The sequence below is a fragment of the Hyperoodon ampullatus genome (genome assembly GCF_949752795.1).
Source record: "Hyperoodon ampullatus genome assembly, chromosome: 17".
NCBI classification, from domain to species: Eukaryota; Metazoa; Chordata; class Mammalia; order Artiodactyla; family Ziphiidae; genus Hyperoodon; species Hyperoodon ampullatus.
The window spans coordinates 18830452-18902540 of record NC_136930.1 but is presented as its reverse complement, the minus strand read 5'-3'; the positions used below and the strand labels follow the sequence as shown (position 1 = coordinate 18902540).

Sequence of the window (72089 nt, the reverse complement as noted above, 5' to 3'; positions counted from 1 at the left end):
CATGGATTATTTAGGGAATGCTTACCCAATACTAAAGGATGGAAGGGATAAAATGATATACAGAGGAAAGGGGAAATATGGTATAAATTTTTCTTGCTGATTTTGTATTTTTGGTTCAGGACTTCATGGTCTGCCTGGACTTATTATAAGTAATTATCTGAAACGGTGACATATTCTTTCAAAGTCTCCTCTGAGTCTACAGTAATGAGGGCTGGTCTAAGACACATAGGCACCCTAAGAAGGCTCATAATTTGATATTCCTTCAAACAAATATTGTCACACTACTATTCTACTTCTTTTTTTTTTTTTTTTTTTTTTTTTGGTCAAGAAGATGCTGGGATCTACAAGAGGGAGAAGAGAAAACAAAGAATTGCAGATGGCAATACTGTGCTGTTTTGAGGAATTCATCTCCAAAGTCCAAGTTCCAAACATACATGCATTTTCCACTTTGCAGAAGACTAGAAAGAATTTCCTCAGTTAAGAGTTTAACATAACAAGCAAGATCGGGGAAACAAAGCTATCCCTAAGTATCCCATCTTCCAGTTTTTTACAGAAATTTCCCTGAAGACATTTCTAGGAAGCACAACCTTCTTCATCCTCTTAAATTTTTGGAGGTGTTTAACTGTCTAGACTAGGACATTGAGCAGTTTCCATGCTGCTCTTCCCCTTAAACCAGTTCTTACATTTTCAGCATTTATTGTAGTTGTCTGAATTTTGAGACAATTATTACCTCTATGTCTCATAAGCATTATAGATTTTATATATTTTTTAAAATTTCTTTACTTTCTCTAAAAACAAACGGGCAAGTCTCATTAGAGACGGAGGAGATATATAAGTATGCCAATTCTAAACAGAAGGGAAAATTAAGCTTATAGTCATCAGAGGGATTCCATTCTTCCTCTCTCTCTTTCTCTCTCTTCCTCCCTCCCTTCCTCATTTCTCTTTCAGCAATCTTCCTTTTTTTCCTTAGACACAATCTCATGTCAAAAATTCTTTTTCTGGCTTAATTTCCACATGCTAATTCTTTCAGCTAAAGTTTGTTACAGCCTTATCTATTTCCTTGAAACTTACCTTTTGATGCCATGTCTTCAAAATAATAGCCATGGACCTGATGAATGATGACACACTGAGATGCAGGTGAGTTCCTTGGTAATTTGTATTATTGAATTAATTAATATAAATTTAGACTAGGTCAGCAGTGAGGGTTTTTATTTCCCCTAATGGGTAGGCCATTTCAAATCCCTTAAGTAACATCAGGTAGGAAACTTACTAATAGTCTTTAGGTAATTATTTATTTAGGTTATTTATTTATTTATTTAGGTAATTTAAACACCTGCTGAAACATCTCTATTTAAACCCAGGTTGATTAGGATTCAGATTCACCTATGAATGCCATTTACTGACTTCATGCTCTGGGACAGCCATGAAGTCACTTTCAGTCTCAATCTCCTCACTGTAAAGTGGAGATATTAACAGTACCTATTAATATTAATTCAGACATGGGTTTGAGAGTCAAATGGAAAAAAATGCACATAAAGTACTTAGTAGAGTGTTGGAAATAGAAGGCATGTAATAAATATTATCTGCTGTTATTGGTGCTATTTATACCAAGTAATCATTAAAATAATTAGGATCCTATTGGTTTAATTTAATATAGTCCGTGTTCAAATATTACAGAATATATATTTATATTACATAATATATATATATATTACAAATATTACAAAATAATTAGCAGAGTTTAATATTATATTATATTTAGAGTATCTTCCCACCCTGGGGTCTAGTGACTCTGATTCATACAGCTATGAATTATACTTTTGAATGTGTCCAGTCAAATATAATTCTAAATACAATATTATTAATGTACTTTTCATTTTTCCCTTTCATTATTTTGTAGATGTTTAATAGCGACCTGGTAGAACTGAAAAGCAATGAGATTCTAGTGGCAATTTCCTTAGTTTTGAGTATCCAATATAATACTTGAGTATCCAATATAATTGAGTATCCAATATAATAAATGTAGGGGTGACTGTTTTATTGATTGAGAAAGTGAAACTAAGTGAAGATAAACTAAGTGAAGATAAACTAAGTGAAACTAAAATCACCATTGAAACAAATGGAGGTTGATGATTCCCCCATCACTTTAGATGACATAACTGTTAAAGACCATTTCTTTAGGGATGTGTTTGCTGTCGAGTCCTGTTGACATCAGTGAAGATGCCTTCATTATCTAGTTACCCTGACTGGATGTTCATTCAGTGAAACTTAGAAAATGCCAGTAAACAGCAACAGTTTGATGATTTTAATGTTTTTGCTCTTTCAAATCTCAGATTTTTTTTCTAAATGGCCAAAGGCAGTAATGCCAGACAGTCTGTCCAATTGTTTGGTTTAAAAATCAAACTGAACTCCTAAGTCCAGTTATCATCTTTGTGACAGATTTTGAAACAGACCACCAGAACTGTACTACAAACTGTCAAAAAAAATGGCTTCAATTCTGTAGCTTCCCCAAGGCCTGGTTACCATTTGGTATTCTTAACTTATTGAATTTTCGCTCAAGCAGTCGGGGTTTCTGAGAATTGTCAAGCTGTTCTATCAGAAAGAAAAACTCATTTGTAGAATGGCCATGTAAACATGGCTCAACCAGAATCATGTCAATTTACTAATTTTCACCTCTTACATGAATATATGTAACATTTGAATATGACTGTGACTTGGCTCAAAATAATCAATTTATAGAAAGTTCTTGATGCAATGAGTACAGAAAAAGAAAGGATTAGGCTTAATTTTATATAAAATTTAAACATTTTCTTTCAAATGAATATGTATACTGAAAAATGGTTTTATAGATTATACAAATAGGATGTAGTAGTTTTTCTAAACAGAAGAACATTTTAGAATACTTTTTTTTCTAAAAAAATGAGTGACAGTAGTAATTTTGTTTTACACGTTCTTGACATATTTTATTTCCATGGCATTATTTATAGTTTCTTATATTCCTTTCAAAATAGAAACATTATAGAACTACCAATTATTAATGGCCTTAGAAATTCAAGAAATTTATAGATTATGAATAATCTAGATATGAATAAAAAAGCAAGCCACACTTCCACGTATGTAGCTAAACATTTGCTTAAAAATGAGCCAGGTTTGTTTTTAGCAAGAAACCAGGTAGATTTTTAGAAGTGTATTTTAGAGACTGCATGACATAATCTTCCTATTTTACAGATATAAGGAAACTGCATGACCGAAGGTAATTAACCTACTCCTGCTCTTACTTGTGTCTATAGCATCAGAGCCACACCTATCCTGATTCCCAGTTCTGTATGGTTTGCCATGAGCTCATGCTACCACCATATAATCATTTATTAATTCTTTAGGCCAGGAGAGAATGGGATGACATAGTCAAAGGGCTGAAGGAAAAAAATTGTTAACTAAGAACATATTACCTGGCAAGGCTGTCTTTCAGAAATAAAGGAGGGATATAGACTTTCCCAGACAAACAAAGCTGAAGGAGTTCATCACCACTAGACCTACCTTAATAGAAATACTGAAATTAATTCACCAAGGTGAAATGAAATGAAACTAGTTAGTAACATAAAGACATATGAAAGCATAAAACACATTGATAAAGGTTAAGTATATAGTCAAATTCAGAATACTCTATTATTGTAATATGGTGGTGTGTTACTTGTTTAACTCTAGTATAAATGTTAAAGGATAAAAGTATTAAAGAGTAACTATAGCTATAATAATGCGTTAATCTAAGCAATTTAAAAAAGATGTAAATTGCAATGCCAAAAACAAAAAAATTGGGCAAAGGAGTAAAGGGGTAAAATTTTTGTATATGATCTAAATTACCAGCTTAAAATAGACTATTATAACTATAAGATGATTTATGTAAGCATCATGGAAACCACAAAGAAAAAGTCTTCTGTAGCAAAGAGAAAGGAATCAAAGCATAGTACAAAGAAAATCATCAATTTACAAGGGAAGACAGCAAGAGAGGAAGAAAAGAACTATACAGCTAGAAAATAATTAAGATGGCATTAGTAAGTCATTATCAATAATTTGTTACTCTAAATGTAAATAGATTAAACTCTCCAATCAAAAGACATAGAGTAGTGAAATGTATTTAAAAAAAAAAAGGTCCAACTATATGCTCTCTAAAAGAGAATTATGAGATTTAGCAACACACATAGGCTCAAAGTGAAGGGATGGTAAAAGATATTTAATGCAAATCAAAACAAAAAGAGCAGGAATAGCTACATTATGAGAAAAAAATAGACTTTAGGTCAAAAATTGTAAAAAGAGACAAAGAAAGTAATTATATAATGATAAAAGTGTTAATTCATTAGGAGGCCATAACAATTATAAATATATATGCGCTCAACATAGAAGCACCTAAATACTAACAGATCTGACAGGAGAAATAGAGAGTAATACAATAGTAGCAGGGGATGTCAAAACCCTACTTTTAACAATGGATATATCATAGAGACCAAAAAGCAATTAGGAAACATTGGACTTGAACTCTACTTTAGGACAAATGGACATAAGAGAAAAATACAGGACATTGTATCCAACAGCAGCAGAATACACATTATACTAAAGTGCACACAGAGCATCCTTAATGGAAGATCATATGTTAGGTCACAAAACAAGTCTTAGCAAATTTAGGGAGACTGATATCATACAAACTATCTATGTGGAAACCACATATCAATAACAGAAGGAAAACTGTAAAATTCACAAATAGGTAAAAAATAAACAACAGCTTCCTGAACAACCAATGGGTCAAAGAAAAAAATCAAGGGAGAAATTTTAAAATATCTTGAGGCAAATGAAAATGAAAACACAACAAACTAAAACCTACAAGATGCAGCAAAAGCAGTTCTAAGGAAAGTTTATAGAAATAAACACCCACATTACAAAAAAAAAAAAAAGAAATACCTCAAATAAACAACCTAACTTTATATATCAAGGAACAAGGGGGAAAAAAAGGATAAACTAAGACCAATGTTAGCAGAAGGAAGAACATAACAAAGATCAGAATAGAAATAAATGAAATAGAGGCCAGAAAAACAAAGAAAAGTTTGGTGGAACTAAAAGCTGGCTTTCTGAAAACATTTTTTAAAAATTGAAAAATTTTTACTAGATTTGTCTTAGTTACAACAAATTACTCGCAAACAGAATTCAACTGCATAGTAAAATGATCATACACCATGACCAAGTCGAAATTTAGGTAGGATTTATCCCTGGGATGTAAGTTCAGCTCAACATATACAAATCAATGATTAAGGCACACCACATTAATAGAACAAAAGATAAAAATCATATGATTATTTCAATGGATTCAGAAATGCATTTGACAGAATTCAACATCCTTTCATGGTAAAACTCTCAACAAATTGGGTGTAGAAGAAATGTATCTCAATGTAAAAAAGACATACATAACAAGGCCATAGCTAACATCATACTAACATCAGGAACTAAATAAGAATGCCCACTTTCACCACTTTTATTCAACATAGTACTGGAAGTCTATTCAGGCTTCTTAAATTAGGCAAGAAAAAGAAGAAAAAAGGTATCCAAGTTGGAAAGGAAGAAGTAAAACTGTCTCTGTTTGCATATGACATAATCTTATATACACATAGAAAACCTGAAAGACTCCACAAAAAAACTGTTGAAACTAAGAAATTAATTCTGTAAAGTTGCAGGATATAAACTAAATTACAAATCTTTAGTAACCAAAATTGTATGGTACTGGCATAAAAACAGACACATAGACCAATAGAACAGAGTAGAGAGCCCAGATATACATCCAAATGGATATGGTCAACAGATTTTTGACCAAAGTGCTAAGAAAAATAGGGAAAGAAAGTCCCTTCAATAAATAGTATTGGGAAAACTGGATATCCACATGCAAAAGAATGAAATTGAACTCTTATATCAATCACAAAAATAAATTTGAAATGCATTAAAGACTTAAATGTGAGACTTGAAATCATAAAACTCCTAGAAGAAAACATAAGAAAGAAGCTCCTCAATATTGCTCTTGGAAATGTTTTTTTTGGATATGACACAAGAGCACAGGAAGCAAACAAACAAACAAAAAAACTAGTAGGACTACATCAAACTAAAAAGCTTCTGCAAAACAAAGGAAACAAGCAACAAAATGAAAATACAACCTAGAGAATGGGAGAAAATATTTGCAAACCATATATCTGATAAGGGGTTAATATCTGAAATATATGTGGAAATTATACAACATAAGAGCAAAAAACCAAATAATCCCTTTTTATAATGGACAAAGGACCTGAATAGACATTTTCCCAAAGAAGGCATACAAAGGACCAACAGGTACATCAAAAGATGCTCAACATCATTAATCATCAGGGAAATGCAAAGCAAAACTACAATGAGACATCACCTAGCATCCATTAGGATGGATTTTATCGAAAAGACAACAGATAACAGGTGCTGGCAAGAATTTTGAAAAAAGGGAAACTTTGCATATTGTTGGTGGTAATGTAAAAGGAAGCAGCCATTATGGAAAACAGTATTATGATTTCTCAAAAAATTAAAGTAGAACTACCATACAAGCCAGCAATCCTCTTCTAAGTATATATCCAAAGGAAACAAAATCAGTATCTTGAAGATGTATTTGCACTTCCAAGTCCATTGCAGCATTATTCACAATAACCAGATATGGAAACAACTTAAGTTTTCATTCATGCATAAATGGATTAAGAACATGTGACATATAAATGTCCATATATTATATATGTATACATAAATTTATATATATATCTTTTTATACATACATTCCTTTATACATATGTGTGTGTATATATATATATATATATATATATATATATATATAATAAAGGAATATTATTTAACCATGAAAAAGAAGGAAATCTTCCATTTGCAACAACATCAATAAATTTGGGAAACACTATGCTAAGTGAAATTAACCAGACAAAGATATGACTTCACTTTTACGCGGAACTTTAAAAAATAATTAGAACTCATAGCAACAGAGAGTACATTGGTGGTTATCAGGGCCTGAAGGAGGGGTGGGGGAGATGGGGAGATGCTGGTCAAAGGGTCAAGTCTTCAACTATAAGACGAAGAAGCTCTGGGGTTCTAATGTACAGTACGGTAACTATAGTTAATAACAGTGTGTTGTATACTTGAAATTTGCTAAGATAGTAGAACTTAAGCCTTCTCACCACACACACAAGAAAGATAAATACACAAGGTTGATAAATGTGTTAATTAACCAGACTGTGGTAAATATATATATATATACACAAATATATACATAAAATTATCACATTGTACACTTTAAATATATACAATTTTATTTGTCAATTATACCTCAATAAAGCTAAAAAAAAAGAAAACTATATCTGAGTAACAATTCCATCTAAAGCAATGAGAGAGCAGAGATAACTAGCACTTTACAGCTATATTTTATGACGTCATGTGCTAAAATATGACTGGGCACAGGGCTTCAGAGTAAAGAAAACATTATCTTTATATATATATTTTTTTTAAATAGCAAAGATTGGGATAAATTTAGTCATTAAATGAAATCTTTTAGCTAGTTGATGTTTTATGAATAGCTTACATAACTGGCAGAGACAATTAAAAACATTACTGAAATATCCCTCGGTTAGCCAGTTGATCACATGCTTCATCTAAAAAAATTCATCATATACACCCTGACAACAAAATAACACACACAAAAATTATTCTAACATCCAAATTAGCTTCACTTTTCTTCTTACTGGTTTTGTGTTTCCTTCCACAAGTTTTAGTTACACTCTCAATAAGTCATTTAATATTCTTAGCACATTTATTCCTCTATAGAAATGCAGCTACTCTTTGCTTTTATTTCTAAAAATGTTTTTTTCCAGCAAAGTTTGGAAACATCTCTGAGGTATATTTAGGGAGACAGGTACCTATTTTAGCAAGCTATTATGAAAAATAGCATATACGCTTCCAAGATTTCTTGAAAAATATATCTCCCTGAAGTACATGTTACATTAGGATGTAAGAGGTTTCTATGACTAATTTAAAATGTTCTTTATTTGTTTCTCAAAGAGTAGTCTAAAAATAAAGTTCTAAATATTTAAAACATTTCTTTGATTAGTGCTTTGCACCATGTAGCTCTTCAGGGGATGTTTAATAAGATCTAATGATCACAAACTGACATAAATCCCTATAATGGAAAATTCAAATTAGATACAGTAACACTCACCTATTAAGACTGAGACAGAGTTAACACCTGAGATGTTTTTTCTCTCTTATTTCTTATGTTTGACTTGTCACACTTATTTTCATTGATATGCTCATTAATTTACTTAATTGTTTTTGAAGGACAGTAACACTGTGGCAAAATCATTGAAACCAGCTGATAGACCATTCTACAGAGTAGATTCATAGCTCATCAGGTACCCGAATAAATATTGGATAAAGTAGGATTGAAAATAATTTTCTAATTTATAATTTTCTATTGTCTGTTTCTTCTTATTAGGCATTTTAACATTACTTTTTTGCTTCCTTCCCCTTTGTCAAGCTCTCTCTCTTTCTTTCTCTCTCTCTCATATAATAATCATAATTACCATTTATACCTTGACAAAACTGAATTTATCTCCAAATATCAACCTGTTATTATGTCCTATCCCTTTGAGTCCTCATGCTTTTTTCTCTGCTAGGATCAATTGTCATACTTAAGGTATGTTCTCTGCATTTTGATCAAATAAAATATTAACTCTACCTTTTATCCCATTGTTATCATTCCCTCTAGTTACTTAATTATTACTTTATAGCTTAAATCAAGTGTTTTTGTCTAATATTTTCAAATTTCTTTTTATCACCTAGTTTATAGACAAATTTTGGGGTTATGGTCCTATATACATTACTATGGGTCCATCAATCATGGGATTTTCAAAAATTTTTATGGTCTTTTATTAATATCTTACATAACAGACAGGGACAAATAAAAAAATTTTGGACTGAAATGTCCCTTGATTGCCATCTGATCATACACTGATTCTAACAATTTTCATCATATACCTCTACCAAAATAATCCCACAAATTATTATTCTAACATGGAAATTAGCTTCTTATTGGTATTTTTTTTGTTTTAAAAAGTTAAAAATCACAAGTGAATATTCAATGAAGCAAATCTTACTATCAATGATATTGAGTACATAAGAAATTCCTGAGGATATAAATAATGTAGAAGACAATAAACAAAAGGAAGCCTAAATATTTTCACCTTAATTTTGCTGAAAACTTATTAATGATTTATACAACACCATATAAAGATTTTTTTTTTGGTTTAGGGAAGAACTATTAATGGTAGCCACATTTTAAAAAAATATGACAGTCTCATAGAGAATGATATTTTTTCCATTAGAACTCAAGCCATTAAATCCATTACCCATTTTTGTTTCCTTGTCAATGCAATGTCTCTTTGCTTTGCCCTTATTAACATCACATTGAAAAATTGAATCGGTTCCCTAAGTTAGTCTCTAACCTCTTTTATTATTTGAAAGAGAGTTTAGTGCTTGGAAACTTGTTCAGGGAAATAGAATTTCCTTCCAAAAATTTTCTGCAGCACAAACATCAGTATTGCAAACATGTTCACCAGTGAGCCCCTGGCCTGTTGTTGAAGAATTGCTGAACAAAATGACTGAGATCAATATAGGATCTCTCAGAGGCTCAGCTAATTCATGTTACAGGTGATGCTGATCCCTTCAGATTAAGAGAAAAGCCACTGCATTCTAAGGCCCACTGTATGTGGGAAGTATGGGAGTGGGGGGATTGTTTGTCTGATCTATGTGCTTTGGGACCTAAAAAGAAAAACCTTAATATATTTAATTGCCAGCTTTAGATACCTTAAAAGATGCTCCTGTTTTAATCCAGGTAGATTCAAAAATTAAATTCCATATTAAATTATTTTATTTATAGTTTGATAAAACTACAGATTATTATTAAATATAATTTTCCTATCTTGGGTCAGCTAGAATAATTTGAGTGCAAATGAGGTCATCTAAAAAAGTCAAGGTTTTTTTTTTTTTTTCTCAGATGTATGGGAAAATAGGATAGACTAATTAGCAAATTTCAGCCACCTCAGCCATCGTGAACTCTGATCTCTGTCTCCTGGTCTCCTCACCTCAGCGAGACCACTCTGCCTGCTCTATGGATTCTTCTCGCCACATCATGGTCTCCAAAGCTGGACTCTTCCCCCATACAAAGAGCCAAGTTGACTGTAGGATTCATATCATTGCTTCTTTTCAAAGGGATCACAGTCCTGCACGTTCAACTCTCCAGTGAAATGACTAAAAACAGTGGTTTCATTTATTCTGTCCAGTTTTCTATTTTTGTTCTTTACAGTGAGAGAGTAAGTCCTTTCTTGTTGACTCCTCATAACAAGAAGCAGAAATCTCTTTTTATTTTGTGAGTTTATTACCAGATTGAACAACAATAACTAGCTATAGTTATTTTTATAACTTTTTCCCTTTAACCTTTGCTTTAATTGTGTAACAACTTATTCTGATATAGTGATGCAATCTTCTGATTCTATTTATCACCCTACTCAAGTTCTGTGTACTTTCACTTTTTTGCTTCAGGTAGAAGACCTCCTTTTAACAATTTCTGTAAGGCAGGTGTAGTGGTGATGAACTCCCTCAGCTTTTGTTTGTTGGGGGAAGCCTTTACTTATTCTTCATATCTGAAGGATAACTTTGCTGGATTCTTGGCTGACAGTTTTCATCTTTCAAACTTTTGAGTGTGTCACTCCACTCTCTCCTGGCCTGTAGAGTTTCTGCTGCGAAATCTGCTGATAGCCTGATGGGAGGTCCTTTGTAGGTTGTCATCTTTTTTTTTCCCTGACTGCCTTTAAAATTCTTTCTTTGTCATTGATTTTTTGACAGTTTTGATATAATGTGTCTTGAAGAAGGTCTTTTTGCCTTGAGGTAATTAGGTGTTCTCTTAGCTTAAAGGACTTGTATATCCAGTTTATTCCCCAAATTTGGGAAGTTCTCAGCTATTATTTCTTTAAATAAACTCTCTGTTTCTTCTCCTTCTCTTCTCCTTCTGTGATACCCATTATACTTGTGTTGCCTTTCCTAAGGGTGTCAGATAGTTCTCATAGAATTTCTTCATTTTTTAAAGATCTTATTTCTCTCTTCTCTTCTACCTGTATTATTTCTAGATTCCTATCTTCGAGTTCACATATTCTGTCTTCCATATTGTCTGTTCTATTTCTAATGCTTTCTAACATATTCTTCATCTCATTTATTGAGTTCTTCAGCTCCAGAATTTCTGTTTGTTCATTTTTAGAGTTTCAATCTTTTTAATAAAGTATCCCTTCCGTTCATAAAATCTGGAGAGACAGGTTCATCCAGAGAGATATAGCAACTGAGATTGACTTACATGGAACAGAAGCTGCTGGAGCAATAAACTGGTAGAATTATCAAAAACATAATTGTGATGAATTGCTGGATGCTGATTATGGACCTGCTGAATTGTTAAAATCAGGTTAAAAAAAAAAAACTTTACCTACAGAAGAAAGGTGTTCACTACTTCAGTTGTGCCAGCAATGAAAACAACACATCAAGCACCATAAAAAACCATGACAACATGGTATCACAAAATAAAATGAGAATTCTCTGGAAACCAAGCTTAAAGACACAGAATATTATGATCTAACTGATAGAGAATTCAAAATAGCTGTCACAATAAAAAACAATGTACTACAAGAAAACTTAGAAACGCAGTTCATTGAGCTCAGGAATAAAATTAACGAACAGCTCAACAGGTTAGTAATTACTTTCTTTTGTTTTTCAGTAGGTGGTGCTATAGCACAAGTTTTGGTTTCTCTTACCTACGCTGCCTCTGGCTATCTTGGAGAATCAGCACTTTGTGTCTTCCACAGCCTCTGCCAGAGGTACTGTCCAATGATCTTCTGGTCGCTGTTTGTGGGTCGCTGGTGCCTTGCTGCTGATGGTGTCACTGTTGCTGCTGGCATAGTCACCGGGGACTGGGATGGTGGGTACATCTGCCATTTCCAGTGTCGCCTGAGTTTCGGGCTCTGCTTCCACAGAGGGCAGGGGAGCCAGGGTCGTGGGTGCTTCTGCTGTATCTGAGGCTGTTGGATTTGCAGGTGCTGTCACTACAAGTGGAGATGCAACAGTTGCAGGTTCCTCCATGGCTGGAGGGGCGGGGTCACAGGTCCCACTGTAGCTGCTGCCCGACTCCTTGTGGCTGCGGTCACTGCTGCAGCTGGGAGGCTAAATTTGTGTGTATCACCCCTCCTGCTTCAACCACGTGCTCTGGGGCTCCAAGCTCAGTCATTGCAGCCAGGGGGCTAGGATCACAGGCACCACCTCCACTGTTTCCAGGGTTATGCCTCCTCTGTGTGATGCAGTCCACCCACCTTTAGATGTACATATGTGTGGGACTCTGTGGCATCCTGGAATGTTGGGCAGAGAAACCTTTATTGAGTTATGCATGTTTAGCTGGTTATGCATGTTTAGCTGGTTGTAGACTGAAGGAGAGAGACAAATGGAACATCTCATGCAGCCACGTTGCTGACTTAATGATTCAATTTTATTGCTTCTTCTCATATCATTTATACTTCTTTTAAAAAATATTTTACTGGTTAGTCTACAGTTTACAAAGTATATTTCAAAATAATGTGTAAATTAAATCTTCACATACTATACTGCTGTACATGTAGTGCAGGTAACATTGAATATTCCCAATTCCTCCCTCCCATTCCTGTGACATTGCTCTCATTCACTTCACTTATTCATGTACTATAATCATCCATTATATTGTTACTATTGTTGCTTTAAACAGTTATCTTTTAGATCAATTTAAAATAAGGGAAATAAAACACTTTACCTTTATTTCTTCTCTAATGCTCTTCTTTTCTTTATGTAGATCCAAATTTCTGATACAAGTTACCAATTTTCTTCCGCCAGAAGAACTTCTTGTAACATTTTTTACAGGAAAGGTCTATTAGCAATAAATTTCCTCAATTTTTGTTTGTCTGAGAATGTCTACTTTTCCATCACTTTTGGAACATAATTTCACTGGCTATAGAATTCTAGGTTGGTGGAGCTTGCATGATTTTTAGCGAGAATTCTTCTATACTTCTCATCGTTTTTCTTATAGAGGTAATTTTTTTTTTCCTTCAAGATTCGACAGAGTTATAAAGGAATATTTCTTGGGGTTCTATAAGAACCTCAGAGTGTTCTAGAGGGAAAACCCAGAAAAGTATGGGGCCCTCTCTAAAACCATGGTCTCCAGGAGTTTCTCACTTTTGTGCTAATCCATAATCAGCCTCCAGCAGCTCATCAAAATTCTACTTTTGATAGTCCTAACAGTTTATGGCTGTAGCAGCTTCTGTTCCATATAAATCAATCTCACATGCTACATGTCTCTTTATGAACCTGACTCCAATTTTATAGTGTCATTTTTCTGTACCTCCTTCCTCTCCAAGAAAAGCTGTTGATATTGTTTGTTCAGCTTTTTTCTTGTTGTAAGGATGGGAGTGATGACTTCCAAACTCTTTTTAATGTAATTAATTAATTTATTTATTTTTAAAATTTTTTGGCTACATTGGGTCTTCGTTGCAGCAAGCGGATCTTGATTGCAGCATCACAGGATCTTTCGTTGTAGTGTGCGGGCTTCTCTCTAGTTGTGGTGTGCGGATTTTAATCTCTCTCTAATTGTGTTGCACGGGCCCCAGAGTCCGTGGGTTCTATAGTTTGTGGCATGTAGACTCTCTAGTTGAGGCATGCGGGCTCAGTAGTTGCGGTGCGCAGGCTTCATTGCCCTGCGTCATGTGGGATCTTAGTTCCCCTGCCAGAGATTGACCCCACATCCCCATGCATTGGACAATGGATTCTTTACCACTGGACCACCAGGGAAGTCTCTAAACTCTGTTTATATGTGAGATGAAACGTAACGTCCTCTTTCTTTTGTTTTCAATCTTGCTGTAAGATAGTTTTAAACATAAAATGGATTTCTGTTTCAGACAATCTAGATTCAAGTCCTGTTTCTCCACTTAATAAGTGAGTGACTTGAGACAAATTATTCTACCAAGCATCAGTTTCTCCTTTGAAATTGGGCTAAAAATTTGCACCTAGGACTTCTCTGGTGGTGCAGTGGTTAAAAATCTGTCAATGCAGGAGGCACAGGTTTGAGCCCTGGTCTGGGAAGATCCCACATGCCATGGACCAACTAAGGCCATGCGCCACAACTACTGAAGCCCACACACCTAGAACATGTGCTCCACAAGAGAAGCCATCACAATGAGAAGCCCGCACACCACAGCGAAGAGTAGCCTCTGCTCTCCGCAACTAGAGAAAGCCCATGCAACACCGAAGATCCAATGCAGCCAAAAATAAATAAATAAATAACAAATCAATATATTAAAAAAATTATGTACCTAGAGTGTCTATTTTTGACAATAGTGCACTAGATATTTTCAAACCAAATCTTCCACTAACAACACTAGAAAAAAGAGAGGGAAAGAAAAAAGTTTTAAAAATTTATTTTAAGGCATTGAAATAGTGAGGAACTGTATGACTACAAGCTAAGAGAGAAGGGAAGCCAAAGAGGGACCACCTTTTCCCTCCAGGTAATTACTAATTCCGAAGGTGGTGGCTGAGAAGCTGAGAAGCTAAGCAGAATTTTTGTTAGATTCACAGACAGTGGAGACTGAAAATTGAGTTCAGGGCCCTACAAGCCAGAGGGGTCCAGGAAAATACTCTAGGAGTTCCACTGAGAACTTGAAGTTTATTCACTCCAGCCACAAGGATAACTAGACTACTTTTCAATTGGCCTTCATCTATTATTGGATTAATGTTATTTTGGAATTCATTTGTGTGGTTTCAAGTTAGCAGGCTTGTTAATTTTTGTCAATTTTGCTTGAAGGATGTAAAATTAAAAACTTGTTGAAGTACTTGTTAGAAGGCTAAAATGGGGCATTATCATAGGGTTGAGGAATCTCACAAAGTTGTAACAGCCTACTTCAGTGCGCAAAAATAAAATAGATTTTGTCACACAGTGATTTTGAAACTGCGATTCATATGCAACTGCTTTTGCATATTTGGCTTTCAGTCATTCTTCTTCCTAATATAATTCAAGGTAACAGAATTATGAAGAACACTGGTACAAAGCTTAAAGATTAACTATGTTGCAGGATTTTATTAGTGGGATCTAAATGCCTAACACATGTTATGGAAGAAAATGCTCAGAAAGTTGAATTTGAAAAATACAAGTCTATTTGGAGATCACTTCTGCTCCTTAAACCTTTCCCTTTACTCCACCCTATCAAGGCCCTAACCTCAATTCCCTTTTTTATTTTGCTTTTCATGTATGCTTATTACCTCATTATTGGGAACATCATCTATACAGTTATTATGTAAATGATCATAATAAATGTATAATATATAATTATATTTATAAAATTGTATAAATAAAATAATATATAAATTATTTATATAATCATATATATGGCTTATAGATATCTCAGATATTTAGTATCATATATAAAACCTTAACTTAATGGAACACTATGCAACCCAAAGTTTTCAGGACTGGACACTCCCAAGCCCAAAGTCCAAATCTGACAAATGAGTCACAAGTGAATACCAAGTAATATTGTCAGAAGGCTATTTGTAAACCAATTAGTCCTCCTATTTTTATTCTAAAATAGTAAATTCACTGCTTAAAATGATTATGTCTATACATTAAACTAAGACAAGCATCTGATTAATAAAGGAAAATACTTTTGATTTATTTGTGTAGCTATTTTCAATAAAGGCAATTACAAGGTTGAATTGCTGCAGTGATTATCTAGGTTTTCTAATTGTTTTACCTAATTAGACATACAGTTCCGACTCTATAGAGTCCATTTCACCCATCACAGATCACTTCCCTTCCTGTTCTTAGTTTCTGTTATATTTTACTCTCCAAATTAGAAAATCTCCTACTGGGAATTAGATACTAACAGAGATTCCTTCAGCATACAGTATTATAAGAACAAACATTAACAGACGGGTGCGAGTGGCGGCTGAAAGTGCGGAGCCCAGAGACGGGCATGGGACGCTGGGGCTGCTGCTGCCGCCGGGAGGCCTGTGTGCGAGCGCAGGTCACTGTCCACACCGCCCTTCCGGGAGCCTGTGTAGCCCGCCACTGCCGGGGTCCCGGGATCCAGGGGCGGCTTCCCTGGGAGAACGCACGGCGCGCCTCGGGCTGGTGCAACGTCACGCCGACCTCTGCCGCTGCAGGCTCGCCCCGCACTCCGTGCCCCTCCCTCCCGCCCGGCCTGAGTGAGCCAGAGTCCCCGAAGAGGCTGCTCCTTTAACCCTGTCCTGTCTGAGCGAAGAACAGACGCCCTCCGGCGGCCTACACGCAGAGGCGGGGCCAAATCCAAAGCTGAGACCCAGGAGCTGTGAGAACAAAGAAGAGAAAGGGAAACCTCTCCCAGCAGCCTCAGAAGCAGCGGATTAAAGCTCCACAATCAACTTGATGTACCCTGCATCTGTGGAATACAGGAATAGACAACAAATCATCCCAAATTGAGGAGCCAGGAGTCAGTGCTGTGCCTCAGAGGTGGGAGAGCCAACTTCAGGACACTGGTCCACAAGGGACCTCCCAGCTCCACATAATATCAAACGGCGAAAATCTTCCAGAGATCTCCATCTCAACAACAGCACCCAACTTCACTCAACGACCAGCAAGCTACAGTGCTGGACACCCTATGCCAAACAACTAGCAAGACAGGAACACAATGCCACCCATTAGCAGAGAGGTGGCCTAAAATCATAAAAAGTCCACAGACACCCCAAAACACACCACCAGACGTGGAACTGCCCACCAGAAAGACAAGATCCAGCCTCATCCAACAGAACACAGGCACTAGTCCCCTCCACCAGGAAACCTACACAACCCACTAAACCAACCTTAGCCACTGGGGACAGACACCAAAAACAACGGGAACTATGAACCTGCAGCCTGCAAAAAGGAGACCCCAAACACAGTAACATAAGCAAAATGAGAAGACAGAAAAACACACAGCAGGAGAAGGAGCAAGATAAAAACCCAATAGGCCTAACAAATGAAGAGGTAATAGGCAGTCTACCTGAAAAAGAATTCAGAATAATGATGGTAAAGATGATCCAAGATTCTATTTCCAAGATCCAAAATCTTGGAAATAGAATAGACAAAATGCAAGAAACAGTTAACAAGGACCTAGAAGAAATAAAGATGAATCAAGCATCGATTAAAAACACAATAAATGAAATAAAAAATACTCTAGATGGGATCAATAGCAGAATAAATGAGGCAGAAGAACGGATAAGTGAGGTGGAAGATAAAATAGTGGAAATAACTGCCGCAGAGCAAAATAAAGAAAAAAGAATGAAAAGAACAGAAGACAGTCTCAGAGACCTCTGGGACAACATTAAACTCACCAACATGCGAATTATAGGGGTTCCAGAAGAAGAAGAGAAAAAGAAAGGGACTGAGAAAATATTTGAAGAGATTATAGTTGAAAACTTCCCTAATATGGGAAAGGAAATAGTTAATCAAGTCCAGGAGGCACAGAGAGTCCCATACAGAATAAATCCAAGGAGAAATACGCCAAGACACATATTAATCAAACTGTCAAAAATTAAACACAAAGAAATCATATTAAAAGCAGCAAGGCAAAAACAACACATAACACACAAGGGAATCCCCATCAGGATAACAGCTGATCTCTCAGCAGAAACTCTACAAGCCAGAAGGGAGTGGCAGGACATAATTAAAGTGATGAAGGAGAAAAATCTGCAACCAAGATTACTCTACCCAGCAAGGATCTCATTCAGATTTGATGGAGAAATTAAAACGTTTACAGACAAGCAAAAGCTGAGAGAGTTCAGCACCACCAAACCAGCTTTACAACAAATGCTAAAGGAACTTCTCTAGGCAAGAAACACAACAGAAGGAAAAGACCTACAATAACAAACCCAAAACAATTAAGAAAATGGGAATAGGAACATACATATCGATAATTACCTTAAATGTAAATGGACTAAATGCTCCCACCAAAAGACACAGATTGGCTGAATGGATACAAAAACAAGACCCATATATATGCTGTCTACAAGAGACCCACTTCAGACCTAGAGACACATACAGACTGAAAGTAAGGGGATGCAAAAAGATATTCCATGCAAATGGAAACCAAAAGAAAGCTGGAGTAGCAATTCTCATATCAGACAAAATAGACTTTAAAATAAAGACTACTAGAAGAGACAAAGAAGGACACTACATAATGATCAAGGGATCGATCCAAGAAGAAGATATAACAATTGTAAATATTTATGCACCCAACATAGGAGCACCTCAATACATAAGGCAAATACTAACAGCCATAAAAGGAGAAATTGACAGTAACACAATCATAGTAGGGGACTTTAACACCCCACTTTCACCAATGGACAGATCATCCAAAATGAAAATAAATAAGGAAACACAAGCTTTAAATGATACATTAAATAAGATGGACTTAATTGATATTTATAGGACATTCCATCCAAAAACAACAGAATACACAATTTTCTCAAGTGCTCATGGAACATTCTCCAGGATACATCATATCTTGGGTCACAAACCAAGCCTTGGTAAATTTAAGAAAATTGAAATTGTATCAAGTATCTTTTCCGACCACAATGCTATGAGACTAGATATCAATTACAGGAAAAGAGCTGTAAAAAATACAAACACATGGAGGCTAAACAATACACTACTTAATAACAAAGTGATCACTGAAGAAATCAAAGAGGAAATTAAAAATTACCTAGAAGCAAATGACAATGGAGAGACGACGACCCAAAACCCATGGGATGCAGCAAAAGCAGTACTAAGAGGGAAGATTATAGCAATACAATCCCACCTTAAGAAACAGGAAACATCTCGAATAAACAACTTAACCTTGCACCTAAAGCAATTAGAGAAAGAAGAACAAAAACATCCCAAAGTTAGCAGAAGGAAAGAAATCATAAAAATCAGATCAGAAATAAATGAAAAAGAAATGAAGGAAACGATAGCAAAGATCAATAAAACTAAAAGCTGGTTCTTTGAGATGATAAACAAAATTGATAAACCATTAGCCAGATTCATCAAGAAAAAAAGGGAGAAGACTCAAGTCAATAGAATTAGAAATGAAAAAGGAGAAGTAACAACTGACACTGCAGAAATACAAAATATCATGAGAGATTACTATAAGCAACTCTATGCCAATAAAATGGACAACCTGGAAGAAATGGACAAATTCTTAGAAATGTACAACCTGCCAAGACTGAATCAGGAAGTAATAGAACATATGAACAGACCAATCACTAGCACTGAAATTGAAACTGTGATAAAAAATCTTCCAACAAACAAAAGCCCAGGACCAGATGGCTTCACAGGCGAATTCTATCAAGCATTTAGAGAAGAGCTAACACCTATCCTTCTCAAACTCTTCCAAAATATAGCAGAGGGAGGAACACTCCCAAACTCATGCTACGAGGCCACCATCACCTTGATACCAAAACCAGACAAGGATGTCACAAAGAAAGAAAACTACAGGCCAATATCACTGATGATCATAGATGCAAAAATCCTCAACAAAATACTAGCAAACAGAATCCAACAGCACATTAAAAGGATCATACACCATGATCAAGTGGGGTTTATTCCAGGAATGCAAGGATTCTTCAATATACACAAATCAATCAACGTGATACACCATATTAACAAATTGAAGGAGAAAAACCATATGATCATCTCAATAGATGCAGAGAAAGCTTTCGACAAAATTCAACACCCATTTATGATAAAAACCCTGCAGAAAGTAGGCATAGAGGGAACTTTCCTCAACATAATAAAGGCCATATATGACAAACCCACAGCCAACATTGTCCTCAATGGTGAAAAACTGAAACCATTTCCACTAAGATCAGGAACAAGACAAGGTTGCCCACTCTCACCACTCTTATTCAACATAGTTTTGGAAGTTTTAGCCACAGGAATAAGAGAAGAAAAGGAAATAAAAGGAATCCAAATCGGAAAAGAAGAAGTAAAGCTGTCACTGTTTGCGGATGACATGATACTATACATAGAGAATCCTAAAGATGCTACCAGAAAACTACTAGAGCTAATCAATGAATTTGGTAAAGTTGCAGGATACAAAATTAATGCACAGAAATCTCTGGCATTCCTATATACTAATGATGAAAAATCTGAAAGTGAAATCAAGGAAACACTCCCATTTACCATTGCAACAAAGAATAAAATATCTAGGAATAAACCTACCTAAGGAGACAAAAGACCTGTATGCAGGGAAAAAAAAAAAAAAAGAACAAACATTGATAACTCTCTTGATCAGACTATTGGTATGAAAGGTTTACCCTAAAGTTCAAAAAAGGAGACGATTTATATATAGGTATAAAGAGATTGAAAACATCTTACTGGAGCTACAGAAGACCTATAGTGTACTTTAACAGTCAGTTGGATATGAGTGTATGACTCTGTACTTCATTCAATGATGAAAATACAAGATGCATCTGAAGGTGAAAGCTGGATAATAGTAAAAGAGAGAAAATTATAGATTTAAGATATAGTCTTGGAAAAACTAAAGGATAATATTTCACAAATTCTTAATTAGCTAAAAAAAGAATTACTGCTAGTCAATAACTTCAGAAATTATTTTTTAGAATGCTAACAAGAATAAATTTTCTTTCTTAATTGTACATCCCTAGTTTTTCCAGTGAGATATGGTTTAACATTTGGAGTTACTTCAAGCCATTATGATTTCATTGTTTCCTAATTTCAATTTATAACTACAGCCATCCAGTAAAATTCACACTGAACTTGGAAGTATCAAAACACTTCCAAGTTGAAAGACTGTCAAATTCAACTCCTTTTTTTTTCCTCCGTAATGCTTGAGAGCCAGTTTTATTGTGATTTGTTAAATACCTTCATAGTTTTGTGTGTGTGCATCCAAGAGTCTTGCTGCAACTTTCATGGCTGCCAACAGTAAAATAGTGTTATGAGCACATTGCTTACATGGGATGAAACTGCTCAAGATGGAAGATGATCTGATATATTATTTTGAGCATTATGCTTCTTTAAAATATGTTCATCTGAGAAATACAATTCTGTGCCAGTAAAGTAATGAGTAACTATTAATGCAATTCCTGGAAATTTAAACTTAAATTTACTAGTATTCCCAAATTCCTTATTTTTTCCTATAATTAATAAAAGAACAAAGAATCATAGAATGTGAATCTGATTTTCAATATCTGTTTCATCAGCTTTATTTAAGAAGTTTCCAAAATTTTCACACTTTAACTAACAAGACTTCCTGTTGGTGTGTATATGCTGTAATGATACAATCAAAAGTATATTTTTAAAATTAATGGCAATTGAATGACAATACATTTAGTATTTACATAAAAATAGATACCAGAAGGAGGAAGTGATCCACAATGTCACGTTTTTATGTTTTCACCTATTGGAAAGTAGTTTTTATTGATAAAAATTACAAAATGACATTTTAAAAGGCAATGTCAACAAATCAGCTTTCACAATTAACATTTTTATCATAAGCATTACTGTAAGTGATGTAGACCACAAAAATGAACAAGATTTTACGTGTTCATTCCAGTTGATTTTCTTTAAAAATAGCTGGTCAGTGATGACACACAATATATGAACTCAAATCAAACTACAGCTAGGAGTACAGTGGGAATGAAGATATTGCCTTACTATGGTCTTGAACTGAGTTACTGGAAGCACACTGGCAGAAAATTAGCCAATTATTATTTGCTTTTTTACCTGCATAGTTCCATCATGGAAACCTCCATCATTATACATTTTATTTTATTGTATTTTAAAGCAGGATTAAATCAACTTTATTTTTTAGTGCAATATTAGATTTACAGAAAGATGGAACGGAAAGTACAGAGACTTCCCATATACCCCTTACCCCCACTCTGAAAAACCCCCATCTCTTTTTAATGTCTCCAACTGCAATGGTTCATTGATTTGGTACAATCAATGAACCTATGTTGATATATCATTATCACCCAAAGTCCATATTTTACATTAGGGATCACTCTTGGTATATTCTATGGGTTTTCACAAATGTGGAATGAAATATATCCACAATCATAGTATCATACAGAATAGTTTCAAAGCCCTAAAAATCCCCCCTGCTCTGAAATCCTTCGTGCTTTGCCTATTCATTCCTTTCTCCTGGCAACCACTCATCTTTTTTTCTGTTTCCATAGTACATTTTGCCTTTTCCAGAATGTCATATAGTTGGAAATGTACAGTATGTAGCCGTTTCATACTGGCTTCTTTCACTTAGTAATGTGCATTTAAAATTCCTCTGTGTCCTTTCATAGCTTGATAGTTCATTTCTTCCTAGCACTGAATAATATCCCACTGCTTGGATATACCAAAGTTTATTCATTCACCTACTTGAAGGACATCTTGGTTGCTTCCAAATTTTTGAAATTATGAATAAAACTGCTGTGAACAATTGTGTGCAGATGGCTGTGTGGACAAAAATTTTCAACTCCTTTGGGTAAATACCAAAGAGCATGATTTCTGGATCACATGGTAAGAGTATGTTTGGTTTTGTAAGAAAGTGCCAACTGGGCTTCCCTGGTGGCACAGTGGTTGAGAGTACGCCTGCCGATGCCGGGGACACGGGATCGTGCCCCGGTCCGGGAAGATCCCACATGCCGCGGAGCAGCTGGGCCCCTGAGCCATGGCCGCTGAGCCTGCATGTCCGGAGCCTGTGTTCCGCAACGGGAGAAGCTACAACAGTGAGAGGTCCGCGTACCGAAAAAAAAAAAAAAGAAACTGCCAACCTGTTTTTAAAACTGGCTGTGTAAGTGTATACACTACCACAATGAATGAGAGTTCCCTTTGCTTTACATCTTTGTCAGTATTTGGTCTTGTCAGTGTTCCAGGTTTTGGACACTTTAATACCATGATATTTAATTGTTGTTTTAAAACGCCTTTCCCTGATGACACATGAAAGATATATCGTTAGGGAAAGGCGCCATATGTTTATCATTGCTTGTCATCACCATATGCTTATTTATCATTTACATATTTTCTTTGGTGAGGTATCTCTCCAGGACTGTTGCTCATTTTTAATTGTGTTACTGGGGGGAGATGTTGAAATTTAAGAATCTTTGTCTTTATTTTTGATGAGTCCTTTATCACTATGTTTTACAAATATTTTTTCCTAGTCTGTAACTTGTCTTTCTATTCTCTTGACAGTGTCTTGCACAGAACAGAAGTTTTAAAATTTAATTAAATCTAGCTTATCAATTATTTCCTCCATGGATTATGCTATTTGTTTTGTATTCAAAAAGTCATTAACATACCCAAAGTCATCTAGATTTTCTCTGACATTATCATCTCAAAATTTATAGTTTTGAGTTTTACATATAGGTCTATGATCCATTTTGAATTGATTTTTGTGAAGGGTGTGAGATCTGTGTCTAAATTCATATTTTCACATGTGGATGTCCAGTTGTTCCAGCATCGTTGGTTGAAAAGATTATCTTTTCTCCATTTTGTTGGCTTTGAGAACTTTGTCAAAGACCAGCTGACTATATTTATGTAGGTCTATTTCTGGAATCTCTATTCTTTTTCCCTGATCTGTCAGTTCTTTCACCAACATGACACTCTCTTGATTACTGTAGCTTTGCAGCAAGTCTTGAAGTTGGGTAGTGTCGTTCCTCCAACTTTTTGTTTTTCTCTTTCAATACACTGTATTGTGTTGGCCCAGAATGTGGTCTGTCTTGGTGAATGTTCTATGTGAGCTTAAGAAAAGTGTGTATTCTACTGTTATTGGATGAAGTGCTCTATAGATATCAATTATATCCAGTTGATCAATGATATTGTTGAGTTCAGTTATGGCCTTACTTATTTTCTGCCTGCTGGATCTGTCCACATCTGATAGGGGAGTATTGAAGTCTCCAGTATAACAGTACATTCATCTATTTCCCCTTGCAGTTCTAGAGGTTTTTACCGTATGCATTTTGATGCTCTGTAGTTAGGTAAATACACATTAAGGATTGTTATATGTTCTTGGAGAATTGCCCCCTTTATCATTATGTAGTGCCCCTATTTATGGCTTATAATTTCCCTTGCTCTGTAGTATACATACTCTGAAATTAATATAGCTATTCTTGCTTTATTTTGATTATTATTAGCATAGTATATCTTTCTCCATCCCTTTACTTTTGATCTATGTGAGACTTTATTTTTTTTATTATTATTATTTTTTTTGCAGTATGTGGGCCTCTCACTGTTGTGGCCTCTCCCGTTGCTGAGCACAGGCTCTGGACGTGCAGGCTCAGTGGCCATGGCTCACGGGCCCAGCTGCTCCACGGCATGTGGGATCCTCCCGGACCGGGGCACGAACCCGTGTCCCCTGCATCGGCAGGCGGACTCTCAACCACTGTGCCACCAGGGAAGCCCCGAGATTTTATATTTAACATAGTTTTCTTGAAGACAACATATAGCTGAGTTTTGCTTTTTGATCTACTTTGACGATTTCTTTTAATTGGTGTTATTTAGACCCTTGACATTTAAAGTGGCTATTGATATAATTGGATTAATAATTACCATCTTTGCTGTTGTTTTCTATGTACTGCCCTTATTTTTGTTCCTACTTTGGTTTTCTTTTTTTTCTGAATTTTGTGGTTTTAATGAGCAATTTATGTGATTCCATTTTCTTTACTATCTTAGCATATTAGTTATAATTTAATTTACTTTTTTTCAGAGGTTGCCTTAGTGTTTTCAGTATGCATTTAAATCCAATCTAAGTCAACTCTCAAGTAACACTATACCATTGCACAAGTAGTACAAGTACCTTGTAGTAACCAAAAAATTCCTAATTCCTCTCTCCTGTCTCTTATATCATTGCTCTCAATTCATTTAACTTATCATTTAGGAACACTCATGGAATACTGTGTTGTTACTACTATTTTGAACAAACGGCTAAGTATTATATCAATTAAGAATAAAAAGAATAAAAGTTTTTATTTTACCTTCATTTATTACTTCTCTGATGCTCATCCTTCTTTATGTAGATCTGAGTTTCTGACCTATATTCGTTTTCCCTCTTTCTAGATAACTTATTTTAGCATGTCTTGCAAACTAGGTCTACAACTTTGTCTCTGAAGTTGAATGTCTCTGTCTTTTAATTAATTAATTAAACAAATATTTGTTATGTAAGCTACAGTCTATGTTATTCTACTAGGAGTACAATGATAAATAAACTCAACATGATTTCTTATCCCAATAGCTTAAATTCTAAATGGGCTGGAGGGGGGAGAAAGAGTAGGCAAATGAACAAACAACATAATAAAATGATTGAGATACATGTTTAAAGGCATTCATTATGGTAATGAGGAAAACGATACCTCAGGGGGCAGAGTAAAGATTCTCTGAAGAGGTAACATATGAGCTGAAACACGAACTGTTAACAATGTATTAACCATATGAAGAATATTCTGAATAGAAAAAAAAGCCCTAAATTACACTAAAATAATGATGATGATGATGCAAGTCCAGCATACTAAGTGAAGAGGACTGAATGGGAAATGATTATGTCGAAGAGATAGGGTGTATAAATTATCTAGAGCTTGTGGGGGGGCATGGCATGGAATTGAAATTTTACTCAAAGTGTAGTGGGAAACCATTAGAGGTTTCAAAGGGGGAACTGCCATGATTATTTATGTTTAATTATGGCACACAAATCCGAACTTCCAACATAATGCCTTTCTCATTTAACCTAACATTCGATTTTACAATTTACCAAGGCATCTTTCTGTGCTAAATTATCAGAGAAAAAAAAAATGACTACCTCTTTCAAAAGATATTTTTGAACAAACCAAAATATTTTCATGTGTATTAATTGTAATTTCATTTATTAAAATATACCTTTAAGTAAATAACTTCCTTTTTATGTTTATTGCTACTAAAATTTTATTATTTTTTAGCTGTTAAAAATGCACAAGTTGAAAAAGTTGTTTTGTATTTTTTCAAAGGGTTTTCTAGGGAAAGCTTGTTTTTGTATCTGATCTTATCTGAATCCACCTGGGAGTCAGGAGACAGTCTTGGCCCCAGAATGAACTGCTGTGAATACTTGGCTGGATCTCAAAATCCATGTGTGACTAGCACTTTGAGCTTCCTGTAATTACAGAAAATTCTCAACCTATAGGAATTAACTTAGAGTGATTCTCATTTATAGCACTCTTGCAATTGCACCTGTGTAATTATTTATGACACACGGAGGAACAAGAGCGCAGACTGGCATTCAGGCTGTCTAGATCAGACTGTATTGCCACATAAAACTTGAACTTCTGGGTTATGTCCTTGGGGTCATTCTAGATACCTGGTTCAGGTGCACCATCAATTCCTGGATAAGAATTAACCACTTCCTTAAATGTTTACCATTCTCTTTCCAGCCAGGCATTTCTTATATAATAATAAAAATATGTATTAAAGTAGATATTGTATATCCTTTTAAAATTATTATTTATAAATTCAAAAAGCTTTTTGCTACAATATACACATATATTTGTTGGGTTTTTTTTCATAGTTCAATAATGATAGTGTTTGTAGTCATGTTGATAAAATGTTGGTCAGTAGGTCCTTGGGTATTTTATATAACTCTCTATTGTAATGCTTTACTAGAATATAACATTGTCATATTAGAGTGACTTATAAAAGAATACTCAATATATTTTAAAATTCCTGTATATATTCAAGTTATGATCAATACAAGATTATGTGGATCACTTTTTAAAGGAGGAATATAACCTGAGTGTTTATTTAATTGGTTAAAAAAAATGGATTATTTACCTATGCTCTTAATAGAATTATTAAGATGACTTATCATAAATAACCTGAAAAAGAACCTCATTGTTTTGTAAAATGATATTTTAAAGATAAATTCCTCCAAAACATGTTCTAAGAAACTAAGGGAAGGTCTATGTCAATGTCAAAATATACTTAAAACAAATATCTAATATTTCCATTAGATCATGATTTTGCATTAGTTTTTGATGCCTTAATTTGTCTGAAAATAGAATAAACTCTCAGAAATGTTTCATAGTTTTCAGTGTTTCAGTGCAAACATTTTTCATTAGATTATTTTATAAATTTGATTGCTGATGATATTGTAATTTATATTGATTTTTACAAATCTGATTTTTACAAATTTTATTTTTAATGATAATATTTAATTTATATGGTTAATTAATTTTATTTTACAATTACCTATGATAGTATATAAATATGAATTAATTCTCTATGTTGTTTCAGATTGGGTTCCCTAGGAATCAGACTCTGAATTTAGCATGTAGTATATTTATTAGGGAAGGCTTTCAGGATCTGAAACTGGAGGAAAGGGGACAGGGCACAACCTTTAAAAGAATGACATAGCCACAGGACATGAGAAAAGGTGGTTAGAACCAATTAGGTCCAAGATGGTGGAAGATTCAACTTCCAGTGGACCTTGAGCCTCATTATACACTCATTGTAATACATTAGCATATGCTAAATGGCACACCCACAGGTGCCAGGATAGTTCTGAGGCCAACCATAAAAGGTCAAAAAGTGGGAGGTGGTCCAATTCCTGGAAATCTCTACCTCTTCCCCGAAATAGTTGGAATAATCCTCCCACTCATTAGCCTACGAAATTACCCAACCCATAAAAACTAACCACCTCATATTTCAGGGACGCTTGCCTTCTGAGATGGCCCACACTCTCCGGAGTGTATTTCTCTCAAGGCTGTTCTCACCTTTTGAGATAGACCACATTCTGTCTATGGAATGTGCATCTCTCTAAATAAATCCACTTCTTAACCTATCACTTTGTCTCTCACTGAATTCTTTCTGCGATGAGACATAAAGAACCTGAGCTTCATTAAATCCTCAGACCAGGGGTGTGATCTCAATTAAAAGACAGTGGGTTCAAGTCCCCTGAGTTATGGGGTTTCAGATCTACACTCTTAAAGAGGATAGAGGTGGGCTCCCCTGGTGGCGCAGTTGTTGAGAGTCTGCCTGCAGATGCAGGGGACGCAGGTTCGTGCCCCAGTCCGGGAAGATCCCACATGCTGCGGAGCAGCTGGGCCCATGAGCCATGGCTGCTGAGCCTGCGGATAGAGGCAAACTTTGGGAAAGAAGAAGTTAAGCTGTGATGCAGACTCAAAAAAGACCTCAGCCAATCCCATAATGAGCTCTGAAACTGGACAGCTGTCCAGAGTTTTCCTAAGTTGGGAGAAGAGAGCTAGGCTTCTATGCCCCTGCACTGACCAATCCTTGGATGCAGGCTGCTCCCAAGGAAGAAGGTATGGTGATGAATGAGGTGACTTTCGGTAATTTTCAGAGATATCTGCCCACTGATTGTTCTTAGCCAGCTGCATTCCAGCAACTGGCAAAATAAGTCCTTCAGTCTACGGTGTACTTTGTGCCTCTCTGATGCATATCTTCCTCTAAATTTAGTTAGCAGCTCCTCTGTGATTCTGGAGAGCCCCTTTTCTGGGGGAAAATTAAGAAAGAAAGGTAAGTGGAATAGATTTGATAACGATACCAAGCAGGACCTTCAGGGGGTCCTGGGCACAAAAGTCTTTCTGTGTCCCCCATTTATTCATTACAGGAAATAGGTTTCATTCAGCCTCCATGACCTTCCTTGAGTTCCAAAGAGCAGGTTCAAACATTTGCTGATTAGGGAAGGGAGGGGATATGAGACAAGGGAGGAACAGTCAGAAGAAACCACAGTACAGCCTTGGGGCAGCGTCCTGGTTCCCTCTCAAGGGATACACATAACAATATCTTTGAGCTGTTTTGCAGATACTGAAACTCCCACCAGGTGGGAGAAGTTAACAGTGTGTTGTCCACAAGCACGTAGACCAGTTGGAACCAGAAGGTGACTGATGCTGACTCCCACATACCTCACCACCAACCAGTCAGAAAAATGTCCATGAGCTGATAATGCCCTCTTCTTTGAACCATTACTATAAAACTCCTCACTACCCCTTCTAGGTCAGGACACATACATGTGAGGGCATAAACCTGCTATGGTTCCCTAATGCCTGGCAAAGGAATAAAGCTATTTTCCACTTCACCCAAAACTCTGCCTCTGAGAATTAATACGGTGTTGGATTACAGATGTCAGATTCAGCTTCAATAACCCATCAATGAGGATGTTCTTAAGGCTGCAGCTGATCATTATTGTCCCCTTCTTCTACTACCTAGAGTCTCCTCACCTTTGGCTGAACTTCTGTAGTCTCAGTGGCTTGCATGGCTGGCAAGATCCAGACCTTCATCTCAGGGATCTGAGTCTCTAATTCCCAAGCTCTTCTCAGACACTGGCTGCGGAACTTGTCCATTTTCCTTCACAGATGGGCAACGGGGTACCAAGAGATGCCCAAAGGATCATCTGCTCTCTGCTCCTGCTGTGTAGCAGCCACCCTACTTCCTGATAATCAGGGGCAACTACCCCTGCTAAGGTAGTGATTCTTCTTTTAGTGTCCTGGTCTCTTGGAAATCATATAAATAGAAAATATTTGTAAATGGAAGTCTTCTTCAGAATTACCTCTTTAGATCCAATACTTCTAATCACTGAAAGCCCAGAGTTATGGGGACAGAGAGCACAAATTCCCCAAATGGGCTGGGAATCATTTTTCTACCATTTGATTTCCAGATCTAATTATTTTACTTTCTGGGGATACAGTTAGAACATGTAATGTCTCCTGAAGGATAGCATCTTATCCTCAACATTTATTATCTGCAAGCTGGTTCTTCTGATAGACATTCAAGAAGCCATTTCTTCTCTCCATAAAGACAACAGCTTCTGGCTGAATAGGAACCAATATCATGTTTGATAAGATATCAGGCTGATCAAGATATCTTCAGGCTATATTATGGCAAAAGGCAGGAAAGTCAACATAGCCTTGGATCAACTCTGTCAATGTAGATTTTTGGCTGTGCCAAATGATAGTACTAAACAGTTTCTGATCTGGCAGCCTGCTGCAGCTTGGAGCCAAGCTGCCCCGGGGGCAGGGCGGGGCCGGGCAGGTGGACAGACACACAGACCCTCGGACCAGGGACCACAGCACCACCTCCTTCCTCCCCTGATCCATTTTTGACCAGAATGAAAAAGAATGCATTCATTAGATCAGTAGCCACATACCTCATACCTGTAGCCATGTTAATCCAATGCAATTAGGCTACTACTCTACTTGGTTGAAATTTGTGGCAGTCTACTCTTATTCTCCAGGATTTCTCTGTCTTTTTAGGATCCATTTTGATGAATTAAATTGAGATATAACAGAGACTACTATTCTTGCATTCTATAGATTTGTTTGTTTGTTTTTGTGGTACGCGGGCCTCTCACTGTTGTGGCCTCTCCCGCTGCGAAGCACAGACTCCGGAGGCGCAGGCTCAGCTGCCATGGCTCACGGGCCCAGCCGCTCCGCTGCATGTGGGATCTTCCCGGACCGGGACACGAACCCGTGTCCCCTGCATCGGCAGGCGGACTCTCAACCACTGCGCCACCAGGGAAGCCCCATTTTATAGGTTTTTAAGGGATACTAATATTTGTTTCCTCCCCCTCTCCCACACCAGCTTCAAATATGATATTCTTTTAGTTACTGACGTCTTCTGGAGAGTGGGAACACTTTTCTAGGCTTCGTCTTGGCTTTCCCTGCTAAGATAGTTTTTATCCAGCAGGACAAGGAACAGATGGTTGGATTCCGACAACCTCAAAGTATGTCCAACCCACTGAGGTACTAGAGAAATGATTATCAGATTGACTTTTGGACCCAGCAAAATCACTGTATCAGTTAAGATTCAATCGTAGAAACAGAAACACAAGAAGTTATATACAATTATGCACTTATTTTAAGACTTTGATATTACATAGTTTTAGGGCTGGTTTAATACTCTACATAAAATTGTTGCTTCTGTAAATAGTTCTGTGGCCTGAATTCAACAAGGTATTAGTTGGAAAGGAAATATGGACATAATGGGTAAAAGCAAGGACAGACTGGAGTGTGTGAAGGTGAGGTGGAATCCACATCAGAACTCTTACTGATGACTCCTTGCCTCTAAGAATCCAACTGCAATCAAGTGAATGACCTGCCTGAGGATCTGATGTCATTTCTCAAGGAGCTAACCTTGCTTATGGCCTGGGAGTCAGAGAAACAATGGCAGCAAAATCAGCCAGAACTGAGGGAAGTGAAAATGACTACTTCACACAAACAAGGTCAGCCAGCAAATAAGGGACAGATGTATGAGCTGCAAATGCACCTGGTACCTTGTACTAATCTTCTGAGCATAGAAGGACATGGCTGCTGCTTCACTTATGCTTTCCCAATTCACACAAACAAATTTTCTCTTGTGGCCTGAACTAACCCAGAAATTCAGAGAAAGGGCTTTTTGTAACATAATTTCAGTTAGTTATTTTGAAATAAATCCACCACACTCATTGTGGGCTGATCCTAGGCCATGGCTCTATTTATTTTCTAGCTTCCTTATGCTACCATTCTAACAGGGGTCCATGAAGGTGCTTCAGGTTTCCAGGTAGCAGTGTCAAGCAAGAACCTCTTGCAACAATTCCAAAATGCTTATTTATTCTCCTTCCTCCAGGGAATGTTTATCTGTGTAAATGGCCATAGGTCTGTTTGGAAAAGGACTGGGGGAATCCTTAAAATATATACCTGCTATAGAGATATAGTGCCTGTCTCTCCTGGGGGCTCTTTTTCAGTCAATGAATTCTGGGTTAGAAAATAGACGTAAGTCTGAGGACTTGGCAAAGCACTGCAATTTAAAAAATTTGTTTGGCAACCTTCAGCTCATCATCCTTGTTTCTTCCTTCCTTCCTTCTTCTTTCTGTCTCATTTTTCTCTTCCTTCTCTCCTTCCTTTCTTCTTTCTTTCCTTCCCTCCCTCCCTCTCACCCTGCCTTCCTCTGTTCCTTCATTCTTTCTTTTTGGTTGCATAGGTTGAAAAATACCCTTGTTGGCTATTTATCTTGTTACCCCTATGGTCTCTTTGGGTCTAGTCACCATCCCCATAGCTCTTTGCAGATCAAGCCCCTTTAGGTACTACTGTAAACTTGGTGCTCATTAAAATGCTTGTGCTTGTCTGCATCACCACTCAGCCTCCATGATTTTAGGGTTCTTGCCAGGAGGCTAAACTCTGTATCCTAGTAGGTTGTTTCCATGTTAATATAATCTCCCTTATTCAGCTTTTTGTTATGTCCCTCCTTGATCCTATTCCCTGGAATCCAGTTCTAACAGAACCAACCTCCTAACTGCTGGCATTATATCACATTATGTTGGAGATATAATTCCCCCTTATTCTCTGAGCAAGCCTAACACTTCCAAGACCTGGCAATGTTGTGACTTAACCCTCAGTATTGGGTTAGTCAACAGGAGAGGAGGAGGGGATATGTCCTGAGGGGCATGTGTCTTGTCTGGAGAAAAGGCCTTTGCTGGTCCTCAAGCAGTGAGTTCTCCTTACCAGAAAGAGTCTTACTCTTAACAGCAAGAGTAAGGCATTTCTGCAGAGAGTTCCAGAGTATTTGGGAATTCAAAATGTTCTATAGAAGTTCCTATCTCAATTTCAAGGTCCCATTTTTCCCAATCAGGGCCCTTACCCTGGTGTAGCTGACTTGACTCGTTTGAGAAGTTAACCTCTCTGGGAACTCTGCTTACACTTTTGACTAAATCGTGGGCATGGCTTAAACCTTCTCTGTCTGCCTATTATAGTGCTCTGAAGTTAGGATTTCTCCATCCCTTCTGTGACTGAAAGCAACTCCTCTCATTTGGAAATTGCTGTGGCCCTGACCCTCCTTCACTGATCAGCTTTTCTGCCTCAAGGGAAATCAGATGAATCTCACTAGGAGCCCTCTGTACTGGGTCACTGCCATAGCCCCTTATGTTCTTTGATTTGACCTTCATTGACAGCTGCATGCTCTTCCTTCGTCTCAGCCTCTAGTGTTAAATCATTGAAGATTCTGAGGTCTCTATTTGCAGAGTTTCACATTACTTTCCCAGAAGCACCATTATGCCTGTGCTTAATCATAGACTGGTCTACATTTCCTTTACTCTGATGTCATCACCCCATATTTTTCAGGAAAAAAAATTTTTTAAGTTTCAGTACCTGTATAAATTTTTCTTATTTTTGAGAAGTGTTTCTCTGGGCAATTCAGTGGGATTGGAGGGAAAGAAGAGACATAAATTTAAAAAATCATCTCTGGGTTTCCCTGGTGGCGCAGTGGTTGAGAGTCCGCCTGCCAGTGGAGGGGACACGGGTTCGTGCCCCGGTCCGGGAAGATCCCACATGCCACAGAGCGGCTGGGCCCCGTGAGCCTGCGTGTCCAGAGCCTCTGCTCCGCAACGGGAGAGGCTACAACAGTGAGAGGCACACGTACTGCAAAAAAAAAAAAAAAAAAAATTACATGTCAAATTTATGTACAGTGTTTAAGTCAGCCAAGGGCATCTGTTTTAATTATTGGGACAAAACTTTCAAGCAAAACTACATAATTAAAGTGCAAATATGAAGCTCTTCAATCAGTGTCCAACTCTACAATTATTTGAAGATGTGCTAATTAATTTTGCTCTGGACTCTAAAGACCAGTATTTTGCACACTCTATGTAAATTTAATTAAGTGACAATATAAAAGACACTATCAGTATCTCTAAAATTATGAAATCATTTTTGAACAGTAAGGAAGGACCACATTTTAGGGTTTTTTTCTCTCAATTTTTATTTAGAAAGTTCAGTGAAACAATATGGTATCACAGTTTAGAAATATTTTAATCTCACTATAATTTAACATTAAAAAAACTAGTAATTTTTGATTTTCAACAATGAAATTTATAAAAATAATTTTACATTTATAAAATGAATCATTATTTCACAATAAATTATTCTTTTTTATTACCTGAAAAAAGGTTTGTGCTATATAAAAGCAATAACTTTGCTTATCAACATTTTGAAGATATGCTGAAAACTTCAGTTCCCCTTTGTCCAGCATTTTTGGCAGTTAAGTATACAAAAATATTATATTACACATTCCCTGACCATAGTATTTAAAACAAATTTGTTAGCAATAATTTCTACAACATGACTGTTGAGTAAATATATGCAGATAAGTTAGAAGGGTCACTAAAAATGAATTACATGTTTTACATTCTAAAGATTTTTTTAATGTCTTCTGAGAGAAAAACACAAAAAATTAAACAGAAAACTACAAAATATATTTCCATTTATAAAAATCAAAAGCATTCTTATTCATGAAATAGAGATACTAGCGTAAATTTTTTAAAAAATGAGTTAAGTTTGTTTTCTGTCCTCACTCTCTCTCAATGATATATTTTACAGTTTCCAGGTATCAGCTCTGCAAGGAATTTTATTGATTCAATTAAATCAATGATAGCTTCTAAGTAATCATTTTTTTCCATTTTAAGAGTTAATAAGTTAGTTACAGTTAACAGAAGTTTTTTATTTGCAGGGTAAGTGGGGGGCTATGAAATCATAATCATAGAAATTTTGAAAGGTTCTGTAAAAATCATTTAATTCAGCCTCTTGCAGCTTGGAGAACCCTTTTTATATCATTAATAATTACTAAACCAGTTTTTCCCTGCTTCAGCAAATAAAGTGTGTGTGTGTGTGTGTGAATGAGAAAGAGAGACGGAGGCATCACTGTTTCTTGAGGCAGCCTGTCAATTGTTTTAAATAAGCTCCAGCTTTAGATAATATCAAATAGTTTTGGGCTCCAATGAACTACATTCCTCAGTTCACTGGATTTTTTGAAAATACGCTGAGTCACTGATTTAAATTTGTCTTTGCTTTCATCATAACCTACCTGGTATATATTTTAGTTTCTTTAATCCGTTCAAAAGTTTGGGTTTTTTTTTTTTTTTTTGATTTGTTTTTAGGAGTAAGATTTGTTAAAAGTACAAAAGTGGTTTCTTATTCATGTTGCAACAAATTTACACTTATTTACATGTAAATATGTGTTAACAGGTAACACAATGGATAATATTCAATCATCACTCAATTGCATATATTTAAAAACCACAGTAAGAAGCTCACATTTTCATTCTATACCAAAGATTTAATCTCCTTAAAGTCAACCAGACCTGGGCTTGAATATGGCTCTCCTACTTTTTAGGTTAATGAACTTTGGTTACATTATTGAAACCCTCTAAGCTAAAGGTTTCTTCCTTTACAAGAGAAAGATAATAATACCTCTCTGACAGGGTTGTTTTGAGGATTAAATGAGGCAACGCATGTGTGACAGATGGCTACTTTGTCTCCCAATAGCAGAAGCCCAGTGATGTACAGTTTTTGTTGGCACGAGGCTTTCTACCTAACACTCCCAGCCTCCCCGAGAAAAAGACGTGGGCATGGGCTAAGTTCTAGTCAATGGATGTCTGCTTCTAGATTGTTTTAGGAGAGGGAATTAAATGTCTGTCTTGGTTGAGCCACTCTTTTAAGAGTTTCCTTTTTACAGTTTAACCTGTATCCTAACTGATAAAACTAACATGTTTTATTTTATCATACATCTTCAAATATAGGCAGATTTCAAGGAATACCCAGTCATCTATGGAATGCCTATTTATAATTTTCTAAACTTAATATAGGCATATTTAACTGTGGGCCAAAAAGATACTTCTTAGCCACTGGATATCCATAAGTGATTTTTCTTCAAAGAAATACACCCTATTCTACACTGACTGCTTTAATTTTTGAATTTACAAGTTTAAAATTTATTTAAAAACTTGGTTCATTTAATATTAATCTGGGATTTCTGATCTACTGTTAGCAGTCACAAAAAGAATACTTAGTTCTGCATCACATCACCATAAGCAATTATTTACAGATTTAAATTAATAATAAGACAACAAATGAAAGTAGTACATAAGATTCAACTGGTTCAGGCACAGTACAAGTTTATATTATATAAACATATTGAAACTCAGATATACATTGGTTGCATCTAAAGGTTTTAAACAATAGCAACAACAAACAAAATGAGCATATAAACAAGAAAACGGGATACCATCTTATAACAGCACCATGAAGAAGCCTTGGCTAAGAGTTTGCCAAAAGTGCTATCCTGAGATATTTCAAGACCAACAACTTTTCACATTTATGCAGTGCCATTCAGAAGTAAACATATTCTCACAATTGCTTCTGTTTGGAGAGAGGCTGGTGTGAAATGACTGAAGCTTGATTTGCAGCTATTTTGTACGGTTCTTGTCCAGAGACTTGAGGTGGGGAAGGAAGTGGGGTTTCTGGAGTTGCTAAAAAAGAATCAGAGAATTGTATGTAATGGTGACAATCACCTTGGCCCATCCCATTAAGTCCTGCATGACACCAATATGCATTACTTTATTTTGGATATGTTTTTAAAAGATCATATATAAAGTAGTGATTATAATACATTATCAGGTCATTGACATACTACTGGAGATGCACTCCCATCTTACTGTCCCAATTAGCATTAAAATAAATCATACTTAAAAATCTTGACAGTCACTTTAAGGTGTCTTCGGACTTTCTTAATAGCATTTATGAACATCTGATTCTCTCATAAACCCAGCAGAAAAAAAGTTAAAATGAAAAGAATTAACAGAAAGCTAGTTTTTTCCCCAAATATTTCAATATAAATTTTATATTGTAAATCAAAATTGCAATCAAAAAAGCACATAAAATAAAACACATTTGGTCTAGGTTTTACTAATTCAAACATTAGATGACATAAAAAATTAAGGTAAGATAACTTTTCAAGGGCTTTGAAATCTATGTTGTAGTTAAAAGCATCTAAAAAATACTGGCTTTGTCACTTCAAAGTTATTCTATTACAAATACACTTGGTGGTCCCTTCCCCATCAATGCAAAGAGCACTGAGTAATTTAAAAAAAATAAGTTACAGTTTGAGTACTTCATTGTCTATAATAGTATTTCTTTCTATTGGCAAATTTTAACCATATTACAAAATAATCTAGAAGCCATTCTATAATTTTTTAAAGCTTGAAATATTTTAGTACTCGCATTATTATTCCAGATATTTAACAGAACAAATAGAAAATGTTTAATGATCAGACTGAGGCATTGCAAACTTCATAGAGTTTTTTTTTCCCAAACAGTTTTTAAAAATTCTATACAAAATGAGAACAGTCCCTTTTTGCCTGGTTTTCTTTAATATATTAACTTTATATTATTAAGTGTGAATTAGCAGTTACTTAGAAACAATGTCTTTAGATATAATTTAATTGACAAAAGAATTACCAAATTTGCTTTAAAAATTATTCCTGGATATTTTGGATGGATCTAACACTCAAGTAGTCTGCTCTAAAAGACCAAGAAAATATGCATGAACTTAAATATGTGTGTATGCTTGTGTTTAATGTTTTGCTTTGTGTAAAATATAAACTGTTCCAAATGAGTACAAGCAAAGCAAAGTTTTCCTTTACAAATGAATTTCTTACATATTATGTTGAGAGAGGGAAAATAAAAATAAAAAGTGTGATGATGTGATTCTAAAAAGATTAGGGTGAGCAAACATGCTTTTAAAATACTACAAAGCTAACATTTAAAAAGTAAAGGATTTAACCACCAGCAGAATTGTTAAACTTTCTTGTCAGTTGATACCTACAATGTTCAATGTGTTGTTAATGTGTTTTATTTTCCAAGTTTATGAATAACTGGTCTCTAAGAGACACAACTTCATAGACTCTTTGGTATGGTATTGGGCTTGCCTCTCTCTGCTCTAGACTATTAATTAAATGAAAGTGGTAACATCTGCTTTGCAAGAATGGTCCCAGTATGGAGGTTCCTCAAAAAATTAAAACCAGAACTTCCATAGTATCCAGCAATTCCACTCCTGGGTATATATCTGAAGAAAACAGAAACGCTAATTTGAAAAGATACATGCACCTCAATGTTCATAGCAGCTTTATTTACAATAGCCAAGATATGGAAGCCACCTAAGTGTCCATTAACAGATGAATGGACAAGGAAGATGTGAAAAATATATAGAGAGATATATTTTTATATATTGAATATTATATATTATATATATATATCATTTATATATTGAATATTATATATTTTATATATATATCATTTATATATTGAATATTATATATTATATATATCATTTATATATTGAATATTATATATTATATATATATATCATTTATATATATATGGATATTACTCAGCCATAAAAAAGAATGGAATTTTGCCACTTGCAACAACTTGGATGGAACTGTAGTGTATTATGCATAGTGAAATAAGTCAAACAGAGAAAGACAAATACTGTATGTTTTCACTTACATGTGGAAACTAAACAATAAAACAAATGAATAAATATAACAAAGCAGAAACAGACTCATAGATACAGAGAACAAACTAGTGGTTACCTGTGAGAAGTTGGGGAGAGGGAAGGGGAAGACACAAGAAGGGGATTGAGAGGCACAAACTACTAGGTATAAAATAAGATACAGGGATGTGATGTACAACACAGGGAATATAACCAATATAACCAATAACTTTAAATGGAATATAATCTATAAAAATATTGAATCACTATGTTGTAAACCTGAAACCAATATACCATCGTAAATCAACTGTACTTCAAGGAAAAAACAAAAGCGAATGTTCCCAAATTAATGTCTTTCAACTACATTGGGACCCACAGATTAAATGTGCTATAATATACATCATTTGTATTTTTTTCTAACAATTTCATTTCTGTCTCTGTCATATACTCAAAGAACTTTGTGTTTCAGACACTATTTACACATAGATCTACCAGTGTGTGTATCTAAAGAACAGCAGTGATAGCATGAATTTCTGTGGCTTCTACTCTCCCTACCACTAGGTAGCAGTCAGATGGAATGGTACTCACTTAATTTTGTCGCATTGCACTGAACATTTGGGTAAAACAACATTGTAGCTAGTTATTAAGGGCAATTGTAAATTCAGTAGGCAATGCTGGTACCCATAATAATTATATCACAATAACTGAAGGCATCTCAGTGAGGTAGCTGGTTTAGTGTTCAGAGGCAATAGATCAAAAGTAAATCTGGAATTAATTAGTATGAATTCAGAAGCAATTAATTCTAGATATTTTTGTCAAATAGAGATTTTTTTAATCTCCAATGTGACATATAAAAATAAAATTTGTGTTAAATCTGCAATAATATCAGATTAACTATCTACTAGCAACCCCTAGTATTTATATAGTCATTTTAGTTCCAAAGAACTAAAGGAAGCCTAATCAGCACACGCTTTGCACAATTATGATATACACAAATGTCAGTTATTACAGCTTAGTTAAGTAGCACCAGTCCTTCAAAAACATGGTTCAAATTTCAGTTAGCATGCTAACTCTAATTAACTGTGAGTATTGCATAAACTGACAAACTTCACTGTGTTACAGACTTCACAAACTTCACTGATAACTCTTCAGTCTACAAATAATTACCTAAAGCAATAGATGCGCATTTTGATCAGTGACCAATCACATCACATCCTTCAGTCTGTCCATGATTATTCAATGAACAGATTTCCTTCAGTTCATACACTGACAACAAACTGTGTAGTTGTGTTGCCTCCTCGTCTCCCTCTCAGTGACAAATCCACATGACAATTTGCAAAAATGGACAACTGAAAGATAATTGGCCAAAAGGGGAGAATGTGCAGTAAAGAAACAAAAAGTGATAATGTTGGAAGTGAAATTCAAATCGAACATAAATGGAGTTACAGAAGAAAGAGCTGACGATGGAAATGTTGACACTACTATTGTTTGAGTCCCTAAAAATTCAGCCAAGAACTTAGTGAAGGAAAGCTTGTCAACAGAAATGAGGAACCAGTTGCACTGAAAAGGTTGAAGAGGTCCCAGAGGGAGTGAAACTGGCAAAAAACTTCACATCAAATGGATTCTCAGAGATATTTTAGGACATTAAAAATGCAAAGGATAAAATGTTGGAAACTGACCCAAACTTCCAAAAGAGTAAAATCCATCAAAGATGCTCACTTCCTCTTGTAAGTCATTAGAAGAGAACATGGCAGGCAGTGTTCAAACTACTCTTCATTTTTTTACAAAAAATAAAACACATTAATTCTCAGTGTTATTAATATTTTAAATTATGGTGCACTAAGCGTTAAAACTACTATTTTTTCTTTTAGTTGCCATATACATTTATAACCTATAGCTAAAAGAGTTCTTGATATTTTGACAAATATATTTAAAGGTCACAAGCAATTATAATTTTCCTGTTGATTATTAAGATTCCTTTGCATGGTTCCACCTTGTAGAGTCATTTTTATGGTCCTGTACTACCCGGCAAAGCTAGGACATCCTGTATGTTCTTTTGTGCTCCTAAACCTATGAAGAAGAAAGATTTAGTACTCACATCTCCATTTTAGGGAGAAAACTCATACCTAAGAAGAATAAGTGACTTGCTTCACAATCTCCTACAATTAAATCTTGGAGAAGAAATTATATCCAATATTTATAATTTCTGGGCACAAATAGATTCTTTCCCCAAATTCCACCTTTTCTCAGGTAATTAAGTTTAAGAAATACTATGTTTCAAAAGTAGCCCAGATACTTACAGATCTGGTCTGTATGAACCAGGGTTGACATTGGACCCAAAAGTATAGTTTGTCCAGTTAATGGATCTTGAGATAAATGTGGGTGCATTGGATGATGGAGATGGTTAGCCTCACTGGAAGCACCTACAGAAGATAAAAAGATACTTGCATTAATGATATTTAATCAGCAACAGCAAGTTTACCTTGGAATAATTGTTTTGATTGACAGCTTGAATATTGCTATTTTTGCAAAGTGCTTTTTGGAAATTCAAAAATAAATTAATAGAGCCACTGCCATGTTAAAGACAATGTCAGCTTTCACTGTACATTGGTTAGATTAATGTTGTGTCATATTATGTTGTATATTAATAATGGACCTTCTGTGCAGTTTCCTGGAATTGCTAGGTTTGCTGCCTGTTGTTAAGGCAATTCCAGGAATCACTTACCTTAAGCTTACAGTATTTGGGATCACCCTACTAGCATAAACAACTTTTATTTCAGAAAGATATCATTAGAAACACATTAAGCACTAGCAAACTAAAATTAAACTAAACTAAAATAAAGTGATTTTATAAGGAAATTTAATCTAGATCAGAATACAAAATAAATGATTTCTTAAGTTATTCCTGACATCTACTGCAGCAATGAAATCTCGTCTTTCCCTTTTCATTGTGTTGTGTCAGTTAATTACTTCAGGAACACAATGTTTATTTTTAAAGTATTTACTATATATATTTTTTGGTTATGTTGCAATTCCGATATCCTTGAGCTTTTAGAGGAGTCAAGGCATAGAAAAATATAATATACTCCAAGAAGTACTAACAATAGGAGATATAGTTCTATTTACCATATTTGGGAGGATCTGAAAATTGAGGAAAGAAGGACAGGGTAGGGTAAAGATGGTGGAGGTGAGTACAAATGGAGGGGAGGTTTGAATGTGTTCAAGTATTTCTGTTCCCATCCAATGGGTTTTGCAGACTTTCAAAATATAAAATACTGAGTTCATTACCTCATGGACAAAAGGTAAACAGGTCAAGTTGCTCTAAAGTACTGTGGTATGATGTTAATAAATAAAATAGAAATTCTTAAATATACTCACCACCCAGTAACATCTCCTGAAGTAAGTTGTCGATTTTAACCATCCCAAAAAGTTTAACAAATTGTATCTGCTCAATCATTTGCCAAGTGATGCTCTGCAGCGTCGGCAGGAGCAGAAGCAGCTCCCCAAACCGGCCCCGGGAGTCGTACTGCCGGTCGTTGATGTAGTCCTCCAAACTCAGCTGCACTTGGAACCGCATGTTCTTAATCTTTACTGGATCACTTAGCCCTTTTGCGTCTAATAAAGGAATAAAAAGGGCAGTCTAAATACTTAACCTTACTAGAGTGTAACAGAAAATATTCTAGTATTTGAAAAAGTAGTTTAATTTTCACTGCATTTTTTTTTTTTTTCCAGTACGTGGGCCTCTCACTGTTGTGGCCTCTCCCGTTGCGGAGCACAGGCTCCGGACGCGCAGGCTCAGCGGCCATGGCTCACGGGCCCAGCCGCTCCGCAGCATGTGGGATCTTCCCGGACCAGGGCACGAACCCGCATCCCCTGCATCGGCAGGCTGTCCCTCAACCACTGCGCCACCAGGGAAGACCAATTTTCACTGCAATTATTTTTAATGGAACTTTGGAAACAAACCTGGATCAAAAAATACAATTGCCTTCAAACAAGCATATTCATTGTCATCAATCTGAATTTCTTGAAAGGGTCGGACCAGCTCGTCTAGAACCCGGTTGGCCACACGGCTAATCTCAACTTCACAGCTGTTGCGGTGAATAATGTAATTGTTTCCTAGGTAAAAAATAAAATAAAATAAGCAACCTCCTCACACACACAAAATTGTCAGATTTTGTTTAATTTTTTACAAACCAATATTTTAAATGGTCTTCCCTTGAAGAAACAGGAATAGTACTTCCTCTTTCAAGAGCATTGTTAGTTATGTTAGAAAAACTTTAGAACACTTACAGGATCAATAACATTGATAATATGATCACATGCATTTTAACAGCCTTGGTCACTTGTGATAATACTAAAGTACAGACTAATAGCAAGCTAATTATTGACAAGGGAGAAACGAGGCATAATGATTAGCTTTCAACTATATCAGTTATCTATCAGTGTTTTACTCATTAATGAGCATATTACAAAACCTAAAGAATCTCCCTTGCTTACAGTGAACCAAAAATGGCATTCCTTTAGTGGTCTAGGTGTATATACATGTAACCACTACTGAGACACAATTTTAATAAGCCTAAGTAGACGACGCTGATTTTTGAAAATTAGCATGTATATTCTCATGAGTTGCCTCATTAAATAGTAAATTCTCTCTTCCTGGACTTGTTTAAGTAGAGACGGGATGATCTCTTTACGGGGCTGTATTCAAAGGAGTTCAGAAATTGGACAGAGAACTGGACCACCTAATCCCTAAAGGAATTCTACCTTAGAAAGTCTCGGGCTATAATATGATACTATTATAGCTTCTAAAACATTAGAAAATTGGAAGCTTATTTTAGCCCCTAAAATAGCTGCTAAATTTCTATTTTCTGGTTTTATAGAAAACAGAATATTCTGACTTCTTTCACTGCAGGCAAAGACAATCTTCAGTATAAATAATAACATGTGCAAAATTATTCAAAAAATGTAGCCCTGCTCTTCTTATGGAAAGTTAAAGTACCTAATTATTTAGGGTAAAACAATTTAGAACTATGTAGTAAAATTGTTTTGATTTTTATGTATATTGTATTCAGATTTATAATGAGAACAGTATTGTAGGGGAACTAAAAATGCAAGAGAAAGTTTAACAGAATTTAAAAGCAGTCATATCATGTGGTTTAGAATCCTGGCTCTATCCCTTACTTGCTTTGTGACCTTAGGTAAATTTCCTCGGCCTTCATGTCTTCACCTACGAAACAGGCTGAAAATAATAGTACATATCCCTCAGGGTTATTGTGAAGATTAAATGAGAGAGTGTATATATAAACATGTAAAGCACTTAAAGCAATGCATCGTACATAGTAAGTCCTCAGTAAATATTAGCTATTGTGATATTATGTTCAATTTATTTATATTTGGGACAAAATATCTATCACAAAAATGGAATAAGACAATTTAATCATCATTTCACACAGCCAGAGGGAGGTTGCGCTTAGAAACATTAGAGAGATCTCAAATATCCCAACAGGAAACCTAACTTTATAAGTTAAGTAGGGGATCAGGGTACTTCCTTAATGAAGACACAAGCCTTTCCTTTGTGTCTTCTCCCACCTGCCATCCTACTTTTGCGTGTTATAGCACTGCTCTTTAACTCTCATAATTTTTCAGACATTGTCACAAAAAGTTTTTTTTAACTTGGGGTTCTGTAGCATATCATGGGCAATGAGATCATAGGAGATAAACACGTTCCTTAGAAGAGTATAAAATAATATATATCATAATTATTAGGTAGACACTGAGACTGTATGAAACAACACTGGGACTCAATAAGATGGTGACACAAATCACTAACTCTTTGTCCTGATATGATTTAAACATACCTCAATGTTATGTTTATTGAGCAACATCTTTTATTTTAAAATCTTAACGCACCCTGAACATCCACTCTGAACTTCCCTGAATTAACGGCAAGGAAAAACAGGGCTTGAGTGAGGACCTGACCAACTAAGTCCAATTTGTGAAGTGACAGAACCATTTGGCAGTGTCTATGAATGCCTGGTACATACAGAATAGGCCCCATGGAAGTATGAAGCATGCATAATTTTTTCTCAAATTAAAAAGAAAAAAACTTACCCAAAAGCAAAATATCTTTATACACCATGGATCTTTTTGTAGCTCCAAGCAGTAAATGTTCCCCTGCGTGAGCTCTCAACAGTGCCACCTTAATGAAAAATTCCAAGTTTAACAATTAATTATAAAATATAATGATTAAAAGATTATATAAGCCTGATTAACTTAGTATTCTTTAAGACTGGGACTTTTTTTGTTTTAACAACTACAATATTCATAGATTCTTGCCATGATTAAGGCTTCCATTTTTCTATTTTTAGCATGTCAACAGAGTTTTACTTTTCAAAATTTCTAAAACTAACAAGTCAATACAATGGCAGCAAAAAGAAAAAGAAAAAGAAAAGCAGAACAGTTTAGTGTTTGGGAGTGAATGATGTTTGGGCATAGAGTCAAACAAACCAGAGTTCGAATTCTGGCTTGGCCACTTACTCCTGTTTAACCTTGGGTTAGTTGACCAGTATGTTTCGGACTAATTTGTTTTCATCTATCAAATGGAGAGAGTGATAAAAATCTGAAAGTGTAGCCATGAGGACTAAAGGAGAAAATATATGTAAAACAAGATCTCTTATACATAATCAACTGAATAAAAAAAAGCAAAACAAAGATTGGTGATATAGCGAAATGAGTATGGGGGATCTGGGTTCTGACACTTTCTAGATTGAACCTTTAGCTCTGCACTAAGCTCTCAAAGGAGCTCCGTTGCCTGCTGAATATCACCAGTAGGAAGAATAGGAAGCATTTCAAATTTAACACATCAAAGTAATGCTTCTCCAACATCTTCATCTCCTTAGAAAATGGCACCATCATCCAAAATGCTTTCTCACACCCAAACAAGGGTCTATTTGGATCCCTCTCTCACTGTACAGCAAATCCTAGTGTTACTTCTCCATTGCTACGGCCCCTGGCCAAGCCTTGGTCATTCTTTGCCTGGCCCACCAAACTACACTCCAAAGAGCTACTAGGTATTCCTGCTTCCTTTCTGGTTCCTCCATCCTAAGTCCTTCTTGCCAGAGCTTCTACGATGATATCTTGTAATAATAATAATCACTTAATATCACTCCTCTGCTAAAAATTCTTCACTGGTTTCTTAATGTCTTTAGAATAAGACCCAAAAACCTCAACCATGGCCTCACATGAGGTTATGGCTTAATGCTTTGCCCCCCTGCCCATGTCTCTGGTTTCATCTTACAACATCCTTTGCTCACTTTTCTCCAGGCACACTATGCCTGCCTGCCTCAGAGCGTTTGAACTTGCTGTTCCTGTACCCAGAATGCTTTCTCCTCAGATCTTGACATGCTTAGCCCCTTGTCACTCAGGTCTCAAGAAAAATCTTCTTTAATCCCCAATTTAAAGGATCTGCTACCACTCCACCTCCAGTCATTCTGCAACAACTCATCCCATTTCATTTTATAGAACTCTTCCCCACCTAGAATTAACTTACTCATTATCCGTATATTTTTATTGTCTGTGTCTCCCAAATAGAATGCAAATTTTATGAGAATAGTGGTCTGTATTTTTACTGCCGGATACTCACAGTTCCTAAAACTGAACAGTAATCCTAAGAAATATTTGTCTGATGAATACACTGAGTGAATTTAACTGATATATGGTTCAGTTTTAAAAGCTGTTAAGTTTTTAAAGAGATTATAAAACTTATGCCACAGAGCGCCCGAGAGCATTAAATAAAATAATGTAATATATAATGCATTTGAAACCTGAGTGCCTTATCCATAATAGACATTCACCAATCCATGGCTATTAATGTTATACTGTTAATATTAGTGTCAGGGCTTCCCTGGTGGCGCAGTGGTTGAGAGTCCGCCTGCCGATGCAGGGGAAGCGGGTTCGTGCCCCGGTCTGGGAAGATCCCACATGCCGCGGAGCGGCTGGGCCCGTGAGCCATGGCCGCTGAGCCTGCGCGTCCGGAGCCTGTGCTCCGCAATGGGAGAGGCCACAACAGTGAGAGGCCCGCGTACCACAAAAAAATAAATAAATAAATAAATAAATAAATATTAGTGTCAGTTAGTAAATGAAAACTATTATTGACAAGTTACAGGATTTCAATTTCCCAAGTTTTAAATCATTGTCTTCATACAGGTCAGCAACTTTTTTTTAAAAAAAGAGTGGTAATAAAAATATAAAACTGATAAATAACATAACCCTACTTATATGGCTTGGGGTGAGACAAGTAAGTTTTAGCAATTTAGCATTATTCACTCTGAAATAACCTTCTGAGCCAAGCTATCTTTATGATATGTCCACAACCATGACTCATACCAGGAAGGGAGTTACAGAACATTTTAAGAATGATTTCAGATTTCACAGTATTTTCTTGTTGTAACCAGGTGAAATGCTCTCCTAGAAATATAACTGCTAACTTTCTGTGATCACTTATTTTCCGGTTATATAAATATTTTGCCCTTCTTTGATTTTTAAACAATCATGTACTTTTCCCTTTGATTGTTTCTTTGTCTTTGTTTATCAATGATAAAGAGCATTGGTCAGAGGGTATAAAAATAGACACTGGTTATATTATATGTCATGCTTTATTTAACCTGGGGGAACTGGACATTTTCAAATTATTTACATCTACAGAATATTATATACTACTTAGAAGAGTTAAAAATGAATCTGAAACTAATAATCTAATCTTTATAGACTAATTAGAACATGAAACTTCTTAACTACTTTTTTTGTTAAGAAAGTGGATTGCTTTATTAGAAACAGTGAATATAAAAAGGAGATTGATTTCAGGTAAGAACTCTTTAAAAATATTTCAAGACTATACAAGTAAAAACTTTTTACAAAGATGTTCAGCATTCTTTTTCCCTTGGTTCATTTTAAAGAACCTAAATATTTTATTTACTTAAAGACATCAAAATGTTAGACCGCTGGTGAGTTAAGCTCCTTGAGATAATTCAAAATATCAAATATCTCAATTTTTGAGAACTTATATATTTGATGCTAGTAATTAAAAGATTATATTATACTGATATACATTTTTTTTTACTGATTTGAATACAGTATGTTGATAATCTGAAGGTAAGGTCACTTGAGAAATGAGATCAGCTAATTTTTCTAACGTTCAAGTTGTATTTTAGCCACCAAGTTCTGTTACAATTCTACAGGTTCAAAGAAAAAGTCAGATTAAGTCTCATCAGTGCCCCTACTGCTGGTCATTTTTATGGGTAACTAGCAGTTTCCCCCTCCCTCTCGAATAGTCAAGGTTTATAGACCTGTTAACACTGATTAAATGGCAGTACTTTCCAATATGTTTACATTTACAATAAATAATGTAATAATAAATATAAAACACATAAACTTGAAGGTTGCTTACAGGTTAATTTATCAGAAAAACTCCAATGTGCATAGCCTTGCAGAAAGTCTGGGGAAAATTAGAGTTCATAAACTGTGAAGGGTAGAGACAAGTATCTTAGCTACTTCTTTAAACATATTGGAAAGTGAACTTTTAACTATTAACTAAAATATCTTAATATACATATGACAAAGTATGAAAATGTCTATATTAGGAAAAGATCACTACATCTGAATTCTATTTTCAGTAGATTTCAAAACACAATTCTACAGACTTTTTTTTTTTACCAGATTTATACTTTTTATACAGTAAATGCTAGAATAAAACTGACAACATGAAAGGCACAATTTTATATGTTAAGTGTATAAAAGTGCCTACAAAGACACCAACACAACCTGTGTGGTTTCTGTCTAGAAGTGGCCTGGTATTTCTGAAGAATTTTATATGCACCTTTAGTAAACAGCAGGACACAATGGGGTACCATTTGCCTTCCAGACATTTATTCTTCCAATACTTTATCTCACAATGGCAGTTATCTACTACCTGTCTTTCTCACTTACTTAAGCTTTTTAAACCTCAGGAGGGAAGAATATAGGCTTGATCAACCCTCATCCAATCAATAAATTTGTAAGACCCCTAAAATAGAATTTAAACAGTCTGTCTCTCAGTAACCTTTGTCAAATATAGTAAATCTACTACAAATATAATTAAAAGAACTGAAAAACTTAGCAAAGTTCAAAAAACATTTTTTTAAAGCATTCATAATCTCTTTAAATTATACCTGATCATCCAGTGGTAACTCACAAAAGGCAGGAATATATTTAGCCCATTCCACCAAGACTAAGAGCTGCTGTTTCATGGATTCACAGACATCACCAATACTGGCAATTTTCTTAATATTTATGTCAGTGCTCGCACCAGGGCTTGAGACTGAGATCTAGCATTAAGAACATTATATTAATTCATCACTGAACATAACACAAGACCACTATTTCTCTTTTTTCTACAACTGCAATAAGTAAGCACCATTGAAGTGGGCACTATCATTGTCACAGTATCTTGAAATATACTAAACATTTAAAATTAAGAAATCAAATACCTATCAATTCAAGTTATATTGAGAACATTCACTGCATAGCACCATGGTCTGGGAGTACTATCTTATTTTCTGGCCAAACTTGTAAAATAAGTTACCACTACTTTCAGGGAGTTTCATAATTCAAAATGGCTATACAAAGAGCTATGGAGTATCCACATGAACTATGTTGTATGATTTTATTCTTAATTGAAGATGATAGTTCCATTAAGAAAGCCCATCTTTAATTTGTTGTAATTTATGAAGGAAGGTTTCCACTGGATAAAGTTTACCAACTGAGGAGAAAAGATTTAGATGAGAAGTCAGACTATGTTGCTGCATTTAACGGAAGCCCACCCAAATAAAGTTAAGAAACCAATCTTTGACTCAGCAAGTTGAAAATCTTAATGTATAATGATAAATTTTTAAATGATATATAATTTTGAACTATCTAAGATATAAGTAGTGTTCAAATGCCTTTCTGCTGAAAAAAATCACTTTCTAAAAGTTCTTCTAAACTTAATTTTTGAACATGTGTGTGTGTGTACGTGTCTTTCTGCAGTGTATGTCTATTTCCTCACAGTTCCTTTCAGGCCATTCTCGAAATACTTTACAGGACCATCAAGTAATCTTCAAGTAATTATGATGATAATGGTGATGTTAACTTCATCATTTACCCTTGTGTTATCAAAAATGAAAGTAGTTTCATTGACTCATTATAGAACCTGATTAACAGCTATTTCATTGTTTGCTTTATAATAGAAAAATACCATTAACATTTCTAATACGGGCAATGGTAAAATAAACTTTCTTCAGAAAGTTTCTTTATTTGATTCTTAAGTGATTTACTTTTATTTATATAACTAATCACTTATATTTTTAACTTTAGAACTGATATCCTCATTCTAGAACTTTCAAATAATAAAGTTTCTCCTGTGTTTTCTAAATTCTGGTTCTTCCCTTAAATACCTCTTTCCAAAGCAGATGTTAAGGTGAGTTCTTGAATCTAGAAGTCATTTTCAAGGAAGGAAGCTCTAATGATAGGCCTCAACTAAACACTCCCAAAGCTGTGATAACTGATTTCCAGATTCAATAAATAAAACAAGATACTGCCCCCAGGGCATTGTGCTATGCATTAAGTATTTTAAATCAACCTTGCAAACAAACTTTTAACACTCAGACTGAAATGCATTTCATTTTTCCATTTAAAAAGTAGGAACTTGCCCAAGAAAATTCAAAATTGAGTCAACAGTCCAACTAATATTTTCAAAGTAAAATTCTTCAATTTGCATAGGTATAATTTTTTATAGTAATGAGCATATTTGACTGAACTTAAATCATTTTAATATTATGCCTAAATAAACATCTGATTCTATTAAACAGGGCTGGATGCTGGTGCAGCAGTAATGCAGCAGTACCTGGCGAGACCGAACTTCTGCTTGTGCCAGTGTGTTAATGGAGGGGATATTGCTGCCATCAAATGTGCTTCTTCTGGTGCTTATTCTATCACGTTCGTTTTGCACAGCTAGGGGAGAAAATCACATTATTTACTGGTCAGTTTTCTTCAATATATCTCAGAATATACAGTTTGAAGTAAAAACAACGTTACTATAAAAGTAGAAATGGGATGCCTCTAAAAGACCTTGGAGGGGGGTGCTTGAGGCAGGAAGAAAAGTATGACTGAAGGTATGTTTCATTCTGTACCATTTTTAAAGTAGAAAGAGCCAGGCTTGTCACTACAGTTCATAAAATATTGCCTTTTGGGACTTCATGATGGCACCCATGTTAGAAAGTTTTGGGTCAGCCAGTTCAGCCATGCTGTATTTTTACGAGGTTGGTTTTCCATTCTCTCAAAGTTAATAAAACCATAAGATAACTAGAAGAAGAGTACAACCTGTGAGATTGACCAGGTCAAAGATAAGAGTGTATTCACTGTCAGAAAATATGAGTCATACATTTTGAAGCTCCCATTTTTCTTTTTCTTCTAAAACACTAGCAAAAATGGAAAGTAAATTTATTTTAGTTAAGGTGATTTTCAGGTCGCAATCCTATGATCTCTTATGAAACAATGTTCTCAGGACAGTTTACAAACATTAATAAGGCAAAAACTGAAGCACGTAGGGGTCTCTCTTGAGAACATTGAGATTAGAATATCAGCATTTTAGAACAATGAATAAATATTAAGTATTTATATGAAAGTCTTCTAAGAAAGAGATCTCTTTGTTTCAGAAAGGAAAAAAAAGAATAAAGTGTATCTCCAATTTTTTTATTGAAAACTAAATTTTTAAAAATAAGGAAGAGGGAGAGGGTTAGTACGAATTAGTATACTTGTAATACATAGAATAATAGAAGTCAGATGTCAAAGTTGGATTTCAAACCTTAAAAGGTAAGATTATTTTCTCTTAACCAAAAAGAATGGAAACAAAGTCTGTAGTCCCTAAATTATTTACAGTAATGCTCTATCCAATTCTGCTGGAAAGATAAGACATTAAACTATCAGAATTTTTTCTGTAATTATTCTTTTATTAAAGAAATTCATCAATTTCTATGCCAAAATCTACTATCTAACCAAACTTACTATTAACTATCAACACCACTAATCTGAAAGAGAAAATATTAAACTTCTTGCCTTTAAGAGTGAGTAATCTTTAGTTAGAGTGAATCATTAATATTTTACTTTTAAAGCATATTTACTGGTACCTTACTTCCTCTCTCTCCTTTTTTTTTTTTTTTTTTTTTTTAGCAAATATTGTCATTGACTTTCAGCCTAAACTGACTCATTTGGAAATGTATACATGGAGGTAAAAAATTTAAAATGTAAGTTATGCTTTTATGAATTTTGTTTACATGATCGATCTTTAGAAAAATGCTAAAAGATATTGTGAACATTTGTAAGTATCTTTCAGCTACCTTTTTTGACATAAAACCATATTTATATACATTTCCATCTACCTAACCTTAATATTATGCTATTAGTGTAAATAAGAAAAATATATCTACTTTGAAAGCTAAAAGTTTCTTCCTAATCTATTTAGGAAAAATTAATACATTATTCTATGAACAGTATAAGATATACCTGCACTGTTTTTGAAAATAATTTTATTTAGCAGATTGTAAAACTCTAAACTGAATTGTAGAATCGTGGTTTGCTTTTACATTGGTAGGAGTGAAGCAGAGGTTCAAGTAGAAATGAATGAAGATAATTGACAAAGCATGTAATTAATCCCATAAACTACCAAATAGGCCACTAGAAATAAGTCATGTTGAAATGAAAGTGTTTTTCCTTTAACATTGTGAACTTTATTTTGCCTTCTTTTCTGAGACTAGCAACTGAATGAAATGAATGGAATTTTTGTCTCTTGAAAATACTGAGTGACAAAGAAAACAACTATGTTTAAGATAGGTTTGATATTTTTCACATATCTGATTTAATTTTTTAATAATATATGAAAGAGTTCTGAAAAATATATCTTTGTATGTCCTAGGGATAAGCATGTGGCAAAAGGATAAACAGAAAATTGTATAGCAGCTGTTTCCTGCCAAACATTTAAATGTGCTAAACACATTTGTTTTGCTAAATTAACCATAGTTAGAACACAGGATAATATAATTGTATTTAATATGTTCAAAATGAAATTAGTGCACATTAAAATAGAGCATCTAGTCCATTGTCTCTGTCTTTGAATAGAATATAAGCTCCCTGACAGGGGGGATTATTTTGTTCAGTATATTCACTACTGAAACCTCAGCACCCACAACAGTGTTTGGAGAGCAGCAGTGCTCAATAAATTTGTTAAATAGATAAATGAATGCATGAAAAGTCAATGTTCAGTTAATGCTTATGAAATGAATAAAGATATTCAATTGTTATTGAGAATAAAAAATCCATTTAAAATTCATTTACAATTGCATCCTATTAATATAGTTTGCCATTTAGCTTTTGAACAAGACATTGGAATATTTTTTCAGACAATAATTTTCTTGCCAGGGATTACGCAGTAGTGGATAGAACATGTCAAATCAGTCAGCAGGTAAAGACTGGCTCTACCACTCACCAGTGGGTACCAGTGTCCTTGAGTAAATTCTTAAACTCGAGGAACCACAGATTCTTCACTGAGGATAATCAGAACTCATGGAAAGGTTATTGTGATTAAATGAGAACATGTGTGTATAACACTTTTCATCAATAATGTTAATAATCATTATGTTATATATTATTACCTTCTTTTTTCATTCCTGCTCTAAAGCACTTTCTTAATCGACAGTATCTACATTGATTCCTTTTGTCTTTGTCAACAACACATTGCCGACTGAACCTACAATGCCAAAAAAATATATTAGTTTGCAGAAAACTGTTATTTATCAAAAAAAGCAAACAGACAGACTTTAAAAAGTATAGTCAAATTTAGATCAACAGAAATAATGTATAAGAACAATTAACTATGACTTTTCTAATCTCATGATCGACATGAAAATACAAGCCTCACCTCTCATGCAGTCTTTCTAATAAAACAAAACTGAATGAAATCTCACTTTTGGCCAGTATCCATGATCATTTCTATCTTGAGCCATGAAAGCCAAACCTAGTTTAAAAATTGTGGCATGCAAATTCTAATGCTTACTGCTAAATGATTTCAGTGTGACGGGGAACTTCACTCCTCTGAACTTTCACACATTTCTCTATTTAAAAATTTTTCTATTAATTTTACATCATATCCAATTGGAGTTTACTCTAAATTCCAAATTACATATCAAGAGGCAATTGAATAAAGTATAAAGAGTAGAGTCTCTGAAAAATTAGGTACCACTTCACACCCACTACAGTGGCTATAATCAGAAAAAACAGACAATAGCAAATGATGAGGTTGTGGAAAACCTGGACCTCTCACACATTGTTAGTTATAATACAAAATGATGTGGCTGCTTAGGAAAACAGTTTGGCAGTTTTTCAAAAAGTTAAACAAGAGTTACCAAATGACCCAGCAATTCCACTTCTAGGTATACACCCAAGAGAAATGAAAACATATATTCACACAAACACTTATACACAAATGTCCATAGCCGCATTATTCATAATAGCTAAAAAGTGGAGACAATCCAAATGCCCATCAGCTGATGAACAGATAAACAAATTGTGGCATACCCACACAATGGAATATTACACCTGGCAATAAATAAGAATGAAGCGCTGATACATGTTACAACATGGATGAACCTTGAAAACACTATTCTAAGTGAAAGAAGTCAGACACAAAAGGTCACATATTGTGTAATTTCGTTTATGTCAAATGTGCAAAAGAGGCAAATCTGGGCTTCCCTGGTGGCGCAGTGGTTGAGAGTCTGCCTGCTGATGCAGGGGACATGGGTTTGTGCCCCGGTCCGGGAAGATCCCACATGCCGCGGAGCGGCTAGGCCCGTGAGCCATGGCCGCTGAGCCTGTGCGTCTGAGCGCCTGTGCTCTGCAACGGGAGAGGCCACAACAGTGAGAGGCCCGCGTACCGCAAAAAAAAAAAAAAAAATATATATATATATATATATATATATATATATATATATATATATATATATATATATATTAGACAAACACTAAATTCAATTACAAAATTGTGGCACGAGAAATACATCTAAAACTTTAGAGCTGAAAATTTCATTTTATTCAGTAACATCAACAAGCTACCTAAATCATCTGCCTTTTTATAATTTTGTTCCAAGACTCAGGATGTGATGACGCTAAAATGATAAGCAATATGCAGAAACGTACACGCATTTTGAAACCATTTAAATACAGATTTATGTATGGCTATTGGTATACGAACATGTGGTGAAACAATAAAGAAACACAAGGAAAAGACAAACACCAAATTTCAGATGGTATTTACCTCTGGGAGAGAGAGGAGGAAGAGAAAGTGATAGGGGAGATGTCCACTGGAGGCTTCAATTATATTGGTCTAAACTGGGTGGTAAGCATGGGGATTTTTAAATATACATTTTATAAGTCTAAGATGTTTCATAAAAAAGAACCACCCGTGTGACTGCATGTGTATACACACCCACACATCCTCACTTTTCATGTCGCTTATAAATTTTGTTCTTAGAGTTACAGAAATTTGAAAGCTCTGAATTTTATTCCCGTACTTCTTGCATGGCATTTTGAAACACGTCTGAAGATCACCTTCTGGGTAGGAGCATTTCAAGTACCTGCAGGAATAAACGTGACTCTTGCGGATGCTGCGTCTGAAGAAGCCCTTGCACCCATCACAGCTGGAGGCGCCATAGTGCTTTCCTGTCGCTCTGTCCCCACATATAGCACATAGACAGTTGACACCATTATCTGTGGTATTCATACTTGTTGTCTCTGGCACAGAACTATCTGTTAAAGAAAGAGAAAGAGGTAGAGTGCAAGTTAGTACTGAGTATTTCTTACATAAATTGGCCTACTAATTATTTATGGGAGTGAAATAATCCCTTCCTCAGCTTCTTGGAAGCTCCACACCAGTGCTCTCCTTTTATCCACTGGCTGTTCCTGCCAGTCTCCATTCCAAACTCACCACTCGTATTTTGGAGGATTAAAATTTGGTATACCATAGGGCTCAGTCCCTCAACTATACCCTTTCCCTAGGGAAGCTCATCCAGTCCCATGACATTAAATATCATCTGTATGATGAAAAATTCCCACATTTTATTTCTAGGCCCGATGTCTCCCACGGGTATCAGTCTGAAATGCCCAAATACCTACTGAACAACTTCACTTTGGAGTTTAATAAGAATTTCAAATTAATGTATCAAAAATAGAACTCTGATTTTTTTTTTCCTCCTAGAACTTGTTCTTCCTTCAGTCTTCCCTAGTCAGTCAATGGTACCATCTGGTACCTAAGGCCAATAATCTGGGAGTCTTTACTGAATTCTCACCTTTGCTGCTCATATCCAATCCATGAGTCGTATTTAAAATACATATCAAATCCACACATTTTCAGCCTTTTACCATGGCCATTCTTATCCAATCGAACATAATCTTTTCCCTGGATTATTGCAATAGCTTCCTACCTAATTTCTCGAATACTTCCACCCTGGTTCCCCTACTGTCTATTATCAGAAAGCCCGCAATGTGCTCTTGGCATAAGAAATTCACATCACATTAGCCTTCTGCATCCAACCCTTAGATACAAAATAAAGCCTACACATATTCCCATGGCCTATAGAGCCCAGAGTGAAAAGGTTTCCCTCCCACCTCTCTGATCCCATTATCTGGCACTACTTTTCATCCTGTTCACTAGTCTCCAGTAATGTTGCCTTTTTTTTTTTTTTTTTTCTCCTTCAAGTCTGTTCCCATCTCAGAGCCTTTACACTTGCTAACCCTTCTGCCTGGAAGGGAAGCTCTTCCTCAAGAACTTCTATGAGCTGGCTATCCAGTTTCTGCTCAAATCTCACATTTTCTGTGAAACATTCTGTAAACACACATCTAAAAGCGTCGTCTTTCATTTGCCCTTCAAGTAGAACCTAGTACCCTGCTTATATTTTAAACTAACCACTTCATTTTTTAAATTATATTATGCTTCGGTCTGTTCATTTATTACCCATTTTTCCCCATAGAATAAAAACTTCATGACGTCAGAGGATTTATCTGTCTTAGTCACCCCTCTGCCTTCCAGCTCTTAGAGCTATGCCTTACATAAAGTGAGAACTCATTGTTTTGAAGAAAGATGCTTCAAAAAATCCACATAGATATTTTTGCTTAAATATTTCTTAAATTAGTTAATATTGTTTACTACATCTTTACAAATATCTATGTACTCAAAAGATATTAAATAAATAAGAATATATTATACACTTTAATTAATAATAAATTATACAATAATGTAAATATAATAACAATTCATTATTATATTTCCAATATAAAAAGGATAAAATCAAAGACTGTTATGTCCCAATTACATTCTGTAACGATATATGTATTCTACATACTAATACTTCTGAGTTGACAAATATCATCATATATAACTTCATAAAGTTACAAAAATCTTCAGTGAGAATATGCTTAAGGGTAATCACGTGACATTTTATAATTTAAATGCTAGTAATTTTTCTTTTGATCACATAAACAAAATAGATATTAGAAATATGGCAGAAGTGTTAAGGATTGACAGTGTTCTGGAAGATTATATGGAAACAAAAAAAAATTCAACTCTTGCTTCCAGTTTAATGTCATACTTACATATTATTAACAAGAATTTAGATATTATTACAAGAAAACGAGTTAGACAACACTTTGGAAATAGCCATATAAGTCAGTTGTTTTAGTAAGTATTTATGGTAAATCTGTCCCTACTATTTAGTAATCTATAGCCTTTAAAACATTCATGAGTCTATTGAGGTAAATACTTTATTAAATACCTTAGTCAAGTCTAAACATAAGGATTAAAAATAGTGACTTCCTAATAGAAGCACGGTCAATTGATTTTAAACCCTTTGTGCTAAAATTTCAGAATTCATCTTCTGAAAATTTTTAGAAATCTTCCCACTAATAAATTATTGTTGTTTATTGTAAATATTACAGCTATAGCAGTAACTGCAATTGTATAGCATAGTAGAACGTTAAGATATCCTGAGTACAAGATATATTCTCAGTCCTGAGGTAAACACACACACACACACACACACACACACACACACAGAATGTTCCAAAGCATACATAATTAGCAGATTTTAGGAGTTCTAACAATTATAACTGATTTTGGACAAAATTTTTACATGAAAAAATATCTAAATTCAAAGTCAGTAGTAAACTGTATTCTATAAAGGCATGAGCCCTAAGCAAGCCATGTCCTATTTAAAGTTAAAATGTTACAGTACATAAATACCAAGAGCTTTGTGAGGCTAAACATTAGCTTGTCAAGTGCAGTTATAATATAAACCCTTATGTCTTTTCATATTTGTGTTCAATGCAAAAACTTGATAGTAATGTTAAATACAGTTTCTCATCAGCAGCAGTTGAGAATTGGAATAATGAAAGGAGATGGTGACCAGTAAAACTCTCCAGTGTTCTAAGGACAATTTTCCATATGTCATTTTAAATGTTGCATAGAAAATATACTTTACAGCCAACCTTCCAGTATTACTCATTACTGTGATTTACAGTAAATAAAATAACTGCTGAAACTACTCTTTCTATCTAACTGGCCCATGACAGAATTCCTAGGTTACTTTATTATGCAGAGCTAAGCTTTTTCTATCTCAAACATAAGATAGCCATAGCATTATTAATTTAAAATTTTAAATTTAAAAGCCTCAGCACAAAAGATGAAATGCAAAAGCCTCAGATTTGTGGCCTTAAGAAACAAGCCCTGAATTCTCCAGCAATAAAACACACGGAACCAACACCTGGGAAGCTCAGTTTTCCTGCTCTCATTATACTTACTTTTCTTTTTTATCTACAAGCAGATGAGAACTCACCATTTGAATTATACAGAATCTGCATAGTTTCAAACTCCAAAGTTGTGTACGTTGGGTCCAAAACTTCACTGTAATTTGCCATCTCCATGTCCAGTATTGGTTCCGATACCCTCATCATTGATTTAGATACACACATACGAGTGGCACCACAGGCCCAGAGTGTGTGATGGCTGTTGGGCTTTCAATCTGTGAGGGATAATCCAAAGTTAACTGTAACTGAGTGACTTATGTGCTACAGTGGGAGGAGCTGTAAAACTGTAAACTCCTTCAGCAGGCCATATTCTGCTTACTTCTCTTTCTTTTATGGTGTACGAAAGCAATTCATTGTGATAATGTTGCAATGCTTCATGAAATCACCTTATCTGAAGTGCTTAGTGGACTAACGTGATTTCCTAAATGGATTTCCAGTAGACAATAAATGATGTCATTGAGAGGATTAAAAATAGAAAAGAGAATACCTCTGATTTTGAACTGTCATTATAGCATCATTTCTCCCATTTAAGCAGCGGAAATTTCATGCCCCATGTTCTAAAAAAATGAGAATTACTTTACTGTTATAAATTGGGTAAGTCAAGACTGTAAGTTAACACTTAACATAAGCACTTAATAATTTCAAGTGTCCTTACCCACACAATAAAGCTAACTTTATGTTGAGGAAAAACAAATTTGTAATTTGAAATGACAGGGATTTATGATATATTCCAGTAGAAGCCTGGGCATAGCCCTAATATGGCCTGAAACACATTCTCTTTAGTTATCAATCTATGAGTCAATGTCCCTTGCATGTTTGTAAATGTTCCAAGGGCAGAACCAGTACAGTTGCTAGTATCTTGTAGGCATTTGATAAGTAATTGTTAGACAACCGCGGTGAGATGCTGGGAAGCTTGCCATGGCATGCAGCCTGAGAGCCCTTAAAAACTGCTTCAGGGAGGCCCCTTGGAAAAGATGTGCAGGAGGCTGAATACCAGTGTGCAATGAAGACAGGGTAGGAAAGAAAGCTAAATCCTCATTCTCCATAGTGGAGAGTCAATGGATAACACTAAAACTGAAAGTACAAGAAGCAGCATGTCACTTAAAGTCACGGGGTAATAGCCGGGTGAAAAAAAGAAAGACAAAAGAAGGCTAAAAGTGCCTCTGAGAACAATGTCCATTTACCTTTTTTGTTTGTTTTTTGTTTTGTAGTATTCTTGGGAGAAACTTTGTAGAATTATTTAATTCTTAAATCTACATGATTCTATAACTTTAAGAAAAATAAAAACAAAAAAGGCAAAAATAATAATAAACAAATAAATGTTACATGAATAAGGTTTCATTTATTTTTACTTCTGATGTCAGTTACATTCTAGACATTAAACTGAACATGTGTAGATTTACACATTCCCATCATCAACTTTCTCATACATAACATCTATAAAGCACACTATATCTTTTATGTGTATGTGTGACAAGAAGCATTTAGAGTGTGGGGAAATTTAGAAGATAATATTCAAAGATTATATTTTATTTCTGAGAATATGTTTATTGATTTTATCTTCCAAGAAAGAATTCCAACCACATTTACATTATAATGTCAGAATTTCATTTTCCACATTTGTTAATGATTACTGCAAAGTAATATTCTTATTCAATTTCTTAACGCTATAAACTTTGTGACTACTGTATCTTAGAAATTATTATATTTTTCATCAGGGAAGACTGGCCTCTTAAACTCAAAGCCATGTGAAGAAAAGAGCAGAGAGTCATTTCAGCAGCCAGAGTCACTAAATCAAACAGTGATCACTGGAATAGTCCTCTTGCCTTCATATTCTGTAGGATTCTTAATTGTGAGGATAATATTTGGGGGATTAATTTTAGGGACTGATTTTGTTTAGAGGGTTAACTGTAGTAGTTGTTTTTGAAGGGCACAACATGAAAATCCTGTGGTTTTCATTTAAATGAAGTGGTTCTCATTTGTGGTGAAATAGCACAGACCTGTTGTGTTTCCTGTGTGAACACAAAGAGTGCATTGTGCATTGCCCACAGTCTTTCACATGCACGTAGTGACTAACTGATGCTGAGGTATGTCGCCAATGGGAGTGTACCAACAGAAGGAAAAGAAGAAAAGAAAAAGGTAGAGAACCACTCATTTATAAGACTGCAAAACACTTAAGAGAAATGTGATAAAAAGAGAAATGTGGATATAGATCAGGAGAACAATGCTGTCATAGTTTTATTGGTTTACTCTATCCTGTGTCCATGGGTGGCATCACCATGGATCAGGGCACTGCACTCAACAGTGGAAGGAGCTTTAAATTCATCTCAGCACAGATCCTCAAGTAGCCACTGGCAAATAGAGGTGGTTTTCAAGATGAAACACATTTCCTATCCACATTATTGTAAATTATTTTCTTCATTTTATCAAGTAAAAACTTGAGAATTTCCAGAAGATATAGAGGATTGAAATAGCAGGCATATCTCTTCAATGGGGGCAGTCTGTCTTCCTAAAGATCTTCAGATGTGGAAACTCCCACGGAATTCAGTCAGCCTCGCTCTAGTGAAGGAAAGATTCTCTTTGGTTTTATGTTGTTTTGTTTTTAATCTTCTAAGACATTACAAAGTAGAGTAGAAGTCCTCTTTTCTTAAATTCTAGAATTGGTAATTTACTGAACTAGTTAAGCAAATAAAATAATTGAAACAAAGAGTCATAAAAATTGTATATCTATACTTAATATGTATAATTGTTACTGTTTTGTTGGATAACCAAGACCTTTTATTTGAGTAAGAATCCAAGTAAATGGATTCTCTCTTTTTAAATTGAAGCATATATAGAATATATATGCATATATTCTTTTTCAGATTCTTTTCCATTATAGGTTATTGTAAGATATTGACTATAATTCCCTGTGCTATACAGTAGAACCTTGTTACTTACCTATTTTGTATAAAGTAGTGTGTACCTGTTAATCCCAAGCTCTTAAGTTATCCCTTCCCACCCCACCCTGCCTTCCCCTTTGGTAACCATAAATTTGTTTTCTATGTCTGTGAGTCTGTTTCTGTTTGGTAAATAAGTTCACTTGTATCATTTTTTAAGATTCCATATGTAAGTGATATCATATGATGTTTGTCTTTGTCTGGCTTGCTTCACTTAGTGTGATAATCTCTAGGTCCATCCATGTTGCTGCAAATGGCATTATTTCATTCTTTGTTATGGCTGAGTAATATTCCATTGTATATATGTACCACATCTTTTTTATCCATTCATCTGTCAATGGACACTTAGTTTTCTTCCATGTCTTGGCTGTTGTAAATAGTACTGCTATGAACATTAGGGTGCATGTATCTTTTTGAATTGGAGTTTTCTCTGGATATATGCCCAGGAGTGGGATTGCTGGATCACATGGTAACTATTTTTAGTTTTTTAAGGGACTTCCATATGGTTCTCCATAGCAGCTGCACCAATTTACATTTGGGATTCTTTATTATTATTACTTTTTAAAAATCCCATACACTACCTTTGATTTCTTCTATTTTTTTTTAAGTGGAGAAAAAAGTCAAAGGTATCTGTAAAGCACTGGAATACAGAAGCCTTCTAGAACTTTATACTTTTTGAAATATATTTTTATCAACTTGCTTTTATTCACTTCCAAAGTATTTTCCTTGGTTTTTATAGGGAAATTTTTTTCTTTTAACACTCATATTTCATTAGATTATGCAATATTTAACTAAATTATAGAGTAAAACAACAAGAATAAATGGCATTAACATGCTAGGTAAAAAACACAAGTGACCCTTGATAACTATATAGAGTTGATGAGATGGTCAGAGGACACTGTGGCACTATTAACAATAGCCAAGGTGGAAACAATACAAATGTCCATAATGGATGAATGGATTAAAAAAAAATGTGGTATATAATGGAAAACTATTCAGCTTTAAAAAGGAATGAACTAGTGATACATACTACAACACGGATGAACCTTAAAAACATTATGATAAATAAAATAAGCCCATCATAGAAATATAAATACTGCAAGATTCCACTAATATGAGAAATCTAAAATAGTCATCCTTATAGACTCAAAGAGAGGAATGGTGGTTGCCAGGGGCCAGGGGGAGGGAGAAAGGGGAAGTTACTAATTAAAATTTTATTGAAGCAAGATGAATAAGTTCTAAAGATCTGCCATACAACATTGTACAAGTCAACAATAATGTCTAACACAACTTAAAAATTTATTAAAAAGGCAGCACTTATGTTACATGTTCTTAGCACAATAAAATCAAAAGATTTATGATGAAGAACTGAACTACAGTATGGGAAAATGATCAACCTTGTTAGTAATCAGAGAAATGTAAAACAAAACAATGTTGTTAAGAAAAAAAAAAATGCCTTCTACTTAAGGAAAGTAGCCTACCCTGGAAACTAAATTAGTATCTTCTACAAAGGAAGTTGAGAACCTGAGTCAATGCAGGGAGCTGACTAAGTAGAGATTAGATTTTTCTCTTGAATTGATTTTAACATGAGATAACTTGTTTTTTTAAATTAACTTGTATTCCTCCATAAGACAAATCCCTCCGCTCTACTTTTAAAATTAATTAGGCTTCATTCAGAGTATTTTTATTTGCTTAAAAAAGAGTAAGGAAGGACAATGAGGAGGATGAGAAAGAAAGGAAATAAAGAGATAACGAAAAAGGAAAATGTCACAGAGAAATAATTTTAGTCATGGTTACTTTGGATTTTTAATAATGGATCATAATCAAGCAAGTGTCACACTCTTTAGTGTTTTGTGTTTTCCCTTTCAATAGTGATTGTGACATTTTCATAACTTAGTAAATTTGATTTTTGGAAACATGTCACTTGGCACAATTGAACAAAAGAAAATTATACAATTTAATTTTACAGTACAAAATGTAGATGCATAAAACAGTTATGGTATTTGTTTATATATTTTCATATTAAAATTCAGTTATTTCCAGTAAAGGGACAGATGAAAAGTCCAGGGAGCTTTTCATAATTCCTTCATCAGGTACTCCTTACAGATAAATTCATTAAGGCTACATTAGATTAAAAGCTTAAGTAGTTACCAGAAAAAAATGTATTAATTTTATGCCTAGGTGATATAGAAATGATTGTCCTTAAATAAATGGGACTTATGTTATTAAACACTACATTCAACATAATAAACTTATGAGTAATTTTAAATTTACTTCTTAATGTTTAATTGGGAGAATCATCAAATATTCATGTTAATTCCTAACACAGTAATTTGTAATAATTAACATACATTTTCTAAAATAGGGATACATAAACTTAATCTACATTCAAAAATATAAATATACATCATAAACTATGATCTACTGAAAGCTCTTTAAACAGAGGTCACTTTGCAGTATCTGTTTTGTATGCTGAACAAAATGTTATTGTTTTTTAGTGTGATCTCATGGTTTGTAGGCTAAGATATACCTTCTTACTCCTAGTCAGGTCATATACCTCAGAAAGAAAGACAACATTATTTGTAGATAAAACTTCAGTTTTAAATAGCACAACTAATGTTCTTGAAAAATGTTAAAGCAATGGTTCTTAAACTGGCATGTGAAATATAATATTTAAGTTTCTTTAGAGCAACATAACAAGAGATGAAAACAACATAGGATTTAAAGAAGACAACAACTCAGTTCACTATTGACTGACTATTCAAGATAATAGCAGAAACATTGCTATCTTATCTGTAAGAATATTAAGCCTGTTAAATAGTTCTATACTTTAATTAAATCATTCGTTCAGAGCATGATTTAAAATAGAAAAAAAGCTAGTAAAAATCAATGTTATTTTCATAAAAGAATTTTCATGGAAATAATTTGGAATATTAACATTAAAACATTTTATTTTAAAGTTTTAGTTAATAAAATTTGTTCTGTAAATGTATTCCTTTGAGACTACTTTTCATTACCCAAAGTACCAAAAGTACTATACTAATCCCAAAACTAGTTTCTTTTGTTTCCATGTTCCACTTTTTCAACTATGAAGATTACACAAATGTGACCACTAAAAGTTTGATGAAGAAGAATAGCAATCCAAATCAACCCAGTATATATATGTTTTTTCTTAACATTTTTATTGGAGTATAATTGCTTTACAATGGTGTGCTAGTTTCTGCTTCATAACAAAGTGAATCAGTTATACATATACATATATCCCCATATCTCTTCCCTCTTGCATCTCCCTCCCTCCTACCCCCCCTATTCCACCCTTCTAGCTGGTCACAAAGCACCGAGCTGATCTCCCTGTGCTATGCGGCTGCTTCCCACTAGCTATCTATTTTACATTTGGTAGTGTATATATATCCATATATACACTACCACTCTCTCACTTTGTCCCAGCTTAGCATTCCCCCTCCCCATGTCCTCAAGTCCATTCTCTAGTAGGTCTGCATCTTTATTCCCATCTTGCCCCAGGTTCTTCATGACCATTAAAAAAATTTTTTTTTTAGATTCCATATGTATGTGTTAGCATACGGTATTTTTCTCTTTCTGACTTCCTTCACTCTGTATGACAAACTCTAGGTCCATCCACCTCACTACAAATAACTCAATTTCGTTTCTTTTTATGGCTGAGTAATATCCCATTGTATATATGTGCCACATCTCCTTTATCCATTCATCTGTCAATGGACACTTAGGTTGCTTCCATGTACTGGCTGTTGTAAATAGAGCTGCAATGAACATTGTGGTACATGACTCTTTTTGAATTATGTTTTTCTCAGGGTATATGCCCAGTAGTGGGATTGCTGGAACATATGGTAGTTCTATTTTTAGTTTTTAAGGAACCTCCATACTGTTTTCCATAGTGGCTGTATCAATTTACATTCCCACCAACAGTGTATGACGGTTCCCTTTTCTCCACATCCTCTCTAGCATTTATTGTTTGTAGATTTTTTGATAATTTTTTGATTTTTTTTTTTTTTTTTTTTTTTTGTGGTACGCGGGCCTCTCACTGTTGTGGCCTCTCCCATTGCAGAGCACAAGCTCCGGATGCGCAGGCTCAGTGGCTATGGCTCACGGGTCCAGCTGCTCCGTGGCATGTGGGATCATCCCAGACCGGGGCACAAACCCATGTCCCCTGCATCAGCAGGCAGACTCTCAACCACTGCGCCACCAGGGAAGCCCCGCATTGTAGTTTTGATTTGCATTTCTTTAATAATTAATGATGTTGAGCATTCTTTCATGTGTTTGTTGGCAATCTGTATATCTTCTTTGGAGAAATGTTTATTTAGGTCTTCTGCCCATTTTTGGATTGGGTTGTTTGTTTCTTTGATATTGAGCTGCATGACCTGCTTGTAAATTTTGGAGATTAATCCTTTGTCAGTTGCTTCATTTGCAAGTATTTTGTCCCATTCTGAGGGTTGTCTTTACATCTTGTTTATGGTTTCCTTTGCTGTTCAAAAGCTTTTAAGTTTCATTAGGTCCCATTTGTTTATTTTTGTTTTTATTTCTATTTCTCTAGGAGCTGGGTCAAAAAGGATCTTGCTGTGATTTATGTCATACAGTGTTCTGCCTATGTTTTCACCTAAGAGTTTGATAGTGTCTGGCCTTACATTTAGGTCTTTAATCCATTTTGAGTTTATTTTTGTGTATGGTGTTAGGGATTTTTCTAATTTCATTCTTTTACATGTAGCTGTCCAGTTTTCCCAGCACCACTTATTGAAGAGGCTGTCTTTTCTTCATTGTATATTCTTGCTTCCTTTATCAAAGATAAGGTGACCATATGTTCATGGGTTTATCTCTGCAACCCAGTATATTTTTCAGTGTAAACTGGAAACCAATAAGAGAACTCCACTCAATAAAATGGATTATTAATTCAAAGCAAAGCCACCTTTCATTTCTCAAAAAAAAAGAGTCAATTAAAAAAATCATTATTTTCCTGGCTGCCACTGTCTTAATCATTAGCCCTTTTTTGAAATAGAAATCGTGTCTCTTATCCTTTCTACTTTTGATGAGGGAAAACAAACATATTTAAAAATTAAAACAAATCAAAATAGGCTTTATAATCTTCAAAGTAAGTTGCTGTCACTGACATACAAAGAAAGAAGTCTGAAATTGGATCTAATGACGGGATTCTATTTTCAAAGTGGTTCATAGATTCTTTCTTAAAGCACGGATTATTTATCATTTTTAGATAAAGAAAAACAAGTTTTCCTTGTCTTTTTTTCCTTCTTCAATCTAGCTGATGATCATGCAATGACCAGCAGAACCACAAAAATCATTAGGTCATTTAAAGTAAAGTCATTAACAACATTAAAAAATATATAGTATTTTTTATTGAAATATACTCATTTTTAGAACTGGTGGAAAAAAATTAAAATTAAACTGCACTTTCATAAATTTTACTTACAAAGTTTTCTAATTCCTTTGAAATAATTATAATTATTCCATAGCTTATTGCTCAGTTCATATTGTTTTTCAATTCATGACTATACCCCAAGGAAACAATTTTAAATCCTTATTTTAGATCCACCTTTTATCTGATCAATGCAAACAACTCACATCTCTACTAAAAAATGCTAAATAAATAAATTGGACAGAGATACACAGCATCTTGTGAAATACCTGAATTAGTTTAGAAATGTTACTATTTTTTATAATATTTATGGTTTACCTCAGCTATTCATTTCTTTCTATATGCTCATTAAAACATCAGATTGTTATTTAAAACAATACACAACAATAAATGTAAAACCCCGAAATAAAGAAGAGTGAAAATGGTATCATAATTAAATCAGTTACTGTTAAGATACACAAAAGGAGGACTGCACAGCTGAGACCTAAATGTAACCAAGAAAACACTCTGAGTAAAAGCTTAGAGGTGATATGAGAAATCTGCATATATTAAACCCAACTTCAAGGTCAGTTGCCTCGTGATTCAAAACAGACTCTCCTTTCCAGAAGATAAGGAGCTGATTAGTACTAAATTATTAACTGGAATATAGATTATACTGGTAAGGAAAATAAAAAAAAGTCTGGATATAAGCAACATGTTAGGATTCGACAGTCACTATTTCTGCATTTGGTTTTTACAATCAGTATTATCATTGTTGCCACTGCAAACTCAGCAAAGTTAGTCAGAATATTTAAGATTGTTGTGGCACTCTGATACCAAAGATGCTGTATTATGCAAAATGAAGGGAACAAAGTTATCAGTTTGAGCCAGTACCTATCTCAAATATGTTCTAAAGAGGTATAATGTTTAATAAAAATAGCAGCAGTTCTACTATGCTGAGTGCACTGACTTGAACATTTTGAATAAATGTATTATAATGACCATAAACTTTTGCATCTGGGAGCCCAATGCATACATACATACACATATACATACATACACATATACATACATAAGAGTTACTGTTTCTTCATTTTAAAAATGTAGTAGTAGATTATACACACATTCATATCATTAAGAATAGCTCAACATTCCTCCTTAAAGCTTTCTTACATACACAGGGAGAACACCATAATTGTTGTTCTCCCTGTGTATGTAATAATGTGATAATTGATTTATTTTATTATTTTATTTATTTGGCTGCGTTGGGTCTTCATTGCTGCAAGCGGGCTTTCTCTAGTTGTGGCGAGCAGGGGCTACTCTTCCTCGCGGTGCACGGGCTTCTCATTACGGTGGCTTCTCTTGTTGTGGAGCATGGGCTCTAGGCACATGGGTTTCAGTAGTTGCAGCACGTGGCTCAGTTGTTGTGGCACGTGGGTCCTAGAGTGCAGGCTCAGTAGTTGTGGTACACGGGCTTAGTTGCTCCACAGCATGTGGGATCTTCCCGGACCATGGATTGAACCCCATGTCCCCTGCAGTGGCAGGTGGATTCTTAACCACTGTGCCACCAGGGAAGTCTCTGTGATAATTGATTAGGTGAAACTAATTAAGATTTGCATCTCCATTTAATATATTTAGGTATTTGGCCAACTCAACTGAAATGTTAAATATTTCACCACAATTTATGTATATTTCTTTTTGAAAAATGCAATATTGGTTGGTTTTTTGAAAATACCATAATGAAGTATATCTATTGGCCTAAAAATATAGATGATTAAAATGATATTAATAGCAAACAAATATTATTTTGAGCCAAATGTCACAGGTAAGGTCTTGGCTTTTGCCAATGTGCTAAGTTTCAAAATTAAAGTATCAGAAGCTATCACCACTCTCAAGTAAGCAATTTGGAGTTGCTTAATGTGTAACATACATTAGGCCAGTGATTCACAAATTCTGCTGCACATTAGAATCATCTGGGGAACTTTTGAAGATCCCAAGGCCCAAGTTGTATTAGATACCAATTACGTTAGAATGTCTGTGGTGGCAGTCAGGTATCAGTGCTTTTAAAAATCTTTAGGAGATTCCAAAGTGCTGAAAAATCGGGAAACCATTGCTTTAAGCTGTTAAATTCTAGAAAGGCAAAGATTTTATATTTTCTATTTATTATTATGTCTTTAGGGCCTAGAATAGTGTCTTTCACATGGTAAACACTCCACAGATACTTATTGAATGTGTGAGTAAAATATATATGCAAATAATTAACTTTGACAGAGTATAGCATTAATATTGAGCACAGAAGTAAATTTTCTATGTCAAGTACTTTTCCACTGACTGAGTATTTCTACATGAATAGAGAAATTTTCTGCCCTCAGGAAACTTACAATAAAATAATAATAATAATTTATATGTGTATAAAGAGGTGGATAATTGAACCATTGTGTTTCCATTGAATTCACAAAGCTGAATTGAGAAATTCAATGTCTTATACATTTAGACCTTGAAACAGCAAACTTACTGGTCTGTAGGTAGATAGAAAGAGGTGTAAACCCTCCTTAGTCTTTGATGCCTGCTTTACTTCACATTGTTCTTTATTTTTAGGTATTTCGGTAGGAAGTTGCTGCAAACACTGTGTTAACAAATATGGAACTTTTGCTCCTAGGGGAAATATAGGGTTACATTCCTGTGAGCTTCTGGTCACAACATTTTCATCAATGGATCAATTCATAAAGTTGATTTATGTGGGTTTCTGTTTAAAGACCCCTTATTTAATAACTATATTGTTGATTCATTACCATTGAACTCATTGTCAACAACATTGTAACTCATGCCTGAATGAAGCTTATCTAACACACATAGTTTCTCTGTAAGGCACATCATAGCCTTCAGCAATTAGGAACACTAGACAGTACTACCTTTTGGGTCATTTTAAACAGAAAAATCACCAACAGGGCTTCCCTGGTCGCGCAGTGGTTGAGAGTCCGCCTGCCGATGCAGGGGACACGGGTTTGTGCCCCAGTCCGGAAAGATCCCACATTTCACGGAGCAGCTGGGCCCATGAGCCATGGCCGCTGAGCCTGCGTGTCCGGAGGCTGTGCTCCACAACGGGAGAGGCCACAGCAGTCGGAGGCCCATGTACCACAAAAAAAAAAAAAAAAAAAAAAAAAAATTACCAACAAAATGCACAAAAATGAAGGAAACATGGCACTAAATACGTTGTGAAAAGAACACTGTTCACAGAACAGAGCTGAAACAAAAAGGCAGTGTTGTCTTATTTGACCTCAGCTGGGAATGCCATCATGTAGCAACTCAAACTTTTCATTACTCGGCACTGCAAAAGTGTTTCAAGTATTGATTTTGGGGTTAGAAATAAATTTTAGCAAGTAGTCAAATTCACAAACATGGAATCTGCGAATAATGAGGATCCACTGTATATACATATATGCATTATTACTGAGGTTTTTGATATGCAATAAACAGAAAGTTATTCATTGGCTGTATAACGTTAATTTTATTTTGAGGCAAAATAAAAACTTTTGGAGAATTACAAAGTCCTTTGTAGTCTATTTTTTAAATTCCTGTGTCAACCTGTTAAGGTGCTACCAACCTTTAAAAAAGTTATGTGAATATATTTTTGTGCCTAATATTTGTTTTAAATGTAAAGAAAAACATTGATATATATTAATAAATCCATTCCTTTTAAGTCTGTCCATTTTTGTTGAACCAGCCTCATGTTTACCTTTATTTTTTGTTACAGGAAACTAAACAATAACTTTTTAGTTCCAGGGCCCTAAATGTAAAAACTCTATTTCCAAATCTTTTATTAAAAAACAAAACAAAACCAAAAAACCCTTCAGCCAGTAATTTCACTGTGATTTTAGGTTATGATAGTAAATGAAATGCTTGTTCAGCCAGGCACTGTCACATTCACATTAATTAGGGCAATTTAATTTTTCAGTGATAAATATGCATTATAACAGATATCATGTTTTTCTAACTGTTCTTTCAGTTATAGAAGAAAGAAAAGAAAGAAAAGAAAAGAAAAGAAAAGAATGACAACTTAGGTCCGAAACGTGAACCTCTGGAAAAGTTTAGGTTAGCAATGAATATGCAGAATTTAAATAAATTCAATATGTATTTGTATCAAAATGCAAAAATATTATGTTTTACTTAAGTGTTAAGAGCCTATCAGAATAATTTTATAGCATTACTACTATTTATAAAATGAAATGAGTAAAAATTAATACCAAGTAGAAAAAAAACAGTATGGTAAAAATGTACGGTAGCCAATCTATTTTTCATGGAAATGAAGCTTATTTTGAGGCCTCTTGAAGAGGAACAAATTACTAGAAACACATTGCCCTAACCAGGACCTTAGAAGAGGCTCAGAGAACTGATGGGTCTTGAAATTTAAGTTTCATTAGCTTCACTTGAAATCTACCTCTGACTTACCAAATATAGTAACTGGTTTTATTTAAAATTATATAATCCAGATTTCATCTTTACCTGTGTGGCACCCCCCATTTTTCCTCTTCCTCATTCTTCTCATAGATATTCATTCTTTAGCTTGCTGCTATTTTCTTTTCCTTTGGAATCTCATGCATTTAAAATTACTATCACTATTTAGAAATATGAATCCAAATTTTTATTGCAGTGATTACTCCATTGCAAAATATAATTTTATATCCCCAATTTTTGATTAATCCTCTTCTCTCTGGAATGCATTTTTGTCACACACAGTAAAACTTTGCTGCAATAATGTATGTAGGGATCAAAAATATACAGAATTATTTGTTTCTGATCAGTTATAATCAAACTAAGTGTTAATGAAATGTCTTGGTAATCTTTTTTACTAAATTTCACACTCTCTTTTTATTATGGACTTTAGAAAGATTTTAAAAATCTCATTGAATCTCTTTACCCTAAAATATTTACCATAGTTCACTATTTACACCCGCATGCTTACATTCTACTGTATACCAGCTTCCTGGTACATTCAACATACCCAAACTAAGAAGACTCACATAGATACTCTCCACTTCTTCATTTATTGTTCATTGTTATAGTCTAAAATATTGGAACGATTTTATTATACATCTAGCAGGGAGGTCAATGTGTTTTTATGAATGAGGAAAGAAGAAAATGAAATAAAGGATTAAAATTTTTTCTACATAAAGACCTCATTGCAGCAATGAGGGCTACTTAGAGAGCTAATGTGATAATGATAGAGATATAATGTTCAAATGCCTTGATTCTACAAGTTGAATTAGCATCTAGGAAAAGCATGAAGGAGAAGAAATTCATTATCCTGTGGCTTCAAGGACTATTCCTTTGTGTTATCTACAGAGAGCAGAGATTCAAAACAAGCCTTTCCGGTTCCAAAGGCTTTGCTTCTTCT

General features: G+C 34.8%; 1 protein-coding gene across 2 annotated transcripts; it reads right to left on the bottom strand.

Annotated features, from left to right (window-relative positions):
* Positions 1 to 36306: 36306 nt before the first annotated feature.
* On the bottom strand, positions 36307 to 58537 carry HNF4G (hepatocyte nuclear factor 4 gamma; the record flags this gene model as incomplete). Of its 2 annotated transcripts, none has more annotated exons than XM_079722818.1 (10): positions 36307 to 36428; positions 40753 to 40875; positions 41831 to 42067; positions 42416 to 42568; positions 44564 to 44651; positions 48658 to 48813; positions 50370 to 50476; positions 53173 to 53267; positions 55150 to 55321; positions 58384 to 58537. In XM_079722818.1, 10 exons carry the CDS (start codon positions 58535 to 58537, stop codon positions 36307 to 36309), a joined length of 1407 nt encoding a protein of 468 aa, XP_079578944.1. The 2 variants fall into 2 exon arrangements, with proteins under 2 accessions (XP_079578944.1, XP_079578945.1); XM_079722819.1 differs by having other exon boundaries at positions 58402 to 58537.
* Between the last annotated feature and the right edge of the window lie 13552 nt (positions 58538 to 72089).